We start from the raw sequence: 72,089 nt of genomic DNA, 5'->3' as shown, positions 1-72,089 counted from the left end.
GAGATGAGTGCAATTGTGTGGTAGTTTGAGCATTCTTTGGCATTGCCTTTCTTTGGGATTGGAATGAAAACTGACCATTTCCAGTCCTGTGGCCACTGCTGAGTTTTCCAAATTTGCTGTCATATTGAGTGCAGCACTTTCACAGCATCATCTTTCAGGATTTGAAAGATGCTTTGTTCTTAGTGATGCTTCCTAAGGCCCATTTGACTTCACATTCCAGGAGGTCTGGCTCTAGGTGAGTGGTCACACTATCATGATTATCTGGGTCGTGAAGCTCTTTTTTGTACAGTTCTTCTGTGTATTCTTGCCGCATCTTCTTAATATCTTCTGCTTCTTAATATCTTCTGTTAGGTCCATACTATTTCTGTCCTTTATCGAGTCCATCTTTGCATGAAATGTTCCCTTGGTATCTCTAATTTTCTTTTTTTTTTTTTTTTTGTATCTCTAATTTTCTTGTAGAGATCTCTAGTCTTTCCCATTCTGTTGTTTTCCTCTATTTCTTTTCATTGATTGCTGAGGAAAGGTTTCTTATCTCTCTTTGCTATTCTTTGGAACTCTGCATTCAGATGCTTATATCTTTCCTTTTCTCCTTTGGTTTTCACTCCTCTTCTTTTCACAACTATTTGTAAGGCCTCCCCAGAGAGCCATTTTGCTTTTTTGCATTTCTTTTCCATGGGGATGGTCTTGATCCCTGTCTCCTGTACAATGTCATGAACCTCCGTCCATAGTTCATCAGGCACTCTGTCTATCAGAACTAGTCCCTTAAATCTATTTCTCATTTCCACTGTATAATCATAAGGGATTAGATTTAGGTCATACATGAATGGTCTAGTGGTTTTCCCCACTTTCTTCAATTTAAGTCTGAATTTGGCAATAAGGAGTTCTTGATCTGAGCCACAGGCAGCTCCCAGTCTTGTTTTTGCTGACTGTATGGAGCTTTTCCATCTTTGGCTGCAAAGAATATGATCAGTCTGATTTTGGTGTTGACCATCTGGTGATGTCCATGTGTAGAGTCTTCTCTTGGGTTGTTGGAAGAGGGTGTTTGCTATGACCAGTGCATTCTCTTGGCAAAACTCTATTAGCCTTTGCCCTGCTTCATTCCATATACCAAGGCCAAATTTGCCTGTTACTCCAGGTGTTTCTTGACTTCCTATTTTTACATTCCAGTCCCCTATAATGAAAAGGACATCTTTTTGGGGTGTTAGTTCTAGAAGGTCTTGTAGGTCTTCATAGAACCATTCAACTTCAGCTTCTTCAGCATTACTGGTTGGGGCATAGGCTTGGATTCCTGTGATATTGAATGGTTTGCCTTGGAAATGAACAGAAATCATTCTGTCGTTTTTGAGATTGCATCCAAGTACTGCATTCTGGACTCTTTTGTTGACCATGATGGCTACTCCATTTCTTCTAAGGGATTCCTGCCCGCAGTAGTAGATATAATGGTCATCTGGGTTAAATTCACCCATTCCAGTCCATTGTAGTTCGCGAATTCCTAGAATGTCGACATTCACTCTTGCTATCTCCTGTTTGACCACTTCCAATTTGCCTTGAATCATGGGCCAGACATTCCAGGTTCCTATGTAATACTGCTGTTACAGCATCAGACCTTGCTTCTATCACCAGTCACATCAACAGCTGGGTATTGTTTTTGTTTTGGCTCCATCCCTTCATTCTTTCTGGAGTTATTTCTCCACTGATATCCAGTAGTATATTGGGCACATAGTGACCCGGGGAGTTCCCCTTTCAGTGTCCTATCATTTTGCCTTTTCATACTGTTCATGGGGTTCTCAAGGCAAGAATACTGACGTGGTTTGCCATTCCCTTCTCCAGTGGACCACATTCTGTCAGACCTCTCCACCATGACCCGCCCATCTTGGGTGGCCCCACATGACATGGCTTAGTTTCATTGAGTTAGACAAGGCTGTGGTCTGTGTGATCAGATTGGCTAGATTTCTGTGATTATGGTTTCAGTGTGTCTGCCCTCTGATGCCCTCTTGCAACACCTACCGTCTTACTTGGGTTTCTCTTACCTTGGACGAGGGGTATCTCCTCACAGCCGCTCCTCCTGACCTTGAACATGGAGTAGCTCCTCTCGGCCCTCCTTTGCCTGTGCGGCCTCCACTCCTTGGATGTGGGGTTGCTCCTCCCGACCACCGCCCCTGACCTCGGGCATGTGGTAGCTCGTCTCGGCCGCTGCCCCTGACCTCAGACTTGGGGTAGCTCCTCTCGGCCGCTCCTGTGCCAATGGAGCCTGGCACTCTCCGTCGCTGCCCCTGACCTTGGGTGAGGGGTAGCTCCTCTCGGCCACGCTTCTGCACTGTCCATTTCAAGAATGTCTAGAGGTTGTAAAGACCTTACTAGACCCACTCCTATAATTTACATTTTAAGATAACAGGATTAGCCAGAAGGTTTTTTTCCAGAAACTGTCCTCAAGCAGGATACATTATTGTTATATAATCCTAAGGAATATAGAGGGAAAAAAAAGTTTGTCCTTTCCTCCTCCTTGAGAATTCCAGACCCTTCTCTCCTTGGGGACCCCAGGACTTATCAACCTGCCTAGGAACTGACTCTCACAATGAAACCAAAGAGAACATAATGGTGGATTTGTCTGAACGTAACATCACATTGCCCTATTTTTTAGAGGCATGCATGTGAGAAAATTTAAAACATCTCTCTTTCACTTTACAGACTCATTCCTTGTTCTTCTCCCTGAATCAGGGTGAGAGTTTGTAATACAGTTGGTATTCTTCAAAATGTGGATGCGTAAGCCTAGCAGCTATATAGATTTTTCTCTCCTGTAAAATGTAGTGCTCAGAGTGTAGAGGCTGAGGTCAGAGAGCCCAGTTTTGCTACTAATGAGGATAATTGGCTTAATCAGTCTCTTGTGCCTGTGAAATGGGACATAGTAATAGTAGTGATCTCATAGCGTGCTTGTGGACATTATATGAAATGATGCAGTTAAAGTCCACAGAAGAGTGACTTTCACCCATCTCAGAGTTCTTCTAAATTGAAAAATATATAAAAGGTATTTGGCTCAATGCCTGCCCCATGACATTTGTTGACACCTAATAAATGGGAGCTATTATTATTTTATACATTGTTCTTTTTTAACCACCTGGTTCTACCTTCATAACCTGTCTTTTATTATACAACGAATACATCAGTATATTAAAATTTTGGTTAAGAGTGTAGAATACAAAAAAGCAAAGAACAAAAGACAATGATTCCCCTTTGTAAGTCACCTTATCCCTGCCCTCCACAAACTCAATCATCAAGCTTTTGTTTAGGGAGATTACAGTCCTCCCATAATCTCTAGCAATCTTCTATGCCATACTTTAACAGTGACACTTTCTATTTTTTCAGTTTATGCAAAGTTCTAAGCAAACACAGCTTGGAGCTCAATAATACTCCCCCTGCCTTTTTTTTAATGGGGACAGAGTTTAAGTTTAGGAAAGTAAGAAATTCAGGAAATAGATAATGGTGAGAGCTGTACCACAATGTGAATGTACTTAGTGCCATTGAAATGTAAATATGGTTAAAATAGTATGTTTTACATTATGTGATTTTTTTACCACAATAAAAATTCTTTTAATAAAAAAATTAATATTTGCTGATGGAAGGTTTCCAGAAGTAGGTTTGGAAACTGATGTCACAGGAGCAGTACTAGATGGAGCAGGGAGAATTACCCAAAAGAATATCTACCAGTGAGTAACTGGAAAACAGTCTGAGTGAATTCTAAGGTTTGCTGACCTGAATATACTCCTATATATATTCACAAAATTCTGTGTTTTACTGGTTCTTTTCCACTGCCATTGCTATGTTTACCAAATTTTAGCCTGGCTTCTCTTCTGAGTGTTGAGTCAAACCTCTTTTGAGTGTTTTTGTATGATTTTTAAGTAACAAAAAATTTTTATTCTTCTTTAAATGGACTTTTCACCATACTTGGGAGAGAATTTGGGAAACATTCAGGTTTTTGGAAGATTTAAAAGATTTTTTTTGAAAGGCAAAGAGAGATAACAAAATAACTCCCAGTTATGCCGTCTTGCTTATTATTTATCAAATACAGGTGCTAGGCTAAGCCCTTTGAATGAGGGCTTAGCCCTTTCTATAAGGGCTAAGCCCTCATTAATCTTTATAACAATCTCATGAGGCAGATATGTTTATTATACTCTTTTCTTTTTTTAGCTAAATAATCTGAAAATTCAGAGAGAATAAATAACTTACCGTAGATCATGTTGAGTGTTGGTGTCATTTAAAACCTGGAGTGTCTGACCTCATAGCCCGGGCTCTGAACTTTAGGGCTCCTCTGCCTTGTTTGTGCTGAAACTGTGCCAGGCACTGGAAATGCACAGATAAAGATCTGATTTTTCCCCTCTGTAACCCTTTGTTTAAACAAGAGCTAAACCACAGGCCACAGGCTAGCTTGGTTCAGATTCAGTTGCTGAATGACTTTTGCCAAGTTACTTAACCTTCCCGTGCCTTGGTTTTCTTGTGTGTAAAACGAGGATAACAAGATTTCGTTACTGTGAAAATTAAATGAGATGATACTTGTGAAGCACTGCATGCCGTGAGCGCTCAGTGATGTGAGCTGTTATTCTTCTTCCTCTTCCCATTATTGGGCTTCCCTGGGGGCTCAGATGGTAAAGAATCTGCCTGCAATGCAGGAGACCCAGGTTCCATCCCTGGGTCAGGAAGATCCCTTGGAGAAGGGAATGGCAACCCATTCTAGTATTCTTGCCTGGAGAATTCCATGGACAGAGGAGCGTGGTGGGCTACAGCCCATGGCATTGCAGAGTCAGACATGACTGAGCGACTAACAGTTTCACTTTCTTTATCATTATTATTGAGGTTGGTTAAGACTGGGCCGTAACACACACTGAAGGAAAAAGATTAGTTCTGGGGTCTCAAAGAGGCTCTCCATGCTTCCCAAAATGTGGGTAGATGAAGGGACTTCGTTTGGGAGTATTACTTGGTGTTTCCAGGGTACTTTGCTACCAAGATTCTGAAAAAATTGTTTTTTTCCCGAGGGTGTGGTGCTTTTTAGAGTATCTCTTTCCTGGCCAATATTAATATTTAATTTTGGCTGGGATTTAGAATAATTTATATTTTCTCACTACTAAAAGACAACTATTTTGCTTCTATAGTTTACTTTTAGAGCTTATCAAGAAATAGACTATAGAAGCTGGAGCTGTGGCCAGCTTCTATACTTTTTAGGCAAATGTTCTGATTAGGATGGCTGTGTTCTTGTATTGGCTGTGACATTAACTACTTTGGGCAAGCCATTTCATCTCATGAGCCTTAGTTTCTTTCCAGTATAAAAAGAGGATTGAGTGGGTTGGTGAGGATGTGGGGAGATTGGAACCCCTGTACACCATTGGTGGGAATGTAAACTGAATGCTAAGTCGCTTCAGTCGTGTCTGACTCCCTGCGACCCCATGGACTGTAATACTCCAGGCTCCTCTGTCCACAGAATTCTCCAGGCAAGAATACTGGAGTGGGTTGCTATGCCCTCCTCCCGGGGATCTTCCCCACGCAGGGACTGAACCTGAGTCTCTTCTGTCTTCTGCATTGCAGGTGGGTTCTTTACTACGAGCACCACCTGGGAAGCCCAGTGTAAAGTAATGCAGCCACTATGGACCATTGTTTTAAGATTCAAAGGTGCAGTTGAACTCATTCATTTAACATACTTACTGAAATATTTCCATACATATGGAAAACACTATGTTTCCTCAGAAAATTAAAAATAGAACTATCATATGATCCAGCAATTCTACTTTTGTGTATATATTCAAAAGATTTGGAGTCAGGATATCAAAAAGATCCTTGCACTCCTGTGTTCACTGCAGCACTATTCACAATAACCAAGGTATGGAAACAACCTAAATGTCAACTGCCAGATGAATGGATAAAGAAAATACCATCCAGAATTAAAAGAGAAGGAAATCTTGTCTTCAGCAACAACAAGTCTGAACCTGAAGGACTTATATTAAGGGAAATAAGCCAGTTGCAGAAAGACAAACACTACCTATTTCTACTTACATGAGGTGTCTAAAATAATCAAATTCATAGAAGCAGACAGTAGAATGGTGGTTACCAGGGGCTGGGGGAGGGGAAAATAGGGAGCTTCTCAGTGGGTATAATGTTTCAGTTATGTCTGGTGAATAACTTCCAAAAGTCTGAGTATAAGATACTGCCTATATTTAACAGTACTGTATTGTGCAATTAAAATATTTGTTAAGAGGGTGGATCTCACATTAAGCATTATTATCAGAAAAAAGCCTCGAAAACAAAGGGGTATAGGAAACTTTGAGAGGTGATGGATATCTTCATCACCTTGATTGTGGTGATGGTTTCATGGGTGTTTGCGTATCTACAAACTCATGAATTATGTATATTAAATTTGTGCAGTTTTTTGTGTATCAAGTATACCTCAATAACATTGTTAACAAATGAAAAATAAAAAGGAAAAAAAGGAGGACTGGGTTATATAATTTCTAACTCATCCATTTCCAAAATTCATGTAACATATGATTTTGTGCTTCTGATTCTGGGTCAGTGACTACAGGGCAGATTTTCCCCAGATTCCATAAGACTTGTCTACCCCTCTGTTATGTTATTAAAGCTTTCTGAGTGTTTTCAGATCTGATTAATCTGGCAGAAAGTGTACTGAACAGTTCTCAGTATCCTGCCACCATATCATAGCAATTGTTTCTCTTTTACATCGCAATTACTAATTGTAGTTCCCTCTGATCACTTTCAGAAAACCATTCCAGAGGCCAGTTTGAGCCAGAGAGGCAGACAGATTTTCTTTCACCTCAGCCTCTTTTCAATTTCTGCTTTTTAATCTCCCCATGTCCACAAGCAGCCCTCTCACACGAGTAGTACAGTCTTTTTCTATTGCTGCTGTAACATATCATTTCAAACTTAGTGGCTAAGGCAACCCAAATTTTTAAAGTTCTCTAGGCTAGAAGTCTGACACCACTCTAACTGCTAAAATCAAGGTGTCGACAGGGTTGTGTCCTTTCTGCTGGCTCCAGGGGAGGATCTGCTTCCTTGCCTTTTCCAGCTTCTAAAGACTGTGGCATTTTTGGCTTGTGGCTACTTCTGTCTTCAAAGCCAACAATGGCAGGCTGAGTCCTATCCTGTATGGCTCTGACCGTGCTTCAAGACTGCATCTGCTTCTCTTTCCCATCTGTTTTCATTTCCCCACTTTATGGACTCTTGTGAACACACTAGGTCCACCTGGATAATTCAGGATAATCTCCATAATTTGAGGCCAGCTGATTAAGCCACCTTCATTCCATCTGCCGCCTTAGTTCTTTGTCATGTAACTCCAAATATTTATAGATTCTGCAGATTAGAACAAGGATGTTTTGAGGGGTGTTATTATTTTTAAAAAATATTGTTTGTTTGTGTTTGGCTGCGCCGGGTCTAGAAGCAGCATGTGAACACTCAGTTGCGGCATGGGGGAACTAGTTCCTTGACTAGGGATCAAACCTGAGCCCCCTGAATTGAGAGGGTGGAGTCTTAGCCACTGAACCCCCAGGGAAGTCCCTGGGGGGCATTCTTTTGCTTACCATAAGAAGACATTTTTTCAAATTGTAGCACCACCATCCAGACTTTCTACACAATCCACATTGTGTCCTTCCTCACAAGGTCAAACAGTGAGAAGATTTGAAGGATTCAAGTGTGCACTGGCTAAGAGTTACAAACAAATCCAGGTTGGCAGTGTTAGGTTTAGATACAAAGCCCTCCCAATACCTCTTACAATTTACAAATTTCTTACATGAACAAATTTGCAGCAAGACTCCCTTGTTTTCCAATCACCCACTCCCTTCGAGAATACACAGTTTATTTGAGCAATGTTTCTCATGTTTAGTAGCCTTAGAGATTGCAGAGTCCTCATTGGTTAATTGAAAAAAACCCCTTCATTTGAGTATCCTTGGGCTTATTCAGGTTGATGTTCTTCAATTTCTTCGTAATTAATGCTGAGTAAAGGAGTACTGCTGCTGCTGCTGCTAAGTCGCTTCAGTCATGTCTGACTCTGTGCGACCCCATAGAAGGCAGCCCACCAGGCTCCCCTGTCCCTGGGATTCTCCAGGCAAGAACACTGGAGTGGGTTGCCATTTCCTCCTCCAATGCATGAAAGTGAAAGTGAAGTCGCTCAGTCGTATCCGACTCTTCGTGACGCCATGGACTGCAGCCTACTAGGCTCCTCCATCCATGGATTTCCCAGTCAAGAGTACTGAAGTGGGATGCCATTGCCTTCTCCGAAAGGAGTACTACATGCCCCCAAATTATTAACTAGAGCTCTATGTGTGGATAATGGAAAATTGTCATCATGTCACCTCCTAAAGTCATTGCTTCTTGGCCAGGTGTGTTCTACAGGCCTGATGTTCATAGAAAACTAAGACAACTTCCCACTTCCCAGGTGTCCTATGTTAATGAGAGGACTCTAGGCAAGTAGAGTCTTTCCCTGGTAGCTCAGTCGTAAACAATCTGCCTGCCCTGCAAGAGTCCTGGGTTCGATCCTGGCTCAGGAAGATTGCCTGGAGAAGGAAATGGAAACCCATTCCAGTATCTTTGCCTGGAAAATCCTATGGATAGAGGAGCCTTGTGGGCTGTAGTCCATGGGGTCACAAAGAGTTGGGCACGACTGAGCAACTAACACTTTTCAGGCAAGTAACATCGAAGTCCCCTTGTCAATCACAGTAGCAGCAAAGTAGTTCTTTGCTGGAAAAAAAAAAAATTGGGTGGGCTCTTAGCATGTGATTTTCTTTCTTTAAAATATTTTTTATTTAATCGTATATTAGCACATATATATGGAATCTAGAAAAATGTACTTGATGAACCTATTTGCAGGGCAGCTATAGAGACACAGAGAACAGACTTATGGGCACAGTGGGGGAAGGAGAGGGTCGGATGAATTGAGAGAGTAGCATTGAAACTCATCTACAATTCTATAAATAAAACAGCCAGTGGGAATTTGCTGTATGATGCAAGGAGCTCAACCTGGAGCTCTGTGATGACCTAGAGGGGTGGGATGCTACAGTAAGGGGCGGTAGGGAGGTTCAAGAGGGAGGGGCGATATGCATCCCTATGGCTGACTCATGTTGCATGGCAGACACAACATCGTAAAGCAATTAAAAACAAAAAATGCATATATATATATATATAGTTTATTTATTGCCTAGTGACAAGAGATGGGCTTTGGAGTTAGACAAACCTAAGTCTCAATTTTCTCCATGATTCATCTAGGGACCTTGGGAAAGATCCTTAACCTCTCAGAGCCTCAATTGCTCTATCCTTAAAATCAGGATAATATTTTTCTTATACTTTGGTAGAAACATTCATGAAATACCATGTTAGAAATTCCAAGTACAGTGCCTTGCACATGATAGAGGTTTGATGAAGTTATTGTTACTAATGGAATACCTGGCACACCAAACCACGAAATATGACTAATAGAAAAGGCTTTTAGAAAGAGTATTTTCCTGATTTGTTCTCTGTTGCACTAGAAACTTTTTTTGGTATAAACTTTTAGAAAGTTCAGAAAAGTTTCTATTAGAAAAGTCATGTCTTTCCATTATATAAAGTTTGGAAACTTAAAAAAAAAGTAAATAAAATATATCACCATATGCGAAAGAGATGACCAGTCCAAGTTCGATGCATGAAACAGGGCACTCAAAGCCCGTGCACTGGGATGACCCTGAGGGATGGGGTGGGGGAGGTGGGAGGGGGGTTCAGGATGGGGAACACATGTACACCCATGGCTGATTCATGTCAATCTATGGCAAAAACCACTACAATATTGTAAAGTAATTCAGTTCAGTTCAGTTCAGTCACTCAGTCGTGTCCGACTCTTTGCGACCCCATGAATCGCAGCACGCCAGGCCTCCCTGTCCGTCATCAATTCCTGGAGTTCACTCAAACTCACGTCCATCAAGTCGATGATGCCATCCAGCCATCTCATCTTCTGTCGTCCCCTTCTCCTCCTGCCCCCAATCCCTCCCAGCATCAGGCTCTTTTCCAATGAGTCACCTCTTCGCATGAGGTGGCCAAAGTACTGGAGTTTCAGCTTCAGCATCATTCCTTCCAAAGAACACCCAGGGCTGATCTCCTTTAGAATGGACTGGTTGGATCTCCTTGCAGTCCAAGGGACTCTCAAGAGTTAGCCTCCAATTAAAAGAAATAGATAAATTTAAAAAAATGACATGTATACCTACTTTGTTGACACAACTGCTTGTGACATTTTGATGTACTTCCTTACTCATGTTCCCTCTTTCTTCCTCCAACTCAGTCTTAGTTGGAGGTTTAGAGATGTAAACAACAGAAACTCAAACTAGCTCAAGCGTAAATGGAGATTATTGAAAGGACATCCATGAAATTACTTGAGAATACTAAGAAAGAATGGTACAAGTAACTGAGAAGACAGCAATAACGCTTAGTCTCTTCATTTCTTTAAGGCATGAAGTTTTCTTATCTTTGCTTCCTTGTGGTGTTTTTTGAAGGTCAGCTTTCTCAGCTTTGGATATGCATGAGGTTATTCCTGTTCATGATCTTTGTAAAGTTTCAGGAAAGGCTGAACTGCTGTGTTGAAGAGTTCCAAATTCAAGTGGTTTAAATGAAGTTATGTATGTCCCACTCCAGGTAACGGGATGGGTCTGCTCCATGCAGTCACTGTGGAATCCAGGATTCTTCCATTTTTTTGCTCTGCCGTTCCCTAGAGCATGTCTTTTTCTGCCTGGCTGAAGCTGGTTCATGGGCATATCTGAGTTCCAATTCTTAAGAGAGAGTGAGGGGCAAGACTAGTGCAGGAGAAAGAGCTGATCTTTCAGGCAGCAGACAATCTGTAAGTTGCATGCCTTACTGCCATTCATATAACCTCGGCATAATCATAGATGACAAACTTCAAATGATGACAACGAGACTAGAATTTCAATTCCTCTTCACTAAGGAATGAGGACAGATCTCAGCTAAATATTTTTGAGAAGAACAGTTTTGGCTCCAGTTTTCTCTGCTGTACCGTCCAAATTTGGGGGTCTTTTTCTATGTATCTCACGATGTTCCTGTTGCACATCAGAAGGCTCCTTCCTTTGAACAGGACATGTCTTACTCTTTGTAGCCAATTTTTAGTTTCCTTCTGCTACTCAAAACACAGAATCCATCTCAGTCTTCAAAAGAGATTGCTGTCAAAGATCATGTCTTTAGTGTTGACATCCTAACTTGTTACCCTTATGGGACTTAGTTTTAGTTTTTGTTACTGATCGGCTTCACTACTAAGAGTTCCTAAAGAGCCTATTCTTGTGGCAAAACTAACTATAATTGCATCCTTGAAAAATGACCTTTTCCTGCTTTTTTATATGTGTAAATAGGAAAGGAAAAATATAGTTCACTTAGAGTATGTGCTAAGTCACTTTAGTCTTGTCCAGCTCTTTGCTTCTCTATGGACTATAGCCGGCCAGGCTCCTCTGTCCATGGGATTCTCCAGGCAAGAATACTGGAGTGGGTTGGTGTGTCCTCCTCCAGGGGATCTTCCTGACCCAGGGACTGAACCCTTGTCTCTTACATTTCCTGCACTGGCAGGCAGGTTCTTCACCCCTAGCACCACCTGGGAATCCCTCACATTTAGCTAATATTCCTCTAAATTCTCATTGAACCATATTCTCATAGCATCCAAGCTATTCCCATAGTAAAAAGCACAAACTTCTGAGAGAGCATGTTGTTTATTCTCCAGCTTTACTGAGGTATAATTACCAAGAAAATATATATATGAAACTGTTTTCCCCTTCTTCCATACCATAGGTATTCCTGACTACCTTAGCGATGGTTGCCCTGGTTTGAGAGTCCTCGTCAGAGTACCTCTATTTGGTGGATTGCCTGGTTATGGTGGTTTTATCTAACGTTCTGGGTTCGGATAGAAATACTGGGTCGAACGGTACAGCAGCATAATCACTGCTCTGCTTGCTCTGTCACACTGTCATATATCCTCTGGACTAGAGTAGGTCAGTTTAATTATTTATTTGCCTACTTCATAATTACAGGCATGCATCCCACACTGTTGAATGGTAAATGTTAAGTTATAACATATAATTTATTACATCAAAACTCTTATTCAGATATAAAAGGAATCAAAGGGAAGCTTCAATGCAGAGATTCTCATTTATTTAGGAATTCACAGGAGCAGCCTGCCTTAAAGTCAGTGGCCTCAATACTTTTGTAACACTGTTCCCATTCCAGTAATGATAAGATGACAAAAATAACAAGGAATTCACAGGAGCAGCCTGCCTTAAAGTCAGTGGCCTCAATACTTTTGTAACACTGTTCCCATTCCAGTAATGATAAGATGACAAAAATAACAACGAAAATCAAAGTCATTGTCCAGTTTAACCAGGTAATTTTTTTCTGTGTATATAAAGGACTTTAGGAATGAATCATTTGATCTCTATGGTTTGCTTTCTGGTCTAGTTTAAAATAACATCAGAAGCCTTTTAATCTAATGACATCAGGGCAGTAGTTAAAATGTTTAATAGGAAAACTTGATTAAAGCAGGGAATTATTTTGAAAAAACACCTTAAGGATTTTGCTTACCTCAAAAAACATAAACTTATGCTCATTCACCAATAAGGGGACGACAGAGGATGAGATGATTGGATGGCATCACCGACTCAATGGACATGGGTTTGAACAAGCTCTGGGAGATGGTGATGGACAGAGAGGCCTGGCATGCTGCACTTCATGGAGTCACAAAGAGTTGGACACAACTGAGCAAGTGAACCACACAACCAATATTTTTAGTGTAGACCCCCTGTTTCATTTTTCGTATGGTTCCCTTGTTGGAGTTTTGCATCTTTTTTGTACCAACCACACCTGCAATTCATTGTAAGTTCTGGTAAGCCTTTTGCAAGTGGAATAATAGCCTGAAGACATGAGCGCAGCCACCCAAGTGCTGACATCCTCCACATTTTTCAGTTCAGTCTCTCAGTCGTGACTCTTTGCGACCCCATGGATTGAAGCATGCCAGGCTTCCCTGTCTATCACCAACTCCCAGAGCTTGCTCAAACCCATGTCCATTGAGTCGGTGATGCCATCCAACCATCTCATCCTCTGTCGTCCCCTTCTCCTCCTGCCTTCAACCTTTCCCAGCATCAGGGTCTTTTCCAATGAGTCAGTTCTTTGCATCAGGTGGCCAAAGTATTGGAGCTTCAGCTTCAGCATCAGTCCTTCCAATGAATATTCAGGATTGATTTCCTTTAGGATTGACTGATTTGATCTCCTTGCAGTTCAAGGGACTGTCAAGAGTCTTCTCCACCTTTCTATGATCGTTTAAAAATGTTTTACAATGGTCTCACTCACATCTAATCTGATAGTGTACGTTTTAGTGACTCACCTTTATAACATTTTTCTCAAGCATTCAATACGGGTTTTGAAGAAGCCACTCCTCTCTTTCTGCAATCACATATCATTGCCTGGAAGGATATTTCGTTAAATCATGCAATTATGCAATTAAATAAACAAGCGTAAGAAACATAAACAGATGGGAACAAACAACGGAGTCTTGGCAAGCACTCAGCTGATGAGAGGAGAACTGAGTGAAGAGACAGGTCAGGGGTCTCTGCGCTGGGCTTCAACAGGCTAAAAGCTTTGCAGGGAGGTGGGGGAGCATCAGGTAATGCAGTAGATTAGTCTGGTGGAGGTGGATTAGGCAAGTTCTCCTGGGACTTCCCTGATGGTCTAGTGGTTAAGAATTGGCCTGCCAGAGCAGGAGACGTGGGTTTGATTCCTGTTCTGGGAAGACTCCACATGCCATGTGGCAGCTACGCCCGTCAGCCACAGCTAGAGAAGCCCGGGCACCGTAGTGCCCATGTCTGCAAGAGGAGAGGCCGCGGCGCAGAGAAGCCTGTGCACTGCGACAGAAGGGCGCCTGGGGCACGGAGCACAGAGCAAGGAGCACGGAGCACGCTCTGCAACGAGCGAGGGCCTGTGCGCAGCCTGAAAAGGGTTGTAGGTCTCCTCATTCCTGGCAGACATTGTCACTAAAAAAATAAAAAAGAGACAGAGAGACAGAGAGTTCTCCTGCGTTTCTAAGATTCCTGGAATGTTTTTGTTTTAGTATATTCATTTTTTAAAAATATAAATTTATTTTAATTGGAGGCTAATCACTTTACAATATTGTATTGGTTTTGCCATACATCAACAGGAATCTGCCACAGATGCACACGTGTTCCCCATCCTGAACCCTCCTCCCTCCTCATACCATCCCTCTGGGTCATCATAGCGCACCAGCCCCGAGCATCCTGTATCGTGCATCCAACCTGGCGATGCATTGACTGGCGATTTGTTTTACATGTGATATTATACATGTTTCAATGCCATTCTCCCAAGTTATCCCACCCTTGCCCTCTCCCACAGACTCCAAAAGACTGTTCTAGACATCTGTGTCTCTTTTGCTGTCTCACATACAGGGTTATCATTACCATCTTTCTAAATCCATATATATGCGTTAGTATACTGTATTGGTGTTTTTCTTTCTGGCTTGCTTCACTCTGTATGATTGGCTCCAGTTTCATCCACCTCATTAGAACTGATTCAAAAGCAAGGTGAAAAGACAGCCTTCAGAATGGGAGAAAATAATAGCAAATGAAGCAACTGACAAAGAATTAATCTCGAAAATATACAAGCAACTCCTGCAGCTCAATTCCAGAAAAATAAACGACCCAATCAAAAAATGGGCCAAAGAACTAAACAGACATTTCTCCAAAGAAGACATACAGATGGCTAACAAACACATGAAAAGATGCTCAACATCACTCATTATCAGAGAAATGCAAATCAAAACCACAATGAGGTACCATTTCACGCCAGTCAGAATGGCTGTGATCCAAAAGTCTACAAGCAATAAATGCTGGAGAGGGTGTGGAGAAAAGGGAACCCTCTTACACTATTGCTGGGAATGCAAACTAGTACAGCCATTATGGAAAACAGTGTGGAGATTCCTTAAAAAACTGGAAATAGAACTGCCTTATGACCCAGCAATCCCACTGCTGGGCATACACAAGAGGAAACCAGAATTGAAAGAGACACATGTACCCCAATGTTCATCGCAGCACTGTTTATAATAGCCAGGACATGGAAGCAACCTAGATGTCCATCAGCAGGTGAATGGATAAGAAAGCTGTGGTACATATACACAATGGAGTATTACTCAGCCATTAAAAAGAATACATTTGAATCAGTTCTAATGAGGTGGATGAAACTGGAGCCGATTATACAGAGTGAAGTAAGCCAGAAAGAAAAACCCCAATACAGTATACTAACACATATATATGGAATTTAGAAAGATGGTAATGATAACCCTGTATGTGAGACAGCAAAAGAGACACAGATGTCTAGAATAGTCTTTTGGAGTCTGTGGGAGAGGGCGAGGGTGGGATGACTTGGGAGAATGGCATTGAAACATGTATAATATCATATGTGAAACGAATCACCAGTCCAGGTTCGATGCATGATACATGGTGCTCGGGGCTGGTGCACTGGGATGACCAGAGGGATGGTATGGGGAGGGAGATGGGAGGGGGACTCAGGATGGGGAACACATGTACACCCATGGCTGATTCATGTCAATGTATGGCAAAACCAATACAATATTGTAAAGTAATTAGCCTCCAAAAATAGATACATAAATTAAAAAAAATAAAAGAAAGAAAGAAAAGTTTTTGATTTGGATGTTTATTATTACTAAAGTACACAGTAGAAAATATGTTCATTGCAATCACTTCTTTTCAATGGAGCTTCATTTTTATCCTTCCTCCTTCTTCTTTAATCCATAATGTGTACTCTGGACAGCACATAATGTTTATCATTTGTTCCTTTTCTTTTGCAAAATGACAGGTTTTGTAATTTCAGCAAAATGGCCTCAGTTGGGGGAATAAATGAGTTTAATTCTCCTTTAGGTGATTAAAATTGAGAATAGGTGGGATGTTTCTTTCATATGTTATATCTTCAGCTTTATAATTTTATGTTCAAGCTAGTTTATTTTTCTAAGTCCTCCCTTTTCTTTTTCCTCCTCTGAAGGCAAAGTAAATCGCTTTACTTTGGAGAAATGTGCCAGCAGCATCCTGCAAAATCTTAGAGGAAGCTTATCCATTGTCATAAATTTTGGAAGATTCATGGATCCCTATAAAAGACATAAAAAGTCAGTGCTTGGAAGTTAATGATGATGATTTTTTACTTTTCTTCCCTTTCATATGCAAGGGGTGGGGGTGGGCATATTTCCTCAATTTTAATGATAGTGCTACTTGATCAGAAGTAGTCATTCTCCTCCAGCTTTAATGGGAGGGAGTGACTGCTCATCCAAAAAATAGAGCCTAGTCTGCAGTAAGAATTATGTGTGTCTGGATGAAAGGAATTGGTTTGGATCTTCTAGCATATATCAATAAGTTTAGTTTCCTTTGTATATCTTACAAAGTTCCTTTCATTTCTTTTACTTTATGAACGGTGATTGAAGTAGAGGTTTAAAGGACCTAAATATATTGCTGCAATTCCTTGCAACTATTATGCTTTCTTCCATATGTCAGGCTGAAGACAATTATCAATCAAATGTATAGAATTATTATTTAGCACTGACACTTACCACCTATCACACACATTTATAAAGGGCACACAGGATATGTTGGGTTAGGTTTTCCAAGTCTTTACAAATAGCTCTTTTGATCTTTGATTGTTTTAATTCATTAAAAAAGGTGTCTAACACATATTTTTTAATCTTCCATTTGTATATTAAAAAAAATCCTCACTATCCTTCATGTCCCACATTCCTAAGGAGAGTTTTCTTTCTTTCTTTTTTGGTTTTTGTTCTTTGGTAGGGAAGCATAATCTTATCTTTTCTCCCTGAAATAATCTAGTGATGGTTTTTCTTTAAATGGAAAAAATGTACTTAAATGGTTCAGTTTAATGGCTGAGCCATTTTTAGCTGGTGGTATATATTACAAAAAATACTTCACAGTCATTATTTGATCTACTACCTAAAACCAAAAGCATTCGATCAGTGAGTCTGTGAGAAAGACTAACCACTTTAGCATTCTCCTGTGAAAACCTTTTCCATTTGTCACTAGTATCTTGTGATATTTTCTTTGAGGTCCAAGGAATCTTTTACCCTCATGTCTCTTCCCAGAGAGGAAATGAGAGACTCTATCTGAAGGAAACAATTAGGGAGAAAAATAAATGGTCACATCACCCTGGACATACTTTGGGGATGTTTCCAAAGTTAATTTCTCCTGAAGGAAGGACAGTAATCAGGCATTCACTTTGGAAGGTCAAAGTCTTATTTTTAGCCATTTAAAATGGAAATGTTAATAAGAATAAAATTAGAGTAAACAGTCTACAGCCCATGTGAGAATCATCAAAGTTATGAACAAGAGGAGGCATTTAAACGATAAAAATATAATTGCTGAAATCATGTTGGAAAGGAAAAAAGACATTAGACTGAGAATATGCTATGGGGTTTTAATCAGATCTTTGCTCCTGTTTACACACCCTCTCAATCAAGCTGTGGCCTTCCTCTTGGGTCTGGAGTGGAGGGAGGGTTCCTCTTCCCATTTCCTACCACGTGCCCGTCTCCTGGCCCAGTTTACTTCTTGCTGGAGCCACACTCCCATGCAAGAGTGAATGCAGGAGGGGATGGCCTTTCCCTCCTCTGAAGGGATGGGGGTCTTTGAGGAGAGATGTGCTGATAGAAGGGGGCTTTCCAGATGGCTCAGCGGTGAAGAATCTGTTGGCTGATGCAGGAGACTCAGGAGACGTGCTTTTGATCCCTGGGTTGGGAAAATCCCCTACAGTAGGAGATGGCCACACACTCCAGTATTCTTACCTGGAAAATTCTGTGGACAGAGGAGCCTGGCGGGCTACAGTCCATGGGGTTGCAGAGAGTCAGACGCAACTGAGTGACTGAGCAGGCATGCGTGTGCTGAGAAGGCTTTCTCTGTTTCTCTGGAAATCTAAAAAGGGACCAGTTGGGCTTCAGGACACCACTGAAAAACTTAACAGCGCTAGAATTGGCACTATTGTCGAAAAAGGCTTTAAGTTTCTGCTTTTTAAGACTTGTCAAGGAAAGCATTCAGTTCATCAACAGCTATTCACTGAAGCTTATTTTGTTCTAATGTTTAGAGTTTCCACATCTGCTATCGTATGGCTATTCCAGGACAGAGTGGGCCCGTGGAAGTTCTTGTTGTGTGTGATTTAAGTTGCTTTGTCCAAGGGGAGACGGGCGGGAGCACCCATCTGATGGGAACCGTGGCCTCTGCAGTCCTGTGGCCTGCCTTTGAGCCCAGTTCTCTTGCCCACAAGCAGTGGGACCTTCGTAACTTATCCAATCTCACTGTGCCTCAGTTTCCTCATCTGCGATATGGGGGTAATCATGGTATCTCCCCCCTAGAATTGCAGTAAAGTATGGAGAACAGTGTCTGACACATTGTAACTTATGAGCCATGAGTGGAGGAGGCTGAGAATAACAATGAGTCTACTTTGCATTTAATGTGAGATGTGACTAAGCTGTACAAAATTGAAGTGACTCATTAAAAAGTGCTACAACAGCAATGAATTTTATTCTACCCCAAAATCTAGGTGTAAGAAATTTCTTTTACTTCTCTAACTCAAATTTAATCTCTTCTGAGCCTGTCCTTCATTATGTAGGTTGGAAATAATGGCTCACTAGTTACTGGAGTTCTCTCGGTCTCCAGGTTGGGCAGAGGTGCTGTTGAGGCTGAGAGGTGAATCTACAATGAGAATGTTTGAGGATGAGTCTTATGTTTTTGGTTTAAATAGATATCTGCGTAAGCTCACATCTCTCCTTGATGGGGAGAGGCTCTTTTGTTCTACAACCCCACCCCCTGACCAACTACAGATTTATGGTGGTATAACTGACAAATAAAATCGTATATATTTAAAATGTACAATGATGATTATGTATATAAGTATACACTGTGAAGGCTACCCAGGTGCTGCTAGTGGTAAAGAACCCGCCTGCCAATGCAGGAGACACAAGAGATGCGGGTTTGACCCCTGGGTTAGGAAGACCCCTGGAGGAGGGCATGGCAACCCGCTCCAGTATTCTTGCCTAGAGAATCCCATGGACAGAGAAGCCTGGTGGGTTACAACCCACAGGGTCGCAAAATTGGACACCACTGAAGCGACTTAGCACACACACGCACATGCACTGTGAACTTATTACACATCCTCAAATAAATCAACACACTCATTACCTTACGTGCTTGTAGTTTAGTCGCTAAGTCTGTTCAACTCTTTTGTGACTGATGGACTATAGTCCACCAGGTTCCTCTGTCCATGGGCTTTCCCAGGCAAGAATGCTGGGGTGGGTTGCCATTTCATTCTTCAGGGGATCTTCCTGACTCAGGAATCGAACCCATCTCCTAGACTTTTAGGTGGAGTCTTTGCCACTGAACCACCCAGGAAGACCATCGTATCACATAGTTACCATTTTTGTTTGTTTGGTGGTGGTCAGAAGCCTTAAGATCCAAATCTTTAGTAAATTTCAGATATACAATACAGTATTTTTTTTAATGAGACACAATTGATATTTAGCATATTAGTTTCAGATGAATAATTTAATGACTCAATATCTTATATACATTGTGAAATGATCACAATAATTCTAGTTATTATTGTAGTAATTCCATCACACATTTGTTACAATTTTTTTTTTCTTGTGATGAGAACTTTTAAGATCTACTATCTTCAGTTCAGTTCAGTTCAGTCACTCAGTTGTGTCCGGCTCTTTGTGACCCCATGAACCACAGCACGCCAGGCCTCCCTGTCCATCACCAACTCCTGGAGTCCACCCAAACTCATGTCCGTTGAGTCGGTGATGCCATCCAACCATCTATCCTCTGTCATCCCCTTCTCCTCCCACCTTCAATCTTTCTTAGCATCAGGGTCTTTTCAAATGAGTCAGTTCTTCACCTCAGGTGGCCAAAGTATTGGAGTTTCAGCTTCAGCATCAGTCCTTCCAATGAACACTCAGGACTGATTTCCTTTAGGATGGACTGGTTGGATCTCCTTGCAGTCCAAGGGACTCTCAGGAGTCTTCTCCAACACCACAGTTCAAAAGCATCAATTCTTTGGCGCTCAGCTTTCTTTATAGTCCAACTCGTAGCAACTGTCAAATGTACATTACAGTGTTATTAACTATAGTCCCATGCTGTATGTTCTTCAGAGTTCATTCATCTTGTAACTGAAAGTTTGCACCCTTTAATCAACATCTCCCCATTTCTCCCACCCCCAGCCCCTGGCAGCCACCATTCTATTCTATGAGTTCATTATTTTTTTAGAGTTCACATTTAAGTGATATGACAGAGCTTTTCTGTTCTGTGACCAGTCGGAGGCTGGGTCTTTGTGAGACTAGCCGCATGCTCAGGTGCTCCTCCTGTCTGCTCTCCCTACCTACACAAAGCCATCATTCCTTTCGGAGGTCCTGCCGTCTCCTCACTTTGCAGAATCTTTTTTGTTGTAGATCCCACAGCTCTCAGTTCCTTTCCTAGATCTCAGGAGAAGCTCTTCTTCCAACCGCTTACCTTATTTCCTTCTTTTCTTTCCCTTCAGACCCCGCCTCACTCCCTAAATGTATATAGACTTTAAGGGAAAAGGAAAATTCAGAAATATGCATAATCTTTAGGCAATTTCTGCTTGGGACTTATCACGTGAAGTCCCCTGAAAAGAAATCATTAAGATCTAGTGGCCATTTTGTAACCAGGAAGGCAAATTACAGGAAAATGAACACAGATGTGAATTTCACCATTTGGGTTTCAGCAATAATCTCAGAGTGGAACAGGGGACTTAGGCTTTTCTAGAGTTCCTCAGAGGCTCCTTTGACACTTGTAAGAACCATCTTCTCAGTCACTCCTTGAAATCAACAAGTCATGTCACAGGCAGTTAATGCCGTTTTAGTCATTTCCAACCCATTTTACCGCCCATGTATTTTCTTTCATCGGCAAATGCAGCGCGATTCTTCTCAGGACAGAGATCTCAGATGGTGGAAGTGCAGTGCAGTGCAGAGTCCAGCGATGCAAACACACCGAGGTAACACTGAAACAATTATATTTGCCCTGAATTTTAAAATAGATGTTTGTTTTATAGTGTTGGGGGAGATTACGCAGAGGTTGTGACTGCCGTCTGACCCCCGATCTGCACTGGGGCAACTGGAGGCTTCCCCACCCGACCCTGCTCTTGGAATGTACATTCTGACCACCATTCTGTAGCTGCTTCGAGGATGGCGCCTTGAAAGAGTAAGTGCTGTTGAGACCATCTGGACTGAACACATGACGGATACTGATGGACGAGTGTGGGGCTCTACTCATTTTGCCTTGGCCTCGGACAAGTCTGGGAAGTTCCCTTGCTGATTAAAGCACCTTAAGTTCTCTTGCTTATAAACCCTGCCACTTACCAATCCAAAGTGGCCTCCCTCTTTCTCCACTCTCTCCTTGTCCTGTGTGTGTGTGTGTGTGTATGTCTATGTTTAGGGAGGAAGGGGAACAATTTGCAAGCCAATACATAGAACTGAAGCAAGCCAGTCACCATACGACCTATCGGATCACACAAAACAAAACTGTGAACTTTGGTTGTCTGTGACCTTGGAATACTTATGTGACTTTGAAGAAATTCTTGACAACCTGCTACTTTCCAGGACAGGCACATTGATCTCTTTTGTTTTTCCTTACTATTTCCTTTCTTTCTACTATTCTCTTCCTCATTATTTACTCTTTGTATCTCTCCATGTTCTCTGTCTCCTTTCTCTGTACTTTCCTTAATTTTCTATTATAGAATAGTTATCTTCCAGCTCCAGTGGGGACAATCAGGACTAAAGAGACTATGATTTCCTACACAGAGACATTTTCTTTCCTTTCATCTGAAGAACTGCTTTATTTTCTCATTAAGAGAATGTTGCATATGTGTAATACGGTATCCTCTTTTTTTTTTTTTTTTCTAGCCCAGATATCTAAACTTTAATTTAGGGAACCAACACACTCTCAATAAATACCATTCCTCGAGTTCTCATCAGAGAAAATAGGATGATAATAAGGTCAATTTTCTCTGCACCAGAACAAGTGTTTAGGTTTCTAAGTTGATACTCCCTTGGATATTTTTAAGACCTCACATTTATATTGAGGTCAAGACTTTAATTGTGAAAGTCCAAAGATTTTTGCTTCCCTTAGGAAGCCACGCACAAAAAATGTTGCTATTTTTGCAGCAGCATTTTTCTGGAGGTACTTATTGTCAGTTAACATTGCTTCAAGTGAGCAAACATTATGTATCAGCAATTTAACCAACTATAAAGATAATAGAAATAGTTTCTGTCCTCTAGAACAATATTCAGCAAACTATCAAGATTGCTGGGAGAAATACCAATAACCTCAGATATGCAGATGATACCACCCTTATGGCAGAAAGTGAAGAAGAACTAAAGAGCCTCTTGATGAAAGTGAAAGAGAGTGAAAAAGTTGGCTTAAAAGTCAACATTCAGACTAAGATCATGGCATCTGGTCCCATCACTTCATGGCACATAGATGAGGAAACAGTGTAAAGTGACAGACTTTATTTTGGGGGGCTCCAAAATCACTGCAGATGGTGATTGCAGCCATGAAATTAAAAGATGCCTACTCCTTGGAAGGAAAGTTATGAGCAACTTAGATAGCGTATTAAAAAGCAGAGACATTGCTTTGCCAACAAAGGTCCATCTAGTCAAGGCTATGGTTTTTCCAGTAGTCATGTATGGATGTGAGAGTTGGACTATAAAGAAAGCTGAGTGCAGAAGAATTGATGCTTTTGAACTGTGACGCTGGAGAAGACTCTTAAGAGTTTCTTGGACTGCAAGGAGGTCCAACTAGTCCATCCTAAGGGAAATCAGTCCTGGGTGTTCATTGGAAGGATTGATGTTGAAGCTGAAACTCCAATACTTTGGCCACCTTATGTGAAGGGCTGACTTATTTGAAAAGACCCCGATGCTGGGAGAGATTGAGGGCAGGAGGAGAAGGGGACAACAGAGGATGAGATGGCTGGATGGCATCACTGACTCAATGGACATGAGTTTGAGTAAACTCCGGGAGTTGGTGATGGACAGGGAGGCCTGGCGTGCTGCAGCCCATGGGGTCACGAAGAGTCAGACACGACTGAGTGACTGAGCTGAACTGAACTGATGGTTTGTGGGCCAAATTTTGCTCACTGACTGTAAATAAAGGTTTATTGAGACATAGCTTTGCTCATTTCTCCCCTGAATTGGCTATGGCTGCTTGTGCTGCAGTGGCAGGGTAGCATAGTTGTCACAGAGACAGCACGGTTTGAAAACCTTAAAGTACTCTCTGGCCCTTTGCAGAAAATGTTTCTGACCCTGCTAAGGAAGCCAACATTGAAGTGTGGGGAGCGGTATGGAGTGGACCAGGAGACACAGGACCCTTTTTGCTCACATTTATTATACTTTATGCTGGATAAAGAGGGAAAGCCTGCTGTTTCCACTGTAACCAGTACATACTACTTTTGTAGTACTTGTTACTGAGGAATTGCAGTTATTATTTTTAAATAATCTTCTTTCTTACTGTTGCTGCTGCTGCTGCTAAGTCACATCAGTCCTATCTGACTCTCTGCAACCCCGTAGACAGCAGCCCACCAGATTCCGCTGTCCCTGGGATTCTCCAGGCAAGAACACTGGAGTGGGTTGCCATTTTCTTCTCCAATGCAGGAAAGGGAAAAGTGAAAATGAAGTCACTTAGTCGTTCCCGACTCTTAGTGAGTCCATGGACTGCAGCCTACCAGGCTCTTCTCTCCATGGGAGTTTCCAGGCAAGAGTACTGGAGTGGGGTGCCATTGCCTTCTCTGCTCTTACTGTTAGATTGTGCTTATTCAGCAAACACTGAGGATCTACTTTGAGCCAGACGTTGCTCTAGGCATGGAAGATATGGCAGTATGTAACAACAACAACAACAAAATCTTGACACACCTTCTTTTTCTTTCTTTGCTCTCCTACCTCCACCTTGGAGTTCACAGTCTAGATCTGGGGTTGCAAATCAAAATGGCTTCAGAGACCAGGCTGGTAATGTAAGTGAGTGAAGCAGTCTGTTTGGGATGCAATGCCAAAATACCATAGATGGGGTGGCTTATAAACAACAAATGTTTATTTCTCATAGTTTGGAGGCTGAAAAGTCCAGGGTCATGGGGCCAGCCGGTTCAGTGTCAGCTTCTCGTTGACAGACTTCTCTCTGTAACCTCACATGGCTCAAGGGACAAGCAAGCTCTCTGGGGCACTGATCCTATTCATGAGGCTCACACCTTCATGACCTAATCGCCTCCCCAAAGTCGCAACTCCTGGTATTATCCCCCTTGTGGGTTAGAATCTCAATGTGTGAATTCTGCAGGGACATGAATATTCAGACCATAGCCCCAGGTATAAGATAGATTCACCTTAAAACAATAATTTTTGTTTGTTTGCTTTGGCTGTGCTGGGTCTCATCACCCTGTGCAGGCTCTCTCTAGTTGTGGGCACAGCCTTCTCCTTACTGTGGCCCCTCTTGCTGCAGAGCATGGGCTCCAGGGCGCTCGGCCTTCAGGACTTACGGCACCTGGGCTCACCAGTTGCTGCTCCCGCTTTCTAGAACACTGGCTCAGTAGTTGTGGTGTATGGGCTTAGCTGCTCCTCGGTATGTGGGACCTTCCCAGATCAGGGATCCAACTCGTGTCCCCTGAATTGGCAGGTGGATTCTTTACCACAAACCACCAGGGTAGCCCAGTTGTGAATGTTTTTAACAAACTTTCCCCTATAGAATTCTCTTATCAACAGATCATAGCTCATCTGATTCTGTTGAAAGTTGGTTTTCCATGCTTGCTCGACACAGGTTCTTGGGTAAGAAACAGTCAAGAGACTGTCTCTCTGATCTGTTATTTCCATTCAGCTTTCTGCATCCACAGATGTTTAAATGTAGATGTTTGATAACTCTTTGCAACTCTCTAAATCCTACTTTAGTTTGTAAATAGCCGTCTCAAGAGAAAACTAGGAAGAAAATCAAGTGAAAGGAGTTTCTGCAGATGGATTCGGATTAGCATTATTCATTAACCTCAGCAGTTTGTGCTGGTTAATAATCGCTAACACACTGCACTTGGGAGATTACTTATTAGGTGGTATAAATGTCCCTTCAAAGACATTCTTGCTATTTCATTTAAAAGGCAATGAATTAGCTCTGGACATCTGCCAGCTATAATTTCCATCTAGTGGAACTGTGCTCCTACATAGCATATTAGATTATAGTGCTGGGAAAATTTCACCATCAAGTAACATCCTGTTTCCTAGTGAGGGAAAGAATTGAAGACAAGAACAGTGTCAGGAGTGATGATAAAACTTACATGTTATTTTTTGACACAAATTGTCTTAAATTTATTTTAAAGTATCAAGTAAATACATACTTAGATCAGGAAATAGATGCAATATGACATATTATTTTGAAGCAGGCATACAGACCTGAGGTCTCTCTGTCAGTCACCTGTTAGGTGTGATGTGGGCAAATTACTCAACCTCTATGAACCTCAATTTCCTCAGAGCAAAAGAAGGATAATATCAGTGATTCTGTATGATGTTTTGAAGGTTAAGCATTCAGTGCTTGGAAGGTTCTTAACAGAGTGAATGGCACAGGGTGGTGGTGGTGTTGTTTAGTCACTAAGTCATGTCCAAGACTTTGTGACCTCATGGACTGTAGCCCACAAGGCTCCTCTGTCCATGGGATTCTCCAGGCAAGAGTACAGGAGTGGGTTGCCATTTCCTTCTTCAGGGGATCATCCTGATCCGGTGATCAGACCCATGTCTCCTGAATTGCAGGCAGATTCTTTACTGCTGAGTCATCAGGGACGCCCCCATGGCACAGGTAAGGCCCTTAGTAAGTGGCAGTTATACTTATTATTTGATCAAATTCTTCTAGAAATTAATCTATTCCTTGTTTTAAACTTTGATGTACAATTTTGGAAAAAATCTCTTAGACATTACTTTGTAGGGTTTGAAATGGGAATGACTAGAGCTCAGTTTCTATCATTTATTTAATTGTGGGATCTTGGACAAGTCATCTGTTCATTCCTGCACTGATCTACTTGTGTATTCAGTGTAACTTGGTTCTATTCTATGACAGCTTTTAGATATGGGGGATAAAGAGTGAAGAAGAAAAGACAAAGTTTTTATCTATATAATGGTTACATTTTAATATGTTAGACAAACAAAAATATAACAAAAAGAAATACCAAAATAATAAAAGAAAATACCTTGAAATGATATAAAGAAAATAAAAACAGGCTACTGTGTTGGTAGGTAATTGTGAAGGATGGCACTAGAGTGTGTAGCAAGGTTTGAGAAGATGTTATTTCATTTAAGACTTGAATCACAAAGCAACAAAAATGCAGAGATCTATGAGAATATTCTAGAGAGAACTGTTGAGGAAGTTCATGTACACTATGGTGAAGAATTTGGATTCAATTTTAAGAATAATAGAAAGTCACTGGAAAATTTTAATTAGGAGAAAGGCCATGTTCTGATTTTTATTATTTAGTCTTTTGGCGGATCTTTTTCTTCCATGTGAAAAGTGGACAATAATGGTAGTTACACAATAGGATACCAGAGGTTTAAAAGAACAGTGCAAATAAAGTACTAGGTTCAGTTCAGTTCAGTTCAGTTCAGTCGCTCAGTCATGTCCGACTCTTTGCGACCCCATGAATCACAGCACGCCAGGCCTCCTTGTCCATCACCAACTCCCGGAGTTCACTCAGACTCATGTCCATCGAGTCCGTGATGCCATCCAGCCATCTCATCCTCTGTCGTCCCCTTCTCCTCCTGCCCCCAATCCCTCCCAGCATCAGGGTCTTTTCCAATGAGTCAACTCTTCGCATGAGGTGGCCAAAGTACTGGAGTTTCAGCTTCAGCATCATTCCTTCCAAAGAAATCCCAGGACTGATCTCTTTCAGAATGGACTGGTTGGATCTTGCAGTCCAAGGGACTCTCAAGAGTCTTCTCCAACACCACAGTTCAAAAGCATCAATTCTTCAGTGCTCAGACTTCTTCACAGTCCACTCTCACATCCATACATGACCACAAGAAAAACCATAGCCTTGACTAGACGAACCTTAGTCGGCAAAGTAATGTCTCTGCTTTTGAATATACTATCTAGGTTGGTCATAACTTTCCTTCCTAGGAGTAAGTGTCTTTTAATTTCATGGCTGCAATCTCCATCTGCAGTGATTTTGGAGCCCCAAAAATAAAGTCTGACACTGTTTCCCCATCTATTTCCCATGAAGTGATGGGACCGGATGCCATGATCTTCGTTTTCTGAATGTTGAGCTTTAAGCCAACTTTTTCACTCTCCACTTTCACTTTCATCAAGAGGCTTTTTAGTTCCTCTTCACTGTCTGCCATAAGGGTGGTGTCATCTGCATATCTGAGGTTATTGATATTTCTCCTGGCAATCTTGATTCCAGCTTGTGCTTCTTCCAGCCCAGCGTTTCTCATGATGTACTCTGCATATAAGTTAAATAAGTAGGGTGACAATATACAGCCTTGACGTACTCCTTTTCCTATTTGAAACCAGTCTGTTGTTCCATGTCCAGTTCTAACTGTTGCTTCCTGACCTGCATACAGATTTCTCAAGAGGCAGGTCAGGTGGTCTGGTATTCCCATCTCTTTCAGAATTTTCCACAGTTTATTGTGGTCCACACAGTCAAAGGCTTTGGCATAGTCAATAAAGCAGAAATAGATGTTTTCCTGGAACTCTCTTGCTTTTTCCATGATCCAGCAGATGTTGGCAATTTGATCTCTGGTTCCTCTGCCTTTTCTAAAACCAGCTTGAACATCAGGAAGTTCATGGTTCACATATTGCTGAAGCCTGGCTTGGAGAATTTTGAGCATTACTTTATTAGTGTGTGAGATGAGTGCAATTGTGCAGTAGTTTGAGCATTCTTTAGCATTGCCTTTCTTTGGGATTGGAATGAAAACTGACCTTTTCCAGTCCTGTGGCCACTGCTGAGTTTTCCAAATTTGCTGTCATATTGAGTGCAGCACTTTCACAGCATCATCCTTCAAGATTTGAAATAGCTCAGCTGGAATGCCATCACCTCCACTAGCTTTGTTCATAGTGATGCTTTCTAAGGCCCACTTGACTTCACATTCCAGGATGTCTGGCTCTAGGTGAGTGATCATACCATCGTGCTTATCTTGGTTGTGAAGATCTTTTTTGTACAGTTCTGTGTATTCTTGCCACCTCTTCTTAATATCTTCTGCTTCTGTTAGGTCCAGACCATTTCTGTCCTTTATTGAGTCCATCTTTGCATGAAATGTTCTCTTGGTATCTCTAATTTTCTTGAAGAGATCTCTAGTCTTTCCCATTCTGTTATTTTCCTCTGTTTGCATTGATCACTGAGGAAGGCTTTCTTATCTCTTCTTGCTATTCTTTGGAACTCTGCCTTCAGATGCTTATATCTTTCATTTTCTCCTTTGCTTTTCACCTCTCTTCTTTTCACAGCTATTTGTAAGGCCTCCCCAGACAGCCATTTTGCTTTTTTGCATTTCTTTTCCATGGGGATGGTCTTGATCCCTATCTCCTGTAGAATGTCACGAACCTCATTCCACAGTTCATCAGTCACTCTATCTATCAGATCTAGTCCCTTAAATATATTTCTCACTTCCACTGTATAATCATAAGGGATTTGATTTAGGTCATACCTGAATGGTCTAGTGGTTTTCCCTACTTTCTTCAATTTGAGTCTGAATTTGGTAATAAGGAGTTCATGATCTGAGCCATAGTCAGCTCCTGGTCTTGTTTTTGTTAACTGTATAGAGCTTCTCCATCTTTGGCTGCAAAGAATATAATCGATCTGATTTTGATGTTGACCATCTGGTGATGTCCATGTGTAGAATCTTCTCTTGTGTTGTTGGAAGAGGGAAGACCTACAAGACCTTTTAGAACTTACACCCAAAAAAGATGTCCTTTTCATTATAGGGGACTGGAATGCAAAAGTAGGAAGTCAAGAAACACCTGGAGTAACAGGCAAATTTGGCCTTGGAATGTGGAATGAAGCAGGGCAAAGACTGATAGAGTTTTGCCAAGAAAATGCACTGGTCATAGCTAAGTACTAGGTACTGACATATATAACCTCAAAATAGAGGTTGAGCATTATTATTTTTGTGTAACTCATGCTGTTTTTACTGCAGCTGCTTTGGACTGAATTGTATCACCCTCCCTCTATTTCATGTGTTGAAGTGCTAGCCGCCCAATGTGACTGTGTTTGAGATAGGGCCTGTAGGAGGTAGTTGAAGTTAAATGAGGTTGTAACGATAGGGCCTTTGATGGGCTGGTGCTCTTATGAGACTAGGAAGAGACCCCAGGAGGTGAGTTTGGATGGAGTAATCTCCAGTCTTACTTGGTTTTCTATGTGAAGAACAGCAAGCATCTGGGAAGATACACTGGTCAGTGGTAGATGTATTGTCCATGAACATGAACCAGGAACAAGATTTATTTTAGCTAATACTCTGAGTATATGAACTAAACAGTCGTGACTTCTAGGTTCATTAGCTCTGAAGCAATGCTTTGCAAGTCTGTCTGCATTTACTAATGACTGTGAGATTTTAAAAATCACAGATTCCTGGATTCTACCTAGAGAGATTTTGATTTAGTAGTTTAGTGATGGAACCCTGTAATATGTATTTTTGACACAATATCTCAAACGCTCTGCTAAATTTGGAATGTACTGGTTTTAGAATATAAAATGTCATAATTTTTGTTCAAAAACATCAGCCTTTATCTAGAGGACATCTGTCCCTAGGAGATTATGGTTATTTAAACTGAGAGCTTAGTTTTTTTTTAAATGAAGCTCTGTTATGTAAAACATGATTTTAAGAAGCTATGTAGGACCACTCTTTGGTTCAGTGCTTGAGAATCTGCCTGTCAGTGCAGGGGACATGGGTTCGATCCCTGGTCTGGGAAGATTCCACAAGCTGCTAGACAACTAAGCCTGTGCACCACAGTTGTTGAGCCCAGGCTCCAGAGTCTGTGAGCCGTAACTAGTGAAGCCCACTCCCTCTAGGACCCTTGAGCTGCAATTATTGAGCTCAGATGCAGTGACTACTGAAGTGTGGGCGCCTAGAGCCAGTATTCAACAAGAGAAGGCACGGCAGTGAGAAGCCGGTGTACCTCACCTAAAGTGGTCCCCACTTGCTGCAACTAGAGAAAAGCCCATGTACAGCAAAGAAGACACAGGGAAGCCAAAATAACTAACTAAATAAATAAACTAAAAAAGCTGTGCAGACTGAGAGCACAAACATGTGGACATCAAGGGGGGAGAGAGGGTGGGAAGAGCTGGGTGACTGGGATGCCACATATACACTGTTGATACTATGCATAAAATAAATACCTAAGGAGAACACACTGTACAGCTCAGGGAACTCTGCTCAGTGCTCTGTGGTGACCTACATGGGGAGGAAATCCAGAAAAGAGGGGATCTATGTATAGCTAGTTCACTTTGCTGTGCAGTAGGAACTAACACAACATTGGAAAGCAATTATACTCCAACAGTAATTCACTGAAAAAAAATGTGCCTCAAAATGGCTTTGTACATGTCCTCTGGATGTCAAATTTATAGACTGAAATCCCAGTGACACTACTTACTAGCTATGCAATGTTGGAAAAATTGTTTGACTCATTTGATGACGATAATGCCCCAAATCCTAGACCAAGTCATATTTAAAATGGACATAAGAAGAAATTCAGTCTGAATAGTCCCATCTATTAATTGAACCCATAATTTAAAACTTTTCCACAAATTAAACTATATCTCAGGTGACTTTGCTGGTTTATTCTAGAAAATAATAACAAATAATGTCACTCTTACACAAACTCTTTCAGGTAAAGGGAAAGGAGAGAATACTTTCCACTTGCTTTTTGAAGATTGCAAAACAATAATAAATCCTGAAAAGCATTTATGAAGAAAGATTGTTATTGGTTATGCTCAACCATTGGACAAAACAGTTAGCATTAGCCGGCCTGAGACTCCATCCTTAGAAAGGCCTGTTTGCAGCATTAGCTCTTGGCTGGTGTCTGGAAACTTGGATTTCAGGAGTGTTCCCCCTGTTCCCTGGTTGATGAGTGACACAGTGGGCCTAAACTCTTTGTACAAGAAACACGATTGCTCTGGGAATCTGGAATTTTAGTATGTGCTAGGCAAGGATACCTCGGAGAAAGCAATGGCACCCCACTCCAGGACTCTTGCCTGGAGAATCCCATGGACAGAGGAGCCTGGTGAGCTGCAGTCCATGGGGTCGCTAAGAGTCGGACACGACTGAGTGACTTCACTTTCACTTTTCACTTTCATGCATTGGAGAAGGAAATGGCAACCCAGTCCAGTGTTCTTGCCTGGAGAATCCCAGGGATGGGGAAGCCTGGTGGGCTGCTGTCTATGGGGTTGCACAGAGTCAGACATGACTGAAGCGACACAGCAGCAGCAGCAGCAGCAGCAGGCAGGGTATCTATGTGACCAGCCCGGGATTATTAACTCTGGGCACTGAGTCTCTAATGAGCTTCCCTGGTAGACAATACTTCTTCTGTGTTGTCACAGTTAAATGCTGGAGGGATTCAGCATGTCCTGACTCCACTGGGAGAAGACTCTTGGAAACTTGTTCTTGGCTTTCTCCATGCTTTACTCCTTGTGCTTTTTGCCTTTGTTGAATTTGCTTTGTATCTCTCTGCTTGTATAACTAAATACCGAATCCTGTGAGTCCTTCTAATGAGCCATAAAACCTGAAGGCACCATCGGAGACTCCCAAAAGATACATGCACTACAGCTTTAACCAATCTGATGTCATGAAAAAGCAATAAAAGATACAAGTATTTACATATGATCATGTGCGTAGAATTAAAAAAATAAGTTTAGCAAGGCTGCTAGGTGCATCATCAGAGTTTTTCAAATTGACCACATTTCTTTTTAACAGTCATAGAGTATAAGAAAATCCAGTAGTATCAAATAGTATTAAGGACTGTGTTGTTGATTAGTCCCTAAGTCGTTTCTGACTTTGCAATCCTATGGACCATGTAATCCACCAGGCTTCTCTGTCTGTGGGATTTCCTGGGCAAGAATACTGGAGTGGGTTGCCATTTCCTTCTCCAAGGGATCTTCTTGACCCAGGGACGGAATCCACGTCTCCTGAATTGGCAGGCGGATTCTTTACCACTGGTCCGCCAGGGAAGCATTAAGGACTAGAGTAAATCTAAGAGATGTGTAATACTGTTCTCAGAAAAAATATAAAATATTACTGAGAGAAATTAAAGAAGACCTAAATATTTCTATGGATGTGCCATATTCATTGGAGAAGGCAATGTACCCCACTCCAGTACTCTTGCCTGGAAGATCCCATGGATGGAGGAGCCTGGTGGGCTGCAGTCCATGGGGTCGCTAAGAGTCGGACACGACTGAGCGATTTCACTTTCACTTTCCACTTTCCTGCATTGGAGAAGGAAATGGCAACCCACTCCAGTGTTCTTGCCTGGAGAATCCCAGGGATGGGGGAGCCTGGTGGGCTGCCGTCCATGGGGTCACACAGAGTCGGACACGACTGAAGCGACTTAGCAGCAGCAGCAGCCATATTCATGGATTAGAAGATTCAGTATAATAAATATAAAAGCATTTTCCAAATTGATTTATAGATTTAATGGCATATCAATTAAAATTCCAATTATTTTTTAGTGAAGAGTATCAAGCTGATTTTCAAGTTTATATAGAAATTTCAGGGACCAAAAATAGTCAAGACTCCCTTGAAGAACAATATCTAACCCAGGTCTCCTGCATTGCAGGCAGATTCTTTACCATTTGAGCCTCCAGGGAAGCCCAAAAACAAGCCAGGAGGACTCATTTTATTCAATAGTTGCCATAAATAAATATATGTAAAATGTTTTTATGTAAACATGCTTTTTGCATGTTGTCTATGTATATGTATAACATATATTTACATATGTACATAAATAAGCAAATATTTTAATTTATGACAAAAATTTTATTATGGTGCAGCAGGGAACGAACAGTCTTCTCAATGTGCTGAGTCAATTGTTTAACCACATGGAAAACAATATCCTGGGTCTCACAGAAATCATTCCAGATGAGTTATAGGCACAAATATGAAAAAGTAAAACGATAGTCAATGAAGCTTCTGGGAGAGAACTTTACACTCAGTGGAAATGTACATGGTGTCGGAAACATTCTGTAACCATGCTGTTCTTCACAGTAGCCGCTAGTCTCATGTGCTTGCTGAGCCCTTGACATGTTGCTAATGTGAGTGAAAAACTGAATTTTTATGTCTTAAAACTTTCAGTTGATATAAATTTAAATTGAAATAGCCATGAGTATCTAGTGACTATAGTAATGCACAGTGCAGTTCTTTACTATATTATAGGAAACTATGTTTATAACCTTGAGATGAGGAAAGATTTCTTAAACAGGACAGCAAAACGAGCAATTAAAAAGGGAAATATAATAAATTAGACTAAAGTGAATACTTCTTGTTCCTGCAAATTAAGCCGTGAGATAATAGTACCCTCTTATCAGAATATTACAATTGAAAACAGTTAAAAAATATCAAGCATTAGTGATGATGTGGAGTGACAGGGCTCCTCACACACTGCCAGGAGGCATGCAAGTTAGTTCAGCTGCTTTGAAGACAGTTTGGTATTTGTGCCCTAAAGTTGGAGGTATGTGTACCCTGTAACTCAATCAGTATTTTCCCAACAGCAACACAAGCATGGGTGCTGTAAATGACATGCCCAAGTATAGTCAAAGCAGTATTATTAGTTATAGCCCAAACCAAGAAAAAGCCCAAATAGTCATCACGAGTAAAATGAATATATGAATAATGGTAGGTTCATACAATGGACTTTTTAAAATAATAATACAAATGAATCACAGCCACAAAACTAAACATGGCTTAATCTAATAAATATAGAGTAAAAAAGGCAGACTAAAGAGAATATATAATGTCTTATTCCCCTTCTATAAAATTTTAAAAAAAGGCAAAAGGGAACTGTGGGTTTAGAAGTCAGGATAGAAGTTGCCTTGGATGAGGATTAAAGAGTAGTGACTGGAAAGGGGCTTGAAGGGACCTCCAGGGCGGATGGTGTCTTACTTCTTCACCTGGAAACTGCTTGCTTGGATACGTTTGCTGTGTGATGATACACAGTTATGTGTTGTGCACTTTCCTGGATATGTGATTTACCTCCAGAGAAATGCCAGTTGATGAACAAATTAGATAATAAAAAGTGAGCTACAAAATAGAGTAAATATAGGTATTAAGACAGCTCATTCAAATATAGAAAACAATGCACTCTTTTCAGAAATAATGAGAGCCATCGTGTCCTTGTGTTGATTCGGGGCTCACATCCGCGTTAGGTCGGGTTTCCGCTGGTGGTGCAGGACCCACGGGTGGGCAGGAGAGGACCGGTTGGCTTCCACCCAGCGAGCGTGTGAGGCGGTCCTGCGGGCGGGTGGCTGGTAGCTGGGAGGCCTGGCAGTGGTCTGGGGACAGATGTCCTGGCTGGTGGCTGAGGGCTCTCAAACTGGCAGCAGGCAAGCTGTGAGCGTCCAAGCCGGCAGGTGGTCGGTGCCGGGGGACTACGGCAGGTAGTACTGGCCTGCACTTGGTGCTGTGCTAATAAGGCGCGGACATCGCTCCATGCCCTGGGAGGAAAGGGAGGGAGGGGATGCCGTCACACTCACAGAGGAACATGGTACAGGCAGGAAGTCAGGGGCGAGTCAGTTCTGAGAAAAGGGTTCAGTGTGGACGTTTTGGCATGAGTCTCGGAAAGTGAAAGTGAAGTCGCTCAGTCCTGTCCGACTCTCTGCGACCCCACGGACTGCAGCCCGCCAGGCTCCTCCGTCGGTGGGATTTTCCAGGCAAGAGGACTGGAGTGGGCTGCCATGAGTCTCCGAGCCTGGTGCTGTTTTGAGTCTACAGGTGGGAGGCTGGGCAGCTTGGAGCCTAGGAGAGGGAACTTGGTTGCTATACAATGTATAGAACCTAGGAAAAAATAATAGAAGACATAAAATATTAGCTCCAGAGGGGAACGTACAGTTTACCGAATTCAACTCCCTCATTTTGTAGGAAAGGAGACTAATATTATTGAATACCACCCATTAATTCCTTTTTATAAGTGAGTCCATTTGATCCTCGTAACTATCATGTGAATTAAACAGTATTATCTTTATCTTGGGCTTCTCAGGTGACTCGGTAGTAAAGAATCTGTCTGCAATGCAGGAGACACAGGTTCGATCCCTAGGTTGGGAAGACTCCCTGGAGAAGGCTATGACTACCTGCTCCAGTATTCTTGCCTGGAGAATTCCATGGACAGACAAGCCTGGTGGGCTACTGTCTGTGGGGTCGCAAAACAGTTGTGCATGACTTCACAACTAAACAACAAGATTTTACACACGTGGCAGAGAAGTTAAGGAACTACCTCTGTGTCAGAACGGCCGGTGCCATTTCCACTGTATCAAAGAGCAAGTTACAGCAGAGTGGGGTCTAAAATTCAACCCTCAACTTGTAGGGTTATTCTATTTACAATGTGACAGAAATGACTGTAATTTTACTTACAGGGATTGACTGACAAGAGGATTACAATTTCAGTACCTCTCCTACCTCACTTGAGCTGAAAACACGGGTGGATTGATACCTTAAGTGGGAAGCAAGGGTTTCCTGTGTTTGAGGGTTATTGAAAATCTGATTTGTGCCCAGAATGGACTCAAATACAGAGAGCTGCTTGAATGGATCAGCCGTATTTTTGGATTCCAGTTGAATTTTCCATGTTCAGAGTTAGGTCAGGAAAACCAGAGTGCGTAAAGAAAAAAATAAGAAAAAACTCAAATAGGAAACTTCTAGCCAACCATTCTGAAGCTCTTTTTGGATGAGAGGTGAGCTGATGGACCAGGGAGAGGCTAATGACACCTTTGCAGCTGACTCCGGTCACAGACGTATTAGCTCTGAGGCAGGAGTGGGAGAGACAATGGAAAAGCTCTGCTAGGAGAGAAGAGGAGGATTTCCAAAGCCACCTGAAAAGCGAAATAATCACAGTCACCTCAAGTTTAGCCAGAAACATAGCATGGACAAGTTGCTTAACACCTTTATTCATCGTGTCTGAATTGCAGATAAAAGCTTTTTGTCTGCTTTCCGTATGGAGACATAAGAATACATGTAATTTTTGTTGTAAGACTGTTCCAACGATTTCACAGAGAGCCATATCTAAAGACAGGGTGTTGTTATTACTATTTCTTTCTGCCTTGTGTCTAGGGAGATTTTGAAAGATACTATCAATGGATTAGGTGGGTCAGGGACAAAACGTACCCCATCCTCCAGGAGCTTGAAATCTGTAGACCAGAGACCATTTTCTCCACCAGCAACTACATGTAGAAATGGAAATGAATACTTATCAGTATGTGGATAATGTCAGAGACTTCACTGCATTGTCTGTTGGTGTTTAATCTCTAAAGACTCTGTTGTTGTTTTTAATTGCTAAGTCATGTCCAACTCTCTGTGACCCCATGGACTGTAGCCTGCCAGGCTTCTCTGTTCATGGGATTTCCCAGGCAAGAATACCGGAGTGAGTTGCCATTTCCTTCTCCAGGGCATCTTCCCGACCCAGGGGTCACACCTACGTCCGCTGCATCTCTTGCATTGGCACTCTTTACCACTGAGCCCCCGGGAAGCCCCGCTGTGATGTCACCTTGCAGTAACTCTTACATTGTCATATGAGTTTTCTCATTCTCTCTCTGTGTCGTGCTCTGTATTTTCTCCCTCTTCCTCTTCCGGCCTGTGCCCCCGCCCTTCCTACCCCTGCCTTCTTTCCTTTATTTTAGGCATTCACTGACTGACATGAAAAGTAAAAATTTTTGCCATGGGAGTTCTCTTTTGTGTGATGCCAAATATCCGAATACTTGGAAACACCTGGTGATTTGGAAGAGTCTGTTCAGTATATTGGGCTTCCCAGGTGGGTGCTAATGGTAAAGAACTAGCTTCCCACTGGGCGCTAGTGGTAAAGAGTCGGCCTGCCAGCACAGGAGATGCAAGAAACCCAGGTTCAGTGCCTGGGTCAGGAAGATCCCCTGGAGGAGGGTATGGCAACCCACTCCAGTATTCTTGCTTGGAGAATTCCCATGGACAGAGGAGTCTGGCGGGCTACAGTCCATAGGGTCGCAAGGAGTTGGACACGACTGAAGCTACTGAGAGAAAAAGACTCATGACTGTGATGAAGAAAAGAGACTGTGCCTGCTTGATGATGAACTATTGATACTCAGACTAGGGTCTGGAGACAAGGTTGGGAGGGTAGGAACTGTAGCTATAACTCACCATTTGGAAACATGGGTCTAGTTTAGACATATTTTTCAATAAAATCCAGATGTTTCCATTTTTAATGTGCAATATCCTCTTTTTCAAACATTAGCAATGATTTAAAAATCTTCTGAACTACCTCTTTAGGGCAAATAAAATATGCCAGTGTGTCAAATTCTGTTCACAGATGTTTGTCTACAGTCTTTGTGATAAGATCTTGGTGAGAAATTTGGATTTTAATTGCATACAGTGGGAAATTATTGACTAGTTTTAATAGCAGTGATATATATAATCTATATTTCCAAAACAACCTCTTGGCCACTGTGTGGAGAGTGGCTTCTGGGTGGGCAAGAGTAAAAGAAGGTCATGGCCTTTATCCAGAGAAGAGTGGTAGCCCTGATGTGTGGAGGTGGCCACGGAAGTAGGTGAATCTGAGTTACAATAAATTAGAAAAAAGCAGAATCAAGACTGTCTCAGAGATTTGAGGCTGAAGCAGCGTAGAATGTGATGCCATCTACCAAGATAGTGAAGAGGGGAAAGGATTAAGTTCCAAGTAGGAGCAGAACTCAATTTTGGGTAAGTTCTTCCTCTAATTTCTTACATGGAATGCTTAGTTCACTTATTATTTCTGTTAAAATTGATAGCATTTCTGTTTGACTCTATCAAGATTGTTATTTTTACTTTGTTGGTGATTTCCTTCAATAGTCTATCTTATTTTTTTATTTCCTTTCTGATCCAGACTTATTTAAGAGAACATTTTAAAATAACTAAGTGGTTCTGGCTTTGTTATTGACTTCTTTTATTGAATTGTGGTTAGAAAGTGGAGTCTGTTCAGACTCTCCTTTTATAAATTCATCGACATTTTCTTTGTATCTAAAAGAAAACTGGCTCTTTTGGAAAGAAGTACATATTTAATATCAATTTTATTTTATCAGGACTTCAAAATCAGAGGGCTTCCCAGGTGGTGCTAGTGGAAAGAATCTGCCTGCCAGTGGAGGAGACATAAGAGATGTAGGTTCGATCCCTGGGTCAGGAAGATCCCCTGAAGGAGGGCATGGCAACCCACTCCAGAATTCTTGCCTGGAAAATCCCATGGACAGAGGAGTCTGGCAGGCTACAGTCCATAGGGTCACACAGAGTCAGACATGACTAAGCGATTAAGCCTGGGACATCCAGGTTTACTTCAAGAAAGAATTATTGTTCTATTTAAATTAGAGTCTCTATCAGTGAAAACAGCTAATATAAAATTAACCTCATGAGGTTATGTTACCATTTTCCACATATGAGTTTTCAAATGAACATTTCCTACAGAACCATTTACTTTAGAATCGACTTTGACAAAGGTGGTTTCATTTTGGACCTGGTCCAAAGAAGTTTGCTTTCTTCCAAAGGATGCAGGCAACTGAAGCTACTCCAGCATTACAAGGCGTCTTCAGGACTCTCATTACTGGACTGTGTTCCAGCCTTGCACCACCTGCAGGCTCCAGGACGTGCTGCTCTTTCCATCACAGATGGTTCTTTCTCAAGTGTGTGCTTATTGTGATTCCCTCAGCTGCTTGCATCTCCTCTTTCTTTCACAAACCCTCATTTCTGTGAGTTCTTTGATAGCAACCCATGAAGTCCTGAATCTCATACACATATATTTCTTGGAACTTCCCTTTCTAAAGACATATTTTGCAGCTGCTCTGCAATAGAGTGACAGTCTTGTTACTGCCATTTTAAATGGGTTCTTTTAGCCTCTTTTCTCTTCTTTTTAGTAAGCAGATGAGCAGAGAAAACTCTTGCCAAACCTCTATTCCTCATTTTGTTCATCTGTTTTTTTTTCTTTTTTTCAGTTTTCTTAAACTACTTGGGAAAGTATAAAGTGTTTATTTCATAAGCATAGTTAATATTTTATACTCATTATATTTTATGTTCCTCTGTCCGTGGAATTCTCCAGGCAAGAATACTGGGGTGGGTAGCTATTCCTTTCTCTAGGGGGATCTTCCTGACCCAGGGATTGAACCCATGTCTCTTGCTTTGTAGATGGATCTTTACCATATGAGCCAGCAGGGAAGCTCCTTATATTCATTATAAGATATTCAAGAGTAAACCTGTTTGTTTATTCTATACCACTTTGGATTTCAATTTACACATTTGTATATTCTCTTTGTGAATAGTTGAACTCAATTTTTAGCAGAAAGACAATATGAATAGGAGTCTAATGAAGTGCATTATAGCAAAAGTTCATGCCAAAGAGAGTCTATCTTACACAGTTTCTGAAATACCACCAAAGTGAAAGTTGTGCTCAAGGTGAGGTGAGGTAAAGAATTAAATTCAAATTCTTTCCTGAATGGTAGCCAATATTTCTAGTGTATATTGAAAATAAAGTAGCCTACCAGTTACTAAGTAGGCTTGAATATATTATTATAGGAAAAAAAATTATATGGGATTTAAATGCCAGCTCAGGAGGAGAGAGGCCTAACTTAGCTTTCTTGCCTCTTCTGGTCCCATTTAGCTGCAGCTTGCTTCTGAAAGAAGCAATCAGCAGTGGTTTATGACACTCAGACATTTCTATGGTGCATGCTCACTGAAAATCATTGATGTTTCTGCTTTAACTAGATTTAGCTACTTTGAGTTGAAAGCACTGTGCTGCCTGAAATCCCGTTTTACTAAACCTGCCAGTGAGTAAAACCACTGAGTCCTTCAGGAAAGTGCACAGTTAGGAGAAGCTGCTAATTACAGCTACAATCAGCTCTAAAGCTCTACCTTAAAGGTACAGGAATTCTGCCTGCTTCAGCGGGTCTTTCTATCCAACCCATGTGGTGCCATTCATGTGGCGTCATGTGGCTTAGCCTCTTTTCATGTGTTTCCTGGGATCCTGTGATTTTTGTGTCCCTGCAAAAATGCTTTGCAAGCAAGGCCATGCATCTTATAGATATCTTTCTTTTCCATTCCTGGGATTCTAGGCTTTTCCCATCTGTCCTCTCTCCCACTCCCCTTTAGCAAAACTACTTCTTTAAAAACTAAAAAACCAGCCTCACACACCATTATTTGTAGAACTGGCCCCCTCTGCAGAGAATATGTTACCTTGGGAACTAAGACAAATTATAGACTTATGGATTCTAAAGTTTTTTTTTTTACTTTAATGAAAATTTAATTTGTTATGAATGGTTCATCATAGCATATGCCAAGAAGAGCATGCCAGAAATAACAATCTGAAGGAACACACGGGATCTAATGCTTCCATACTTTTCCAAGAGTAAAGGAGATCGTTGAAACAACACCTGCCAAATGCTATTACTGTCATATTGTTGAGGCCATCTGTTAAAAACCAAGATCAGGACTTGCTGCACTCATTGAATTTGCAGTTCTGGAAAGGACAATGTCAAATGAAATTAAGTTGATTCTGTTAAGAGGAGAGTACCTGAGGGATTAAAACTTTTTTTTTCCCACGAAGATAAGCCCATGTAATTTGTGTTTATGTCAGTAGAAATATAGCAACCTTGGGAAAAAAAAATAACTTGAATTATTTCACTATCCAGTTTTTGTAACACAAAATTGCAACAACAGTTTGTACATTTAGATATATACTTGAATGTATGTATTACATGTATGTAAGGATGCAGAATATGGATATATATCAGATACAGTTGTACTAGGAAGGTCTGAAATCTTTCAGAATAGATCAAGGATGACTGTAAAAGAATATCTGATAGCTTATAAATGAAAAAAAAAAAGTGCTGTTTCCTTTGATATTCTGTTGAGGCCTGAAAGTGGAATTTGAGTGGTTTTAATGAGATTCTTGCAGACTTTTCAGCCATTCTTGCTTTTGTATTGAAATATCAATCTGGTTTTAGTAAATAACTATGTGGGTCTCCCTGTCTCCTAGAATGTTTCTTTGGGTGGTATTTCAAGTCTCCTTGCTAGCATTCCATTTGTTTGTATTATATATCTTGCCCCCCATTCTCCCACAATTTAGCTTGGCCTCATACAAAGAGCAAAAAAATATATATATTCTTTCTCATTCTATTTCTTAACTGATCAGGCTCTGTGGCTGGTGTTCTTTAGTAAAAATGTAGTTGCCTAAAGCATTAGCTCTTCATCAGTGGCTGAATGCATCACAGATAATTTTTCCATCTTAGTTTCTTTATCTATAGAATATTTAGAGTGGATTTAATGATCATATATGTCCTTTTTATCTCTAGAAGCTCAGGATCACAGGAACACTGAAATCTTGCATGTGTCCATAAAGTGATGTAACATGCCCTGTTTAAATTTTATCTTGGCAAATGATATAAGGTTAATTACATATAGAAAAATTGCAAAGAAAATGTTAAGAATAAAATTATTGTGAAGATAATAGTAGTGTTTGACAGAAATCTTTACCCACTAGATGAGAACATACTTTCTGAATAGTTCTCAAATTTTTTCTTCTTTTTTTAAAAAAAGTCTTATTCCATGTTGCTGGGGTCCAGCCCTGGTGGATCCAGGGAATTCGAAGCGGGGATGGAGTTGGAGTCTGGGAAAGGACTATTTAATTAGAAATATAAAGAGATTAGGAAAGAATAGTGTAGTAGGAAAATTAGTGGAGAAAAGATGCTGAATAACTTGGTTTATGCGGAAAAATAATAAAACCTCTAGACAAGAGGTTTGCACCGTCTACGTTAGGCCACCGGCGCCCACTTGAATAGCAGAGGGTGCCCTGCCTTGGGCTCCCTCTCGCGTGGATCTTAGAAGCCAGGGCAAGTAAGTAGACTTGGTGAACCTCTGCGCTCCAGATGGGAATTCAGCCAGAAAAGGGGAGAAAAGAATGACATGGGGGAGTCCAGCATTGGTGCAAGACTCACAACTTTATTTTCAAAATCAGCTTATATACCCCAAGTTATACATAAAGAAATAATGGAATACGCAGAGTTATGCAGGGGCAGCAGTCCTGACCCACATTGAGACCAGGCTTTCTTTTTGCATACCTTCCCATATACAAAAGGTCTCAGGTGGTTTACATTATCTTCTGGCCAAGAGGCCTGTTAACATTTTTATGGCTCTCTTGCTAGATAAATGTCTATCAACCAGAAAACTCATTTTCCCTAAAAGTGTTTTTTCTTTACTCTGTATCACCCTCAAAGTACTAAATAAAGTAACATTCCTGTAGAACAAAGGTGCAGTGTGTTATAACAAAGAAAGCACTTAACTCAAAGATCTAATGTTGCTAATACCAGGTCTACTACCTGTTTTTTCTACATACCAACTATATCTACAAATAAAAGATATGAAAATTTGGCAGCAAGTATTGGCTCAACAAATGAAACCTTTAATCAGTCCTATTCTAATGATTTTGACTCCTCGGAAGCCCCTACATTCCTAGGATGTTTTAAGCTTCCTGTGCCTCTTGTGGTCAGGAGGCCGCAAACAATCACATGTGCAGCTGTAAGAGTCCGGCAGGCAGGCTAGAAAGCCATCAGAGGGGTTTTTGGATTGAAACACTTTTATTATGCCCAGGAGATTTATTATCTTAAAGCTCTAAATTAACTTTTTCCAGAGAAAGGTGGTTGGGGGATAGCCCCCTGTTAATGTCAGAGGAGTAGGTGGAAAGCATAACACAGTAAACCAGGCAGACTCTGGTTTTGGGGGCTAGATGTTCAGGAAAATCTAGGGGGAACCCCTGAGGCCTGACTTGCCTTGCCCATCAGCCTCTCCACATGACCTTGTCACAAGTGGGATCTCCTGTGCTGGCTCCCGGCACCATGTGATATCTTACTGTGAACGACGTCGGATTTGTGATCTCTGAAGAAGATTTAGCTTTGGGACCAGGGACCAGGGACCAGGCTTGATCACTCAAGAGCTTTTGTGCAGCAGAGCTTTATTAAAGTGAAAGAGGACAGAGAATACTTCTGATACAGACGTTAGAGGGGGTGGAGAGCGTCCACTCGCTAGTTTAAGCATGGGAGCTATATATTTTTAATCAGTTATTACAATAAATCAAAAGAATGTCTCAAGGTTGTAAAGATCTTACTAGGCCCACTCCCATAATTTACATTTTAAGACAACAGAATTAGCCAGAAGGTTTTCAGGAAGGAGAAACTATCCTCAAGCAAGGACACATTGTTGTTATATAGTCCTTAGTACAGAATTTAAACTGAGTTGTTTGTTGTGTAATCATCAGTTCTGGGCTTAAAGATAAAAACATTTTATGTGACAAAGACTAAGGAATGTAGAAAAAAAAAGTTTGTCCTTTCCTCCTCCTTGAGAACCCCAGGCCCCTCTCTCCTCCTGGGGGACCCTAGACTTCTTATCAACGTGCCTAAACTGACTCTCTCACATCTTTCACCAAAACTTCACATGTATAATGTATGTATATATGTATGTATGCATGTATCTGTCAAATGTCTTTCGAGGTCATTAAATGACTCAGATGCATGAGACTTGTTTCTCACTACTGTCTGTGTATGAGGGTCGGAGTTGTTCCCTTGTTAGGATAAGCTCAGAGAGTTGTCCCTGGTCTTCCCGTGCATGGCAGCTGAGGATGAAGGGAAAAATAAGTGAGCTCGGGACCAACACTAAAACACTGTGGACCCAGATAGAATGATATGGTTAGACCAAAGCAGTGGGGGTGGCTACGGCTGGGAGAGGGGGTTCCCTGTAATGATTCTGGGTGGGTTTTTTTTTTTTTTTTTTTGCTGGAATTTATCACTTGTTGTTCTCCTTCCTAGAGATTCCAAAAGGGAACATAGATATTAAGAACTGTATTTAAATCAAAAATAATATCTGAGTAGATACCTGATGGTTCTGTCTAACAAATGCTGTAGCATAAGACTTGGGTCAGGAAACTCCCGATTCCCTCTTAGTTGATAGTTGACCTGCAGTGTAGACCCACACTGACTCACCCAGCCACAAACTGGGAATTAATGTTTCTAGTAACTTTAGTGATCCTGTCCATTTGTGCAATGGATCCAGGGTCTGCCTCAGGCCCTGACTCATCTGTAAACTTGTATATACCTTAGTTGGATTCTGGAGAATTCAGCTAGTAAGGAAGCGGATGGTGGTGGAAGCACAGAGCAAGTCACCCCTGTAGGCAGAGGAGAAGCACAAGGAGAAAGGCAGAAATGTCCCCAACACAGGAAGTTCATATATAAATAGTAACAGTGGTGAATTTGGTTGATGGCTCCGTTTCTTGATTCTACCTACAACTTTCAAGGAATGTGTTGATTATTTTCCATACTTTTAAAAGGATTTGTCTTAATGAGATTGCACTTATTTACAAATGGATATTGGGGATCAAAATGCCTTATGCTTTGGGTTTTATACTTATAATAAAGAGAAGTCTGCTTATGTGTTTGTTTGGCCAGGCCACTCAAGATGGCTCTTCTCTTGCTGTCTGTACATCCCTTGCTTGACCAGTGCCTGCCTCACCTACACCCTAATCACAGGACTCTCCAATTCTCTTAATCACAGGGCTTAGTCAGTAACTGCCTGCATGCTTGCCCCTGGCCCTGGGCACGGGTGTCCCTGGTCACTGATGAGCCTTCCTTTCCCCCGAGAAGACTGTTGTTGAGGTCTGCCTGCAGTCTGCTGTACATAGTGGGGTGTCACCCGGTGAATTTGCTCCTGACTTGTAAGATGCCCTGTCTAATAAACCATCCATGTCTCTGTCATGGTCTCTGGGCTCTGTCTTCAGTCTCACGTCTGAGCAGGTACAAGTGCAGGCCTGCAGGGTGAGCCTAACAATGCTTTGTGGAAATTTCCTATGAGTTTATTTTATTCTAGTGACATTATAAGACACTGATTCATTAGGTCTCTTCATAGATTAAGAGATGGTCCCTAACCCACTGAGAAGATTTAAACTGAGTTTTACATATATGATTAAATTAGACAAAAGATGATCTACTACGAAGAAGGCTCTGTAGGGTACACAAAATGCATTTCTTTTTTTGCTTTTGAGGATCTTAGAGTTTGATTTAAAAATGTCAGTACTGTACTTACTGATTCTATGCGACATATTTTATCATTTATAATACTGAGATTCTTCTTACAGTTGATGGCATGACAGAGTGAAGTGGCAGCATTAAAAGTTTCTTAATGGTAAACAACATTATGTGTCTTACAGCTAATGTGTTCAGATTCAATGAGATGTGGTTAGCACAAGAAACTTAGGCAAGTCCATGTGCCATTACCCTTGATAAGCATGTGCTGTGTGTGGATTGTGGGTCAGGAAAGAGGAATCTGTAGTTCTATCGGTGGATTTCAGTCTTCCCGTTTTCACTTGCCTCTCTTTGTGTGATATCTCACCAGCTGTAAGTGATTCTAGGGTTTAAAGGTCCAGGATTATCCTACAAGATGCAAACCAATGACCTCATTTGGCATTCAGCAGAATAAACACATATTGGTTTGGCCAGCAAGTTTGTACAAACTTTTTGGCCAACCCATTACATATCTCTTACAACACTGAAGGGAACACTGGATTTTCTAGAGTTACAGAAGGATGACATGACAGACTTCAGTCATGTGATAATGAAGAGATTTTTAGTCAAATATGACTACATATAATTTTTTCCATCATAACTAAAAGACCAAGTAAGATATGTCTTCATTTTATACAACAAAGCAGGATGTGGTGTTTTGGCATTGGTATGAAGATTATATGATGTCTAAGTTATTTCTATGCATTTGTGATTTGGAAAACATATTAAATGCCTATTATAGGCAAAGTGAGTGTAGTAGAGATGGCAAGATACATCATTATGAGTTTTGCCTTCAGGGACTTATAAGATATGATATAGAATATGATATAATATGATATAATTATAGCAATGTATATACAGATATTTAAATGAGTTAATATTTGTAATTGTTGATATTATTAAATGAGTTACTATTTTAAAATGTGTTTACAACAGTATCTAGGACATTGTAAGTGCTAAATGAAAGTGTTTATTGAAAGAAAGAAAGGCACACAAAGGAAGGATAAACTATAGTATGGGGTAAGTGATCTAAGAATGGTACCCCAAAATGCCATGGAAATTCATACACGTATGTTCCAGTTAGGGGTTACCATAGAGTCAAGGGAATTTCTGAGCCAAGCATATAAAGAACAGCAGGATTCCAGTGGAGAGAGAAAAAGGCACTCCTGATTCAGAGAGTGTCAGAAGAAAAATACATGTACACTAGCTTGTCTTACTACATAAGAGCAGGTTTAATTGTTGCAGGTAGGAGCAAGGGGAGTGAGAAAGGCTGAAGATGTAAGAGCCAAAAAGGACGAGGTAAGAGGTGATGAGACCCAGACAGAGGGGTTGTTAGTCTTAGTAAGATATGTGACATCTATTCCTCTAAGGAACAAAGGAAGGAGAGGCAGATGAATTAATTTTGGGGGTACAGAGTTTGTGACTGATGGCTTCTATTTTCTCTTTGAAATAGGAGGAAGATAAGGTTTTCTGATGATTTGGAAGGGGATGGTGTGTGTAATGGGGGTGGAGTGGGTGAGGATTGATTAGAGTCATGGAAGTTTGCAACAGCTGCTCTGAGAGTGGAAGGGAAAATAGAACAAACACAAGAATAAAAAAGTATTGCCCAGCAACGCTGAAGGTCTGTTTGAGATGGGAAACAATAACATAGTAGCAAGCTGGTATGATTCCCTTAGCAATCCTTAGATGCTGAGGTGTAGGAGCAGAAGAATTGTCTCGGAAGTTGTAGCTCAATAGGGGAAAAATAGTCAAGAGTGTATTCAGAGAGAAGAAGGAAATAGAGGGGGTGAGGAATTGGAAGGCTAAAAGAAGTCAATAGTTAGCATTGATGGGCATGAGGGAGTGGGCTACATACACGTCCAGGAGGCTCTGCTTGTAGAACAGAGTATTAGTCTCGGGTATTTAGGCTGAGTCAGGTCTCAGTGGTGGAAAAAGTGTTGTTGGATAATCACCCACACTGATATTGAATTATCTCGACTTGCAGAGTCCTCGGTGGCTCTTGAGAAATGATGGGGAGGGGAATAGATGATAATAAGGAAGGCTATAAGGAGTGATGGGAGAATCACAGGTACTTTGAAGAAGCAAACACACATTAAAAAAAAAGGAAGGTGTAAAGAGCTAAGGTGATCTACAAGAAACAGTGGCAGAATGGAGAATGATGTCCAAATATTTTAGCATTGAAGTACACGTATTCTAGGATAGTGAACATTTGAGAGGTAAGTAAAGAGAGCAGTATTTTTCAGGGAGACATGCCTTGAAGATTATGTAGATAGCAGTTTAGCATTCTGGACGATGAAATCAGGTAAAGCAGAGTCAAATACAGGTAGCGCTGTATCCAGGGTACTATTACCTTGCTAAGCCTCAGTGTCCTGAGGTAAAATGGGAATAATAATTCTGCGTGCTTACTGCCTAAAGGCTATGGTATTTCTGGCCTATTTCACAGATATCTTATCTCTAGTTCCTTTCAGTTTTTTTTCCCCCTTATTTTCCTGAATTTTAATGAGTGTTACAGGGTTCAGGCTTCCCAGGGCTCAGTGGGTACGTAATCTGCCTGCGGTGCAGGAGATGCTGGTTCCATCCCTGGGATGGGAAAATTCCATGGAGGAGGGCATGAAGAATCCCACTCCAGCATTCCTGCCTGGAAGACTCCATGGACAGAGGAGCCTGGCGGGCTACAGTCCATAGAGTCACAAAGAGTTGGACACGACTGGGCGACTGAGCATGCACGCACATCATAGGACTCAGACCTTGTTCTGCTTTCTTTTCTTTCCTCCCCTCTCCTCAACCAGCCTAATGGATTTATTTTATTTTTAAAAAAATATTTATTTGGGCATGCAGCGTCCTAGTTGTGGTACATGGACTCACTGATTTTTTGTGCCGTGTGAACTCTTAGTTGTAGCATACGGGCTCTAGTTCCCTGACCAGGCATCAAACGCAGTGCCCCCGCAACAGGAGCATGGAGTCTTGGCCACTGGGCTACCAGGGAAGTCCCAGGCTAATGGTTCTAAATATCAACCATATGCTGATGACTTCTAAAATTTTATCTCTAATACAGACCTTTTCCTTAAACCTCACACCCATACATCCACCTGGTTATTAGATATCTCCACTGGATGGCTGATACATAATACATCTCCAACAACAGTGACGTGTCTAAAACTGAAATCCAGAACTTCTGCTTCAAACCTGCTTCACCCACAACTTTCTCCATCTCACTCATGGTGGCTCTCTCCAGTTCATTCAGCTCAGTTCCTCAGTCGTGTCCGACTCTTTGTGACCCCATGGACTGCAGGATGCCAGGCTTCTCTGTCCATCACCAACTCCCAGAGCTTGCTCAAACTTATGGCCATCGAGTTGGTGATGCCATCCAACCATCTCATCCTTTGTTGTCCCCTTCTCCTCCTGCCTTCAATCTTTCCCAGCATCAGGGTCTTTTCCAATGAGTCAGTTCTTTGCATCAGGTGGCCAAAGTATTGGAGTTTCAGCTTCAATATCAGTCTTTCCAATGAATATTCAGGACTGATTTCCTTTAGGATGGACAGGTTGGATCTCCTTGCAGTCCAAGAGACTCTCAAGAATCTTCTCCAACACCACAGTTCAAAAGCATCAATTCTTCTGCTCTCAGCTTTCTTTATAGTCCAAGTCTCACATCCATACATGACTACTGGAAAAACCATAGCCTTGACTAGACAGACCTTTGTTGCCAAAGTAATATCTCTGCCTTTTAATATGCTGTCTAGGTTGGTCATAACTTTCCTTCCAAGGAGCAAGCATCTTTTAATTTCATGGCTGCAGTCATCTGCAGTGATTTTGGAGCCCCTCCAAAATAAAGGCTCTCACCATTTCTATTGTTTCCCCATCTATTTGCCATGAAGTGATGGGACCCGTTGCCAGGATCTTAGTTTTCTGAATGTTGAGTTTTAAGCCAACTTTTTCACTCTCCTCTTTCACTTTCATCGAGAGGCTTTTTCGTTCTTCTTCACTTTCTGCCATAAGGGTGGTGTCATGTGCGTATCTGAGGTTACTGATATTTCTTCCAGCAACCTTGATTCCAGCCCAAACCTTTGAAGTCAGCCTGGTTTCTCTCTCTCAGACCCCATACCCACCTGGCCTCTGTCTTCAAAGACTGTCCTGAAACCAGCTGCTTCTCACTGCTTCTGCTGCTACCACCTAGATCTGAGTTCACCTCTTGCACTATCTCTAGCATTGTCTTCTACCATCTTTTCTCAGTAGCTTGAGCTTGCTAGAGAGATCTTTAAAAACAAAGTCAGGTCATAGCACTGTCTAGTGGATTCCATTTCTCTCAGAAAACTCTGTCCTAACACAAGCCTGCAAGGCTGTCCTTGATCTGCCCTCCCCTTCTCTCACCTCTTCCTTTCTCACCCTACCACAGTCTGAGGCCACTTTATTCCTTGAGCTGGTCACTTATACTCTTCACTCTACAACTTTTGTGTTTACCAATTTCTCTGCTTAGAACGCTCTTTCATCAGGTGCTTTTTGGGGCTAACTTTCTTATATTTCCCTGGAGAAGGGAAAGGCTACCCACTCCAGTATTCTGGCCTGGAGAATTTCATGGACTGTATAGTTGAAGGGGTTGGAAAGAGTCAGACACAACTGAGTGACTTTCACATCACTTCACACTTCTTACGTGTAAATCTTTGTTCAAATCTTGGGACTTTCCTAGTGGTCCAGTGGTTAAGATTGTGTTTCCAATGCTGGGATGTGAGTTTGATCCATGGTGGAGGAACAAGAATTCCACGTGCCACAGGGAGTGACCAAAAAAAAAAAAAGAAGCTGGTGCTGACCACCTTGCTTAGAAATCAATGCACCATGCATCAATATGGCGCTCCTAATCTCCTAACCCTGCTTTACTTTTTTATCATCTCCTTATACACTACTTATTTATTTTAAAATTTGTTTATTCATTTATTCTGGGCTGTGCGGGGTCTTCACTGCTGCATGTGGGCTTTCTCTAGTTGCAGCAAGTGGAGACTGCACTCCAGCTGTGAGGCACAGACTTCTCATTGCGTGGCATCTCTTGTTGCTTAGCCTGGGCTCTAGGGCACGAAGGCTTCACTAGTGGTGTCTCATGGGCTTAGTAGTACTGTGGCATGTGGGATCTTCCGGGAACAGGGATCGAACCTGCATCCCCTGCATTAGCAAGTGGGTTTTTAACCACTGGATCACGAGGATAGTCTTTTAGATGCTATTTACTTTACTTATGCTTATTCTTTATTGCTCATCTCCCTCTGCAATGAAAACCCCTTATGAGCTTGATCTCCTTTTACCACCAATGAACACTAAGGATCTGACATGGTACTTGGCAAGTGGTGGATACTCAGTAAATATTTGTTCAAAGAATAAAGCAATGAGAAAGTGAATGTATGACTATAAAACCTTTCTGTTCACTGGTGTGGTGGGGGTGGTTTAGTCGCTAAGTCGTGTCTGACTTGCGACCCCATGGACTGTAGCCCACCAGGCTCCTCTGTCCTTGGGATTTCCCAGGCAAGAATACTGGAGTGGGCTGCCATTTCCTTCTCCATCTATATACTGGACATTATGCTAAGTATTGCATTAATGCTACTTGTTATTATTGTTGTTACTTTTTAGTTGAGGGAGAGGAATAAGGAATACATCTTAGAAAGGTTTGATAAAAAGGAAAAAAAAGATAAAGAGGAAGACTGTGATGTTGACATGGGCTGGTAAGTAGATTATGACCTTAAAATAAACCCTAGTAGGCTATTGGTTTCTCTGTAGGAGCTCTCTAGAAGAAGTCACCTTTGGGAGAGAGAGTTAGGAAATAATTTACCCAGAAATAATTATCACTAGCAGGAAATGAGTCTTTCCCCACCCTGACTCATCCAATGGAGACTACTTATAAGTCATTATCTTGGTTAAGTTTTATTAATCTTTGGGCACAGAGCACAGTGGTACACTTTACTGGGGGGCACTCTTCACCAATGAGGTTTTAAAGCTCTTGGGGGAGTATTTGAATTAGAATTTGAATGTGATAGCAGGATTGATTTAGGAAACGTTGTTCACATTTTCCTTACTTTTTCTTTTCTTTTTTACATCTTGAATGTTTGGGCAATTAGTGAGCTTAAGAGAGAATGGCATAATTTTAGTTTGGAGAATATGAGATTTTCGGATTACTTTGAGTTTTTCATGCCTCTAATATGTTGACACTTTGATTGTGTATTGCCCATTAATTTAAGTATTGAAATGGCTTATTGCTTTGTTGGATCTGAAAGATTTATGATACACCCAGGGATATAGGTGCACTTTTTCCCCTTAAATTAACCTTTCATTCGACAGACATCATTCATACGCCTCATGGACAATGCTGGAAATGCAGAAAGAAGAAAAACTAGCCCTTGTCCCATCCCCGGAGATAGCCACGGTTAGCCTACTGCTGTATTGTACATTGAGTCATTTCAAAAAGTGGATATATTTCCCTTGGAATTTGTTCATTTGCTCTCTCAAGGTAGTAATTCCTAACCTTTTCTAGGACTGTGGGCTGTTCTGAGAATCTAATAAAAGCTATAGATTCCCTTCCCTTGAATCTTCATATGCTCATGCACACAACTTTTGCATATCATCAGAGGTTTTATGAACAATCTGAATCCTATAATAACCAGTGGATCCTAGGTTTAAATCCTTGATATAAAGCATAAGCCCCGTTAAAACCCTTTTAAAATCTGATAAATGATGAAAAATTAAAATGCTTTCCTATTATGCTCACACTTGTTCAGATAAAACCATAGTGAATAGTAGTGTTAGCCGTTCGGTTGTGTTCAACTCTTTTTAACCCCATGGACTATAACCTGCCAAGCTCCTATGTTCATGGAATTCTCTAGGCAAGAATACTGGAGTGGATTGCTATTCCCTTCTCCAGGGGATCTTCCTGACCCAGGGATTAAACCCAGGTCTCCTGCATTGCGGCAGGCAGATTCTTTACCATCTGAGCCACTTGAGACCTGGTGAGTATGTGTTGCCTTCATCTGCCTGGCACCCATTTTTACCCTTCTCTTTTCGTAACACTGCTCAATTACTTGGTTATAAGGAATGGTATGTGACTGGAGCTGCAGTGAGAAGATCTGACTTTAGAGTAGCTAAAGTATAAATTAAAATTAAACAGAGAAGGATATTTTACCAAATGTGTAAGAATCTATGCATCCAATTGTTTATTTCCCACCGTAATTACTTTGGGAGATTTCATTTCAATTATGTTGTCATGGTTCAACATACTTTTGAATTTATCTTCTGGAATTGCCTTTAAAGTAAGTTTTTGAGGAATATAAGCAAGTCACATCATCAAAACTTTTGGTTGAAAGTTATAGTAGACTCCACACAAATTAATTAAATAAGAAAGTAATTTATTGGTCCATGTCTTTAGAAACTTTAGGGGAGAGCTCTGATTTTAAACACAGATAGACAAAGAAACTCAAATAATTTCATCAAGATCTTGAGTTGTTTCATTTGTGTGGACTCCATTCTCAGGCAGGATTTTCCTGTGTGGTGGCAAAAGTTACTATCATTCTTTCAGGCTAAAATCCATCAGAAGCAGACAGCATCATTTCTGGTAGTTCCCAGATAACTCGTGAGACTTAGACCTCATGCTCACAGTGAAACCACCTTTGAGGCCAAGGGAATACACTGTGGCTTTTGGTTTCATTCAGGGACATGTGCCTCCCCATGGAATCTTTGTTTTTATCCAATATGCATGGACCAAGAAGGGCTTCCCTGGTAGCCCCGTTGGTAAAGAATCTGCCTGCAATTCAGGAGACCCCAGTTCAATTCCTGGTTTAGGAAGATCCGCTGGAGAGGGGACTGGCTACCCACTTCAGTATTCTTGGACTTCACTTGTGGCTCAGCTGGTAAAGAATTTGCTTGCAATGCGGGAGACCTGGGTTTGATCCCTGAGTTGGGAAGATCCCCTAGAGAAGGGAAAGGCTACCCCCTCCAGTATTGTGGCCTGGAGAATTCAAAGAGTCAGACATGACTGAGCGACTTTCACTTTCATGGACCAAGAGTGGAGGAGGAGATTAAGGGTCAAAATAGGGGGCTATTGTTGGAAGAAGCAAATCTTTTTTATTTTTATTTTATTTATTTTACTTTACAATACTGTATTGGTTTTGCCACAGTCAATATGACTCTTTTATTAAAGTCTCAATTTATTTGTGGCTCAAAACCTCAACTTTCTTCACAAGTTGTTTGTTGTTGTTTAGTCACCAAGTAGTAACCAACTCACTGAGACCCCATGGTCTGTAGCCCGCCAGGCTCCTCTGTCCATGGGATTTCCTAGGCAAGACTACTGGAGTGAGCTGCCATTTCCTTCTCCAGGGGGTCTTCCCAACCCAGGGATCAACCTGCATCTCTTACATCTCCTGTATCGGCGTTGGCAAGCAAGTTCTTTACCACTGTCACCACCTGGGAAGCCCAGGAAAGCCAGATATGACCCTAAATAACTGTTGATAACAATAAAGGTAATTTACGAATGTCAGAGGATTCAAAAGAATATTGTTTTAGATTGTAATATTCATTCCAAGAGAGGCAGAGATAATACCTGGGAAAATACAGTTTACTCATAGGAGTTATCTCTAAATTTAAGTAAAACAGAAGGAATAAGAAATAATACAAATAAATCTAAAATAGCAGGTAAGCAATTATTGACTTTTTTATAGTATTTTTAAAAATAATTAATTTATTTTAATTGGAAGATAATTTCTTTACAACATTGTTGTGGTTAGTGCCGCACACCGACATGAATCACCCGTGGGTGTGCGTGTGTCTCCCCGTCCTGAACCCCTGCTCCCACCCCTCTCCTCACCCCATCCTTCTGAGTCACCCCAGAACACCCGGCTGTGAGTGCCCGTTTCATGCATTGAACTTGCACCGGTCATCTGTTTTACATATGGTAATATACATGTAACTATTGACTTTTAGCCTGCATTCTTAAAGGCTGTATGTTTAAAAGAGATTAGGAAATTCTCACGAGAGTCTACAACATTGAATTATAGGAAAAAAAAGTCATTCTAGTAAATTCTGTTCTGAAAAACATGCGAAATAAAATGTGATTTATTGCGGATGTTCCTGTGGGCTCAAAAATTATATGCAATCTGAGTTACTGGTTTTAATGTTCTATGTGACCAAGCTTATTGTGGGATTTATACATTTTCTATTTGGCTTACTTTTGTCTGTTGATCTAGCAGTTTCTGATGTGAATGTGTTAAAATCTTTACTTACATTGTTGATTTAGCTATTAATCTTTCCTAATTTTTAGAGATTTAAAAAATAAACATACATTTCAAGGCTACATACATATATATACCTGTGATTTTTGTATATTATTCATGTAATATTCTTTTTATCAGTGTATGATGTTCTTCTTTTTCCTTATATTTTCCACCATAAGTTCTATAACCTGCTTTATTTCTTATTTTCCTGGTATATTTTCTGCTGTCTTATTGATATTTCTGTATACTTTCTTTACTTTTTTACCCATTAATATTTACCCTTGGATTCACTGCCTTTTGACTGAATATGGTTCATTTATATGAAATTAAATTTTTTTCCTCAAATATTTCTGTCATCTTATTTTTTGCTTTCCATTTACAGTTCTTTTCACTTATTTTTTCCCTTTTATATGCTCCACTAGGTAGATGACAGTTTTTCTTCTATTTTAAAAATAAACATTTTATTTTTATACTTGTGGTGTATACTTTTTAACTCCCAACTTAGTAAGACTTCAAATTGTGCTTATTTTTCCATATCAAACAATTACACTGAATAAGACAAGATATATTCTAACTTCTCTCATATCCCTCCTAAATTTTCCCTTAAACTTCATTGTACTATTATTAGTATTGTCTAAAACTATAATTTTAGGTTTTTATGCATATGCATTTATGGTTGCTGCTTATTAGGTAAATTAAGTTTTTCCTCATCCTTACTTCTCACATCTTATTGTTTCCCCTTGGGTTAATTTCTTATTATGTTGGAGTATATTTCTCAAGAGTTCTTTCAAACAAAGTTTTGTATGATAAATTTTTGTGATCTCTTAAGGCTTTGAATAACTTTATCTCATCATTACATTTAAGTAATAGTTTGGCTGGATATAAAATCACAGATCCAATACTCTTTGTTTAACATTCTGTAGATTTTTATTACAATATTTTCATGTATCAGTGTTCGGTTCAGTTTAGTCACTCAGTCATGTCCAACTCTTTGCGACTCCATGGACTGCAGCACGTCAGGCTTCCCTGTCCATCACCAACTCCCAGAGCTTGCTCAAACCCATGTCCATTGAGTCAGTGATGCCATCCAACCATCTCATCCTCTGTCGTCCCCTTCTCCTCCTGCCTTCAATCTTTCCCAGCATCAGGGTCTTTTCTAAAGTTCTTTGCATCAGGTGGCCAAAGTGTTGGAGCTTCAGCTTCAGCATCTGTTCTTCCAATGAATATTCTGTACTGATTTCCTTTAGATTGACTCTTTGGATCTCCTTGCAGTCCAAGAGACTCTCAAGAGTCTTCTCCAACACCACAGTTCAAAAGCATCAATTCTTTGGCACTCAGCTTTCTTTATGGTCCATCTCTAACATCCATACATGACTACTGGAAAAACCATAGCTTTGACTAGACAGACCTTTGTTGGCAAAGTAATGTTTCTACTTTTTAATATGCAGTCTAGGCTGGCCATGGCTTTTCTTCTAAGGAGCAAGTGTCTTTTAATTTCATGGCTGCAGTTACCATCTGCAGTGATTTTGAAGTCCAGAAAAATTAAGTCTATCTCTGTTTCCACTGTTTCTCATCTGTTTGCCATGAAGTGATGGGACTGGATGCCATGATCTTAGTTTTCTGAATGTTGAGTTTTAAGCCAACTTTTTTACTTTCCTCTTTCACTTTTATCAAGAGGCTCTTTAGTTCCTCTTTGCTTTCTGCCATAAGGGTGGTGTCATCTGCATATCTGAGGTTATTGATATTTCTCCTGGCAGTCTTGATTCCAGCTTGTGCTTCATCCAGCCTGGCATTTCACATGATATATTCTGCATATAAGTTAAATAAGCAGGATGACAATATACAGCCTTGACGTACTCCTTTCCCAATTTTGGAGAAGGAAATGGTAACCCACTCCAGTATTCTTGCCTGGAGAATCCCATGGACGGAGAAGCCTGGTAGGCTACAGTCCATGGGGTCGCAAAGAGTCAGACACGACTGAGCGACTTTAGTCACTTCACTTTTCCAATTTGGAACCAGTCTGATCTTCCATGTCCAGTTCTAACTGTTGCTTCTTGACCTTCATACAGATTTCTCAGGAGGCAAGTAAGGTGGTCTGGTAGTCCCATCTTTTTAACAATTTCCCACAGTTTATTGTGATCCACACAGTCAAAGGCTTTGGCGTAGTCAATAAAGCAGAAGTAGATTTTTTTTCTGTAACTCTCTTTCTTTTATCTATGATCTGGTGGATGTTAGCAATTTGATCTCTGGCTTCTCTGCCTTTTCTAAATCAATGTTACTGTTGAGAAATTTGATACCCATTTGATTCTTCTTACATTGTAAGTTGTTTACCTTTTCACTGTAAAGGAGTTAAAATTTTAGAAAAATTTTAATATAATTTCACTAAGCCTGGATTTTGAAAACTTATCTGTTTGACACCTTATGTTTTTGCTTCCTGTCAATTTCATTAATTTTGGTTTAAAATTATTGGCTTAGTTTAGTTTTTGTGTAAGGTGTTCTGTTTATTATCTTTCTTTCAGAATCTGTATTCTCCTCAAGGGCTTCTAATATTTTTATAGATATATCTTTTCCTCCTTTACAGATGCAGCTGGTTTGACTTGCAGTGTTGACTTTGAGGGGATGGGCATAAACTCTGGCTCTAGTTTGTACTCCTCAGGTAATTTTAAGATTTTAGTGCACAGGGAGAGAGCCTGGTGTATAATCTGGGTTTTACCTCGTCCGGTTTCCTCTGGTTCAGGTGTTGCCACACCTGGCCCCATCCAGAGGCCAGCCCAGTGCCTTTGTGTGTAATAACCGAGCTCTCAGAGCGAGGAGACGAGGAGGGGGTGTTCAGTGGCCAGTCCTCCTGCTAGGTTGCATCATTACAGGTTCTTTGTCCTGCTGCATTCCAATGTTTCTCTGCTATTATTTCTTTAACATCTGTGCCTTCACTGCTGTAGTGAAGTGGCAATCAGTATTCTCACAGGGCAATGAGGAAGAGAGGAAAAGAGTTAGTAGAAAACTCTGAACCATTCTGGTGTGGCCTCAGATCTTCTCAGTCTCTAGCACACTCTTCTTCCTTAGTGGGAAGTAGCAACCCTCTGACTCCCCAAAGCTTTCTTGTGGTTTATGTGCAAGCGGGGCTCTGAGATCTGTCACTCTCCCCACTTCTCCTGTGAGATGAGATGTTGGCAGTGGGAGCCATCTGCATATACTTGGAGTGCCTTCTTGTCCTGAACTTCTTGCTGCTTTGTTAGAAACTGGAAATCATTGTTATGTTATGAATTTTTGCTACGTTTATTTCTCATATTGCACATTAATGTAAGGGCATAATGCTGCTGCTACTGCTGCTAAGTCGCTTCAGTCGTGTCCGACTCTGTGCGACCGCATGGACTGCAGCCCACCAGGCTCCCCCGTCCCTGGGATTCTCCAGGCAAGAACACTGGAGTGGGTTGCCATTTCCTTCTCCAAAAGGGCATAATAGTATAATGAAAAAAAACTATGACAATAACACATTTAAAATATTTTATTCTCCCAATATATCTCTCAATATTTAAGAATCTTCATCCATAGTTGGAATATTTTATGCATTTAAAATATTCTTTTTTTAAAAAAGTGTTTCTTAATAATTAATCACTAGACTTCTGAAAGGCTTTATCTGAATGTTAGGAAAGCCTTTATATTAGCTGACAAAAAATTTAAGTCAAAGAGATAGCTATGACTTGGAGTGGGACTCATTCTTCATTGTCCCAACAAATACGTGCAGCATCTATCCTGTGTCAGGCAATGTGCTGAGTGAAGTGACAAATACAGAGAATGGGATGTGACTCTTGCCCTCAGGGACTGTGCAGCCAACTAAAATCACCAGGACAGCTGTAAGATAGTCTTAATTCAGAGCAACCTATGGTAATTTACATTTCCTGCTTTGTAATCGATTGTCACATCTTCTTTATAAAACCGATTTGCCTCTTTTCCATATTGTTCTTTTTTCTTGTTAGAATATATGTCCCTCAGAATGCATGTCTCTTATAGCTCTTATTTTAAAAAAATTTTTCTTTAATTTTAGCAAGAATATTTACTGAGATCTGCTTTCTTAACAATTTTTAGGTTTGTAATACAGTATTGTTTGCTATAGTACACTATTGTGCAGCAGATCTTTAGAACTTATTCATCTTGCATAAGTGAAACTTTGTGCCTAATGATTAGGAATTTTCCATTTCCCCCTCTGCCCACTCCTTGGCAAACACCATTCTACTATCTGATTATAGAATTTAATTATTTTAGATACCTCATATAAGTGAAATAATATAGTATTTGTCCTTTTGTGACTGGCTTATTTTGCTTGGCATAATGTCTTCAAAATTTATCTATGTTGGTGCATATTGTGGAATTTCCTTCTTTTTCAAGGTTGAAAATATTCCATTGTATGTATATACCACATTTTTATTACCCATTGACAGACTTTCAGGTTGTTTCCATATCTTGGTCACTATGAATAATGCTGCAATGAACATTGTGTGCTGACATCTCTTCAAGATCCTGATTTCAGTTCTTTTGAATAAATATCTAGAAGGGTGATTACTGGATTCTGGAATTCTCAAGGAGGAGGAAAGGACAATTTTTTTTTTTCCTACATTCCTTAGTCTTAGTCACATACAATGTTTCTTTTTCTATGAGCCCGGAACTGATGATTATACAACAAACAACTCAGTTTAAACTCTGTTTAAGGATTATATAACAGCAATGTATCCTGCTTGAGGACAGTTTCTCCTTCCTGAAAACCTTCATGACTAATCCTGATATCTTAGAATGTATATTAGGGGAGTGAGTCTGGTAAAGTCTTTCCATTGTTAAGTTCTAATCCTGTCATTCTAAAATGTAAACTGTGGGAGTGGGTCTGGTAAAATTTTTACAACGTTGAGACATTCTTTTGATTTATTGTAATAACTAATTTAAAAAGTATATAGCTCCCTTGCTAACACTAGCGAGTAAGACACTCTCCGCCTCCTCTGATGACTGTGTCAGAAGCTTTCTTTGTCCCTTTTCACTGTAATAAAACTTCTGCCACACAAGAGCCCTGTGCTCAAGCCTGGTCTCTGGTCCTGAAGCTAAATCTTCGGAGACCATGAACACAACATCGTTCGCCGTAAGCTATCAGTTCTATTTTTAATATCTTGAGGAATCTCCATACCATCTTGCATAGCAGCTATATCATTTTGCATTCTGGATCAACGGGGTAGCTTCCTTGATTCTAAAATCACATCTTAGGTGCTAAACATAAATGTGCTATGATAGGAAGTATAGGGGATAAAAGAGCATCTCTGTGTTTCCAGGAATAGTGAAAATGCAATTTGACTTGGGTTGCCTCTTGGCTTTAGCTCAAATCCTTTTTCCTCAGGTAAGCTTTCAAACTTTTCTTGATCATCTTGAAATATCTCTTCCCTCTGAGCAGAAATTTCTCAGAACCACAGAGAAGGGCTGAATGCTTTTGTTATCATTTCTGTCCTTTAGATCCAACTTGTTTTCCTTTGAGAAAACAAACATCTACCTGATATAGCTGAGAAAACCTGTTAGTGTGGGCTGCGTCAAGCAGTTCAGCATCATCTTGGCTAGGTTGCTGCCAACACCCACAGACCCCATTATTGCTATTCTCAGAAGCACATATCCCACTTTTATTTAAATAGTGTAAAGATTGAAGCTGGAAAGAGAACAATACCCAACCCAGCATTTGAAGTCCATATTATAACCACAGACTGGAGAGCTTCTAGGGAGGGTAACACAGTGGTCCTTGATGAGAGAGATTAGAAGCATGGCAAAATTAAATGTTTAAAGGTATTTTGGAAATCACCAGTTCTCTTCCCCTCATCTTGGTGCTAGAGGTAACAAATCTGCCTGTCAGTGCAGGAGACATAAGAGATGAGGTCCTGGGTCAGGAAGATCTCCTGGAGAAGGGTGTGGCAACCCACTCCAATCTTCTTGCCTGGGGAATCCCATGGATAGAGGAGCTTGGTGGGCTACATACAGTCCATGGGGTCTCCAAAGAGTCGGACACGACTGAGTGACTAACACACTTTCTATCCCTGAATATGGTGATTTGTTTACTCCTAGATCATACGGCCATCTTCTTACTTAAATTAGGACTGGCCTCAATCAAGCCACATGTACAAGGAGCAAGGAAGAAGTGGTTTTCTCAAAGGAAAAGGGAGCACAAATGCCAGGGAAGCAAAAACAATAGACGACACAGCAACATCCCTGCCAAGTCTGGGCAGCCACAGTGTGTCGGGAAGAAGCTCAGTCTCGAATAGTTCAGTTTCTTTATCTTAAAAAAAATTTCTTGGCTTTGTTAAAAGGGAATCGACAAAGTTGAAATATGTTTACAGTATGCAATGTGACGATTTGATAAATGTGTACATTGTATGTATGTTATTCATACATATGTATCGTACAAGTACACAGGTACAAATGTCTGTGAAATATCCCATGATTCTGGGTTACTGGGATCTGGAAATAAAGAAGACTGAGCTAGAGAGACTCCTAAGCTTTAGAAACAAATTATACTTCCTGGAAACAAATTACACCTTCCAGGAACATTTGAATAGTTTGAATAGTACAAACATTTGAATACTTTGTAGTTCCTTATGTTACAGTACCATTTTTCTCATTGATTATTATCAGCTCCTGAGCCTTCTCCTCTAGTCTTTTTTGTAGCTTGCCATAGTATTCAGATTGAAATATTGGGAGGTGTATTTCACGAGGAAAGGGGTTTAGTCCTTTGCTCGCTCTTTTATTTGCAGTGCCTAGAAGAGTACCAGGCCCATGATAGACACTCAAAGGATATTTTTGGAATAAATGGTCTGATAAACTGCACATGTTATTTTATATCTGGCCTCACCATGAATGGGTAAATGTCATGGTAACAAGGCTTATTTTGTTTATTATGCTTTTTATAATTCTTTCCAGTTGAATTTTTTAAATTAAACTTTTTTTTGAATAAAATTATAGACTTAAATGTTATTGTAAGAAATAACACAGACAGATCTCACGTACTCTTTATCCTGTTTTGCCAGTGGCAAGATTTTGCAAACTATAGTACAACGTCACAACTGGGATGTTGAGATGTTGACATCAATGTAGTCAGTCGGGTTGACCTTCCCTCTCTGTTTCTCCGTGTGTGCGTGTGAGTTTGTGGTAAATTGCTTCATGGCCACAATTTCTTCACATCCAATATACATCCTTTTGCCATGTGACTTTGCTGTTCCTATACTTCGGGGTAAGCTCTCCTTCTCCAGACCCTTGAATTTGGGCCAGACTTATTTTGCTGTGATCAGTAGAATGTGGCAGAAGTTATGTTGTGTGAGTGTTAGTCTTGGCTTCCAAAGACCCTGCATCTTTTATCATCTCTCTTGATGTATTTTCCTGAGACTCCCCACACCGCACCTGATTTGAATATATTCTAGGCTACTGGGGGTGAGGGGCTGGGAGGGGACAAACCGAGGGACCCCCCACAACAGCTAGAGCCAATTCTGGACATGTGAGTGAGGCAATCTTGGACCTTCCAGCCTGGCTAAATGCATTAGTAAGACCAGGTAAAATGAGCAGAAGACTGGCCTAGTCAAAGCTCACATAATTATGAAAAGTAATAAATCATTGTCATTTTATATTTTGGAATGTTTGTTACATAGCAGAGGGTAACTGAGATAGTAGCATCTCACACTGAGAATTTTTAGGTATAAAGACTCAGATTTTAATCCTTGGATTATGATATGGTCACTAGCAGATGAGGATTAACTATGTGTAGCTTGGATATTTTTCCCTTAAATACACTACCTGTCAGTTGCTTCCATCTGGTCATGTTTCCACTCAGCTACAGATCAGGAAGCCCTGATTAATACCAGCCTTACTTTATCTACTTTTTTAGCATGCAGGATTTTTAGTGGTATCTGACAAAGCAGTTTCATGGTTTCATGTAGATATAGACCCAAACCTGGTTTCTTAGGTTAATATTTATATAGATTCAAATCTGGCCAAATAAATGTTTCAGTAGAAAAATCTACATTACCATATTATAAATATTGAAACTTAGAGTTCAGGCTCAAGAAGAAAATTTAAAGACTGTCTATGTTTTCTGAAAAACATTCAGCTCTTATTTTATTTTTGTGTTGATCCTCACGTTAATAGCCATGATAAATCTTTAGATGTAGTCCAGGAGGATACATTATTTCAGAAATCCCAAGAAAGCATCTGGACATGCAGATATTTCGATAGATAGTGAAAATATGAATGAGTTTATATTTACTAGCTCTTTATATCATTTCTCTTTTAGATACATTAGAGATTAATCATATAAACCGGTGAGTAAGATATATCTTTGCATAGTGGTTAAGAAATCAGTCTTTGGTATTAGACTCCCATCTAATCCTATCACTTACAGACTGTGGAATCTTAAGCAGGTTGCTTAATTTCCTTGTGCCTCAGTTTCTGCATCTATAAAATAGGGATGATAATAATACCTGTCTCATGTTTGTCGTGAATTTTAAATGGGAAAATGCACCATCCCTACCACACTGGAATCACTCAGTGTTACTTAATGCTCCATCTCCCTTTTATTCCTCCTCTGATTGCCACCGTCATTAGTCTTCATTCTCTCCTTGGTTGACCACTAATAGGAACTGTCTTATTTCTAGCTTCTTCTCCCAATGCTAGGACTCTGAACATTTAACACAAATCTAATGACTTGTTCTCTGACTTAAGCTTTAGGTAGTTACAGTTAATAGATGTTTATGATGAGGCCAGCAATATGTAGCATGGGAGAAACTCCAGGGGTTCAACTGGCTCACCATGGTGTGTTCATTATCTGTCAGTTATTTCTCTTCCCTGGATATCACTTACACTTTCTCTGAAAGTAAGTGTTAGTTGCTCACTCGTGTCTGACTCTTTGCAACCCCATGGGCTGAAGCCCACTAGGCTCCTCTGTTCATGGAATTCTCCATGCAAGGATACTGGAGTGGGTAGCCATTCCCTTCTCCAGGGGATCTTTCTGACCCAGGGGTTGAACCTGGGTCTCCTGCATTGTAGGTGGATTCTTTACCATCTGAGCCACCAGGGAAGCCTTTCTCTGAGGGAGGAGATAAATAAACATTTCTGAAAATTACTGCCTCCTGGTCTTTTTGGGTTTAGGTGAAGAATAGTCCCCTTGAAATGGTAGCAAACTTTCCTTATCTTGGCAATACTTACCTCTCTAAGACGTATTGTGATCATGACCCAATCATTCTACCAAAGTGCAAGGCTTGTTTCCATTTATTGAATCATTGGCTGGGTTACTGAACCGCCTCACATACATGGTAGGGTTGTATCAGTCTGGGAATGGATGACAGCTCAGGCCTTAACAAGATTCCTCATTCTTTCTTCTGAATAGCTGTGATTCATCTCAGCTGCTAAATTCATCCCAGGGTACATACATTCTGAGTCTTCTGGTTGCAAATAAAGCTGCATGGGATGTATCCAAATTCATAAGTAAATGAAGAGTAAAGTGGTATGCTGATATGACTGCAGTCAGACTAATTTCAGTCTATTTGCCCTTCATCATTTCTGTGTCAGCATAGCCATACCAAAGTGGATTCTGTGAAGCTGATTGAATCACAGCCCCTAGAAGCTTAATAAGCTGCTAAAATGTAAATACTGACCCAGGGAATTTTGCATGGCTAATGAAGGCAGAGTTCAGTGTCCGTGATTATATCGCCCAGCTTTACTGAAACAGCCAATAAATGTTTACACATCCATTTGAACTACTCAGTTTGCCTGCTCACAGTATAGGTGGGGTGATGATGTTTCAATAACAACTTAGCTCTTTCAGCGCAAAGCAAGTGAAGCATTAGACACAGGAGGAGTCTGCTTTGAGTCCAGGTTTTAAGGATGGTTAATGCACAATAGTCTTCTGTTTGGTGATCACAGTATCTTTATGAACAACGAGACTTCTGCCAGTAAGTCTTTCAGATAGTTTTGGCTCTAGGAGGCAATGGAGAGGAGGGGGGAGAAAAGAAAGAGTCCAGATGCTTTGTGCTATGAAGGCTGGATCTTCCCATCTGAAATCTGTAAAAACAAGATAGATTTTCCTGGCATTGAGTTAGATTTGGCAGATCCTTCATTCCATTGATCTTGAGGGTAATAATATTTATCGTAGTGTAATCTGTTAGTACAAGCGAAAATACTTTTGACTGAAGAGGCATTCCAATCACTCATGTCCCTTTGTTATTGTGCTATTAGCCTTGTGTTTGTTTTGTCTGTTTTGGTGAAGACACAGATTGACAAAAATGAGGAATCTGAAATGGTACAGGGTGAATACCCTAGAAAATGATAAATGCATATGTAAGTTTTTACTTTGAATTAGAGTCAAAGTTCATTGAGTCAAAGTTCCAAACTGAAAACATAATTAGTTATAATGACAGCCTGTTTTGTTTAGATCACTCTAAATTTTGAAGTGTGTTTCTAAATGCACAGATTCATTCTTTTCATCTCTTCTCTTTTGTCAAGCTTTGCTTAAAGCGAGGACCTTCAGGATAGAACAGAAGGAAGCTTTATAAAGCAGTAATCAGGCAAAATGAGCACAATAGGGAGCTCAGAGACTTGGTGCAAATGATACTTTTCTGGCCTTTAGGTGTCTGGACATGCTCACTCACACCCTGACTGTTAGGCAGTTTGGGTATCCCTTCACCCCAGAGAGGAGCAGCGCTTTGAAGGAGGTGGAGGAGAGGGGTGGAGTGACAGACCTGAACCCCCAGTCCCTTCAAAGGAGGCTTTTCTCGAGCCAGACTGGCTCTGTCACCCACCCTCCCAAATGTGGGAGAAAGGCTTGTTTCCCGGACACAGAGGGATGCTAGTCATTTGATGGATCCATTGAATACTTACGTAACCTAGCTGTCTTGGATAAACTGGACTTGATTGTCAGACCTGAGTCAGCAGGACAATCTGATTCTACTAACTCCAACCTAAGTTTGATTATGTATGCCACCGAATTCTCATTTTTATTTATTTATTTACTGAAGTTTAGTTGATTTACAGCATTGTGTTAGTTTCAGGCGTCTGGCAAAGTGATTCAGTTATACACACATATCTATCTATTTTTTTTTTCAGATTCTTTCCCTTTAGCAGTTATTACAAAGTATTGAGTAGAGTCCCCTGTGCTCTCCAGGAGGCCCTTGTTAGTCATCTATTTTATGTATAGTATGGTGTATATGTTAATCCCAAACTCCTACAAATTCCAATCTTGAACTTTAGCTTCAACTCATACTAGGGAGCTCATGGGATTCCAGAAAACGTGTTTGGGGGTTGACTGTATTGCAGAAGCCTTGGGAATCTAAGGGGAGCAGAAGGGCCCCTGGGATTTGCTGACCCTGTGGGACCTATCACTTTAAAAGAGACCCCCGTGGAGCTGGCCGCCAGGCTGAGCGGTTAGGCGGCCCCCGTGTGCAGCGGACAGTGGGAGACGTTGCCTGGCTTCTCTCTGAGGGGCGGCTTGCGGCCTCAGCTGCTGGCAGTGCTCTTAGTAGACAGTCTGTGGGCCTTGGTGGCTGGAGCAGAGAGAGCCAGCTGCCTCACTCAGCGCCACCATCTCAGGCAGTCCGCAGGCGGTGACGCATCTACGCGGTGATGTAGAGGCCTGAGGCTTTCGGCTCACAGAACAGCTCCGACGGGCTTTCCACATCTCCCTTGGACATCGGCCTGCTTTTTCTCCGCCTTCCTCAGAGCACTGTCTGCACGCCGAGCCGAGTTCCATCTCTGAGTCAGCTCTGGAGAGCCCAACCTGAGCACAATGTGAACACTTTGGGTCCAGTTGAGAAGGCAGCTGTGGTTTAGTGACGCAGGGCCGAAGTACCCTGGTTTGACTTACAGTTACCAGAGGGGATAGTGGCAGGGGTTGGGTGGGTAGATAAATTAGAAGGTTGGGATTAACATGTACACACTACTCTGTATAAAAGAGAAAAAAACAAGGACCTACTGGATAACACAGGGAACTCTCTTTCATATCCTGTAATAACCTATAATGAGGAAAACCTAAGACTACATGTATGAATATAAAACTGAATCACTTTGCCCTGTACCTGAAGCTAATGCAACATTGTAAATTAACTATAATTTAATTAAAAATGGTTTAAAGAAGTGCCCTGCTTTGAAAAGCAGAGGAGGCAGAGGTTAAAGTTTATTGCTCATAGATCCTTTCCACATTACCTATGTCCAGTCTAGTTTTTAAAATATTTTATCCTAGGGAAGTACTATAATATCACTAAATAATCATCTTTTCCAATGAATTTGTGGGAAAGCCTGCCACTTAAAGAAATCCCACTTTTAGACATGGCAACCCACTCTAGTAGGCTTGCCTGGAGAATCCCATGGACAGAGGAGCCTGGCGGGCTGTAGTTCATGGGGTCACAAAGAGTCGGACACGTGACCGAGAGACTGAGCATGCATGCGGACATTGACAACAGGAAAAGTGAGAGGCAAGCCCTGCAGCCTCCTCTGCCTAAAGCCCTTTGTGTGATCGTGTGATTTCTATTTACTGTGAATCCTATAGTTTCTGGTTTTTTTTTTTTTGAACAGTCCTTACTCCTTTATTAAAGAAATATTGTTTGCAGCCTGGCTTTTTTTTACAAAAATATAAGATCTTTAAGGGCATTATCTTAGTTTGGGTTGTTCTGGGAGCAGAGCAGGAGATAAAGATTTGAATGCAGATACTGGATTGGCAAAAAAAGTGCATTTGGGTTTTTCATAAGATGGTGTGGAAAAACCTGAGTGAACTTTTTGGCCAATAAAACAGTTCACACTCCCCGTCACCACAGGTGGAGATACAGGGAACACTGACAGGGAGTGAAAAAGTAACAGCAAGGGAGAGGAGGTCAATAAAATGTGCATTATTAAGTGGTAGTGGGTCCCTCTGGAGAAGGAAACGGCAGTATTCTTGCCTGAAGAATCCCATGGACAGAGGAGCCTGGCGGGCTACTGTCTATGGGGTCCCAAGAGTCAGATACAACTTAGTGACTAAACCACCACCACCACCACCAGTGAGTCCCCCACACATCTCAAATGTTTCCCTGGAGGCTCAAATGGTGAAGAATCTGCCTGCAATGCGGGAGACCTGGATTCGATCCCTGGGTCATGAGGATCCCCTGGAGAAGGGAATGGCTACCCACTCCAGTATTCTTGCCTGGAATACTGGCAAGACTTCTATGGACAGAGGAGCCTGGCAGGCTACAGTCCACGGAGTTGCAATGAGTTGGACGCGACCGATCAACTAACACTTTCACTTTTCACTTTCGTGTGTCTCAGCCTTATGCTCCTCAAGTGTCAAGGGAACTAAGTGATTTTACACCTTCTGTTACTCAGAGGTCAAGGGTTGCTGGGGAAGAGGTGAAGGTCACGGAATAAGGGTGAAGGAATGGAAAGTTGAAGAGGCATTTGTTGTTGTTTAGTTGCTAAGTTGTGTCCAACTCCTTTGCAGCCCCATGAGCTATATCCCTCCCGGCTCCTCTGGCCCTGGAATTTTCCAGGCAAGAATACTGGAGTGGGTTGCCATTTCCTTCTTCAAGGCATCTTCCTGACCCAGGGATCAAACTTGGGTCCTGTGCATCTCTAATATTGCAGGTGAATTCTTTACTGCTGAGGCACCAGGGAAGCCCTGGCACAAAAGCCTGGTACTTCTGGCTTTTGTGCTTTGAAAGAGTTTCTTTCTTTAAGAATTTCTCAGGCTCGGAGGTGTACATACGTAGTGATGAAAGTGGGAAGACACCCAGTCAGTGGAGTCCAAAACGATGTGTGTAGGGAGAGAAGCTGGCAGTGACTGCTCAGGAATGGATTACATTCTTATATTTCTCCTGACACACCCTATGCCTGGTGTGCAGTGTATGATCAGTTCTTCTTCTTTTTATTGCTTAAGCATGAGGTCAAGCTTGGCTTTGTGGTCCTTTGGTACTGGGGTCTGAGACTCTCAGTAGGCTGGGGAAAGTTAATGTGCTAAGACTCAGATCATCTCTTGTTTCTGCAAGAGAGACTGGAGAGGGCCGAGCACACCCAGTTCTTAGAGATTAATGTAGTCCTTGGTTTCCCTGATAAGCTTTAAATTAAAGTTGGAAATTTCCTGGTGCAATTCACAAAGGGGCATACACAAGAATGGAGAAAAAATTCTGATTACAGTTTTATTTGCTGACACTCCTTAACAATTTATGTTCAAGTGCTATTTTGCTAATTAATGGCTGCTCAAGAAATGCCATGTGTCAGCAGTGAATCACTTACGTTTGCTGCTCTTCAATGGTATATGGAAAATGAATAAAGACAAGTCATATAATGAAAGCTGAAAATAGCCCAGTTGTGGGACAGAGGCTTGTCAGTAGGAAAAGGTATTATGTTTGCTAGTATCCATCCCAGGCTTTTAAAAGTTAAGCTAGTTAAAGCCTAAAAGGGGACTTTATTGACATTTGTAACCCAGTCACCAAGGTACAGAGGACATGTGGAGTTAGCTTCAGGGACAAGCAGAAATTCCCACTCTCTAGCCCTCATCTCTGCCTCTCTCTGTTTCTTTCATTCTCTCACATGAGCTCTCACATGGGTTTGGAGCCATGGCTCTTGGTAACTTTGGGCTCACAACTACACTTCTGTGTTAGTTGGGAGAGGGGGCTGGTCTTCCCCAGTGGAACTTGAGGTATGTCAAGGCAAGACCAACTGGCCAAGGAAGTGGACCTTGGTATTTAGAACCTTCTCTGCTAAAAGGGAGAGGTGTCCCTGGGGGTGAACAAGACAAAAGACAGTGAACTATAAGCAGCAGTGCAGAGAAGTAAGTGATTGAAAGTCCAGATGAGCCGCTAGATGGAAACTGCCATTATAATTCAGAGGAAGGACAGCGGATGGTTCTGGTGGTTGAGGAGGTGGGACTTGAACTGGATTTTATGAATGGGTAAATAGGAGAGGAAAGGGCATGTTCTGTAAGTGATGCTAAACGACGAGAATGTGGTCAGGATTGAAGGCAGTGTGCTAGGGAGACTAGTCAAGCTGGCACAGAGCTGGGCTGTGCTTGGGAGGAGAAGGGAAAGTATAGAAGAGAGGAAAGGGCCATATGACTATCAGGCAGGAAACTCACAATGTTGAGCTAGAAAGTGGTATAATAATATAATAATGGTAATAGCAAATACTTACATAGCACTTTCTCTGGGTCAGGGGCTATTTTAAGTGCTTTATATAATATTAAGTTACTTAGTCCTTGTAATAACCCCAGAAGTACAATCGCTCTCCTCTTTTTGCAGAAGTGGAAACTGAGGCCCTGGTCTTCTGTGGTTAGGTCCTATAGCTACTGAATGGAAGGCTGCCTCCAAAGCCCAGGCTTTCACTGCTGTTCTCTACCATTTAAAGGTAATACATCTTAAGCTTAAAGCTTAATGGTGTTTTACATCCTACAAAACACTTTTGTTTAATTTATTTGAATTTCATAGCAATCCTGTGAATTCAGTACAGCAGGTATTTATTTCTTTACCCATTTCACTTTTGAGACCATTAAAAGACACCTTTCTCATCCTGAGCAGTCTCTCTAAATGTGTGTGTCTAGAACGTGATTGGACTCAGACTGGATTTCAGCTCTCCAGAGTCTGTTGCTTTTCTTTCTTCTTCCTTCATTGGTGTCTTGCTGGTGGATGATGCTGTAATGTGGGCTTGAGGAGGAACCAGAGGTGTACAGGTGATTCAAGAGGCTCTTGGGGACATTGAGGGGAGGGGCGGTAAGAGTCGGAGTTACAGTAATTCTGTTTACTTTCCAATTCAGAAGGTGGATACTTTTGTGATTTTAAAAATGAAACTCAATGTTTATACTCAATAAAAAATTATGGAAAAAATTAACTCAATGTATTCTGATTTCCAGAAAAAGCAAAACTAATCATGTGCCGATGTTTTACTGGGGGAAAATCATTTAAACTATTGAAGTTACCTACTTAAAAAAATTAAACATTGCAAACCTAAAGTTTAATTCAATAACTGTGAAAAGTATGAAAAATATTCTTGTTTTTAATTTTAATGAAAGAAAATGACATATATTAAAAGAAACAAATGAAGAGAAAGAGGTGAATCAAAAGGAAATGTACATTGAGAGAATAACAGAGGGAAAGATAGAGAGGGAAACAGGATGAATGAGGTTATGTCCATGAAAGAAACAAGCACACAGCCTGGTATACCTTCTCATACTCACACTTTTCTCTCATAAATGACACCTGCTATTTGTGTGGTATACAATTATGTATACAATCTGTGTGGCATACAATAATACAATTATATGGTGTGTGTAGATACATATATATGTGTGCTATGCTTAGTTGCTTAGTCTTGTCCAACTCTTTGCAACCCCATGGACTGTAGCTAGACAGGCTCCTCTGTCCAAGGAATTCTCCAGCCAAGAATACTAGAGTGGGTTGCATGACTTCCCTCAGGGAATCTTCCCAACCCAGGGATCAAACCCAGGTCTCCTGTATTACAGGCAGATTCTTTACCGGCTGAGCCATCAGGGAAGTCCACATATATATAAATATCTCCATACACAGTTTGTATGGTATTAAATATATATTTATTCCTATATATTCAGTGGGCTTCCCTAGTGGCTCAATGGTAAAGAATCTCCCTGCCGTTGGAAGAGATGTGGATGAGATCTCTGGGTCAGAAAGGTCCCCTGGAGCAGGAAATGGCAACCCACTGTAGTATTCTTGCCTGGGAAATCTCACGGACAGAGGAGCCTGATGGGCTACAGCTCTTGGGGTTGCAAAGAACTGGACATGACTTAGTGACTGAACAGCAACAACAATATGTATTCAGTATTTTTTTTTTTTTGATGCACTTTGGCCTGCAGAGTTCAAAGTAAATGACTTATAATATTGACTCCTCAGAGACCTTGTTTGTTCCTGAGTATTTATGATTCCTACTCTTAATATGATAGACAGGAAAAGTCAACATAGTGGACATTTCTACATTATGAAAACATCAGTAATTTATTTATTCATTCCTTTCATTCACTCACTTATCCCACAAACATCTCCCATTTGCTCCAGGTGTCCTGGTGTTCTCAGAACATTTTTTGAACTATATGCACAGGTATGATGGTCTAATAGTATACTATCCCTACAATGTCGCTTTAATGTGATTGTTAGGGTTTTTTGTTTGTTTTTTTCATTTTCAATTATCCTGAGACTGCCCCTTGTTGATAGAAATCTATCTGGTATTATGATATCTTTGTACAAATGGAGTTTATTTTCTACCTAAACTTGAAGAGCAAGATGCAACAATAATCCAAATACATGTCAAAATCCTTGAGAGCACAGGACCCTAGAGAGGCCTCCAGGGTGTGGCTGTGGTGCTGTGACTCCTCCCTGGATCTGTTTGTTGCATGGATGGATGTAAGTGATGAGGTGAACTCACTCTTTCTGAGCCCTTTAGAGTCTCTAATGGAATCATCTGTTTCCTGTCTTCAGGGGAGAGAGATCTACATTGGTGCAGCCAGGAGCTAATTCTAAGGTGCCAGTGGCATTT

This window comes from Oryx dammah, unplaced genomic scaffold (assembly GCF_014754425.2).
Source record: "Oryx dammah isolate SB20612 unplaced genomic scaffold, SCBI_Odam_1.1 HiC_scaffold_29, whole genome shotgun sequence".
Classification (NCBI taxonomy): Eukaryota; Metazoa; Chordata; class Mammalia; order Artiodactyla; family Bovidae; genus Oryx; species Oryx dammah.
The sequence above is the reverse complement of the archived record's forward strand: the minus strand, read 5'-3'. Positions refer to the sequence as shown.